This window comes from Mya arenaria, chromosome 7 (genome assembly GCF_026914265.1).
Source record: "Mya arenaria isolate MELC-2E11 chromosome 7, ASM2691426v1".
Taxonomy (NCBI): domain Eukaryota; kingdom Metazoa; phylum Mollusca; class Bivalvia; order Myida; family Myidae; genus Mya; species Mya arenaria.
In genome coordinates, this window is record NC_069128.1 from 7,771,497 (window position 1) to 7,843,585 (window position 72,089).

The following is a 72,089-nucleotide window of genomic DNA, read 5'->3' on the forward strand; positions in this document are numbered from 1 at the left end:
GACTCGCTCTTTTGTGTTATGATGTCATTTTAACATCGCGCATCATCGCGCAAGGATACGCTTATGATGTTATGTCTCCAGAATGGAATACGGCCTTATTGCACAAAAGTGAAATACGGACTACCATATTTCGCGATCTGTATTGAGCGTGGTTTTTTTATGGATATATAATAAAAGTGTTCGTTACCTTCCCTCTAATTGCGTACCAAATAATCAAATTATTGATAACCGAATCCTTAAACTATTTTGCGAGTCTGCGTATCAATCAAATTCTGCGTATTTGCGTACCGAGCACCAATCTCTTTTACGTTATTTGTTCATATGCATGATTTGTGCAGAAGTGAATGAGTATTTGGAACTCAATGGGACAGGGGGGTCCTCCTCTTGATTAATGGGGCAGGAGGTTTCCTCCTCGTACGCAATAAGGCAGAGATTTCCTCCTTCTGCACAATGGGGGAGGGGGGTTCCTCCTCGTGCTCAAATAAGTCTTTATGAAACGTCCGGTTTTTCGCCTGGAATAACCACTTTTTGATTATCATTGATAAGTTTAAAATAAATCCACAATACTGATCTATGTATATTTAGAAGACTTCGGAAAATCAAGAAGCTCGATGTATTCAGATACATCACGAATTGTTTCATCTACCAGAGATATTTTGAATTGAAAGTTTTTATTAACATTGAATTAATTAAAACACCGTTTCCTTCTTCCTGGTTTACATCCGCCTGTGAAAAGTTATAGTGTCTGCGGTTAACAATTGCGATTTGGTTCCCCGCTTGCAGTGTATGTGCAACGTTACAAGTGGGACACAGATGAAAAACAGCTTACAAACGTTAGCTAACGTTAGCGACTCTAAGCCTGAATTGAACTCAGGACCGGTTGTTTACAGGAATTGACATTTGAAAATGAATTCAAAATTAAGTAAACTTATATGAAACTGTTTATTTATTTGTTCCATCACAATGCGTTTGAACAACCATCATTGCGAAATAAAACGCATGCTTTTATTTATTTTCTCCCTGAACCGTTAGCGAATTCAAGACAACGCTCTCTACAGGTCAGTTGATTTGTATATATTTGTAGAGACGTAAAATTAATCGCTCCTTCGCAAAATATGCACGATTCGATCAGATAATTGTTTCGTTTTCAGAGTAACACAATTTAGTTAAACATATGTTTTCTGGCAACAATTTAAGAATGAATACAAATTAGGTATCAAACACAACATGCATCGATTTTTAATGCTATTTAGTTATATAAATTTAGCAATTCTACTCAGGTAAGGCTTCCTTATATTTTGAAAATAAACACTGAAGGTGTCGCGGAATCCTGTCTGAGCCTTTGCCTTAAAACAGGAAAATAAAAGTTAATTTGGGATTGTTTGGATAAAAGAGAGGTTTGTGCACGTAAACTGGTTTAAAACCCCAGTAAATTTACATTTTACTGACCGTTCCAAGGCGGTACCTAACAATCCTTGATAAACATACCTAGACTTTATATAGAAATATATGCACTGTGTTGTTTGTGGAGTTTTGTGCTGTTGTTCCATGTTTCTTCTTTTTTTTTTGTGTTCCATGTCTTTGGCGTTTACCCTGTGCCATTAAACGAGGTTTTTGTTTAAACTTTTGGCTACTGAGCTTGTTTTAAGCTTAAATCGATGAGCTTGTTTTAAGCTTAAATCGATGATCAGCGAAAAGTGTGTGTTATGAAAGAAAATGGTCGGCAACTTCTACTGTATCGCAACGTGTGAATAGTAGAGCAATTAGCGCTATTGGGAATCGAATGTGGCCGTTAAACAAGTTGGTTTTAGATCACTGCAAGTGTTTCTTGGCCAAGCATTATGGTATATCGCTTCTCGGCCTTTTGGCTAAGATCAAAGTGTAGTATCTGTTCTTATCAGCTTAATATCACGTAACAGCGTTGTCCACATAGATTAAAAGACAGGGCGGCGGTTCGCTTAAATATATGTTCTGATTTACGCTTTTTCAAGCAAAAACAGTTGAAGAGATTTTTTTGTTTTTGATTTCAAGCAAATTACACATTGAAAAAGACGACGGTATTGTTTAACGCGTGTTCATATTTCTTAATGTATATATATTGATATCAAGCTTTCGTGTTCTCAAATTACAGAGATTTGAATAATTACCTGTTAGTTGAAAATGTTAATTAAGTACGAAGGCAGTTCGCCGTGAGTATATTTTTTAACCAAAATTCCGTGTTTTGATTTTCCTTCTATCCGACAGTCAAATATAGCCGATCGTGCAATTAAAAGTGATCATGTGAGTCTTATAACTATTTTCAGTCGAACCTCGCAATGTTGACGTCGGATAAGTCGACTTTCCGGTTATGTCGACTTTTTTCCGGTCCCGAATTTACTCCTTCTTATTCTTTATAAAATAAATCTGTTTGTGTCGATTTTTTTATCTCGACTTTTTCGCTATGTCGGCCATGTTTTTCAGTCCCAGTGGTCGAATTTCACACATTTCCTATGTTCTTTATGTAGAACTGTAGATCGAGACGTAGGTGTGAAAATATTCATGACGGTTTGCGGCATGTCGCAAAATACCGTCCGTGTCAATATAACAAACTGTGGGATACAAAAATGTAATTGGTAAGTGCGAATAATTATAGTTGTTTGTTTATGTATTTAGTTAAAGATACATTTATTGCTCAAGCTCTTTGGTATTGTATAAAACATGAACATTTTATTGATTAGATATCAATCCCGAATGGGAACAGAATGAATAACTTCAAAATGTCAAATGTTAGTTCCACTGCTCTGGTCGACCAAATCAGAGAAGGACCCGGTATAAAATATTACAAAGTACAAATGTATGCAATTGTGGTTTTATATGTGTTTTGTGTGATCCATAAACGTAAAAGAAATAAATTTGACACAAATAATTCTTCTTTTGTTTTACTTTATTTTTCAATAATAAGTTTGCTGTTTTCACGACGAAAATATTTAACAAGACCGTTCAATTGTGGATGTAAACATCGTACAATCCAACTCAAACGTGTTGGGATTGGTGATATTTTTTTGTAATTCGGATGAGTCGACTGTTCGTTATCTCGACTTCACTAGGTCCCGAAAAATTCGACATAACGAGGTAATGTATTTTATTCTGATAAGAAATTTCCTTTCTGTTGATTGTTGAATTATACCAGAATATTCCAAAATGCACTAAAGTAGGATATATGAATTTGTCGACGAGTTCACGATGTAGCTTCTGTTCAAAGGCTCTCAAAGAAACATTTTCCCAGCAGAATTAACGCTGTCATCGGTGAGAAGCTGGTGTGTTAGTGAACAAAAAAGGATTATGATTAAGAAGGATTGAACTTTACTAGCCAGTAGGAATCATTTTGTAAAACAGAATTAATTGTAGTTTTCATGTAATAAGGGTTAGGAGATGAGTTGGCGAGAGGGCTTTCATCTGCAAAAGTGTATATTTGGGCTCGCATTGGTGTAAGCGATATCGTTACCATTAAATCAATAAGTGATAAAATATATTTGGATCTATGGGTGAGCCCTGTGCGACCCCAGGTGTGAGCGGCTCAAAATTGGAAAAAAACACACAGAAACAGTCGTTAAGACCTATTCAGTAAATAATGAAATAACCCTCTTAATACGTCGCCTGATATTCCATATCCTTAGAGTCTGAAAATGAGACCCCCGTGCAATACCCTTTCAAAGGCCTTGATTGTATTTCGATGAACAATATTTGTAGATTGTTAGTCATTGAAAAATATATACACATCTCTGTCCGACTAACAATTCTCTAAAGTAATTAAATAAATCAAGTTTCCATTCAGTAGGGAACTATTTATCTTGTCGTATCAATCTGTTGAAAAGAGCGATAAACTATTTTTGCATTTTATTCCTTTTTTCATTAGTGCAAATTGTCTTGTGAACTTTAAGTTTATCAAGGACGTGTTTAACCTCGGTGCCATTGACATCTTATGACAAAACGATAGTGTAATAACACTGAAACATATAGAGGATAACTAAAGTTTATTTAAATACATATAGTACTATGATCTGTTAAAGGTATAGGGCATGAAATAAGACGAAAAGTTATGTATTGTATCAATTTGAACGCTCAAACAAAAACACCAATAAAACATTGCCCCAACACAGTTTTCGATAAATGTTTTTATATTATTTCAAAAGAATTTCAATGCACAGATAAGCGAAAAGTAGTCCAAAAGCATAGCGAGTCTTTATCATTTCAAATTTGGATGCACAACACAATTGCCAATAGCTCTACCAGTAATAACCACTTTTGCACGATCTTTCACACTCGCCCTTTGACTCGAAGGCGTTGTCCATCATAAGGCGGCTGTAACATTTGACCGGAAGCTTCACGCACTCTCCGCGCCTGAACGTCCACAGGTGGTCCGCTCGGCGACAGACATCTTCACGTGGGGATTTGCCCGAGCAATTTGGCGATGCGCTGCTGTGATAAACGCCACACGACTCTTGACAATGAGTGACGGAGCAAAGGAGGGCAAACAACACCAAAACAGCGATGATTTTCGACATCTTGCTCTGAGGAATAAAGCACATTATTGAATATCATCAGTAAGCAGATATTTTGACCGGAATTTGGATCAGAATTACCTTTTCCTTAGCGATATAATTTTCCTCCATGAAAACTTTCTTCCGTAGCGACATTACTATTTCTACAACATGTTTCATCATAAAAAAATAATGAACCGTCGAACCCGATTAACCCTTCTTGATTGTTTTGGTTCCGTACCTTGATAACTTTTTTACAACGTGCTTATATCATTATGTTAATGACATTATTATTACAATTGAACTCCGTTGGCACAAACTCTCTTTGTCCCAGCTTTCTCGTTTGCTTAGACTCAATGTAAGGAACTGTTTCTTATATACTTAGGTATGCAATGGCCGCTTCGTTCGAACTTTCCAAGACTCACGTTATTCCCGCTGGTCTCTTTGAGGTCGAGCCAACGAGGTTCGACAGAAATCATATTTTGAATTTCGAAGCTTATACGTCATAAATGCTTGCTAAGGTAAATTAACATAGAACATAACAGTTATGTCACTGTAGGTTGTATTATTCATTACAGCTCATGCATCTGTGTGTTCACTATTGTACATATTTCAATTCCAAATTTAATGTTTTATGGCTTAAACCGTTACTATTGGTTTAAGAAAAATGCATAAAACATCAACTTTTGGAAAGAAATATGTAAAGCTGCAATCTGATCTTTTGTCAGCAGTCTTTTATTACTGGTTTGCAGATATTTACGCAAATAAAATCGCGTTCCAAGACAAAAAATAAAATAAGTTGTCAAAACGTTCAATCTGTGAGAGTGCAGCTTTAATAGCTTATCCAATACATATATATCCACATAATTAACAGCATCCCAAAGAGCGTATGACATAAAGAATAGACAAGATCAAGAATTTTAAGTATCACGAACTTAATTTACAAAAAAGTAAATAAAATGTCAAATAAGCGTTCCCAGAACTGAACAAAAGATCTCTTTGTTTCGAGATATTCATACCTGAGTTAGAATGAGACAAGGTACGTTCATTTCTGTTGTTGAATGTAATCAACGTCCCTTCTATTCAGACAGTTAAAGTTTTCACAATAAGCATGCAATAAATGCATGTATATAGTAACTGGAAGCAATGTGTATATACTCGTATTGTAATCATTTATTCTCTGATCACATGTTTTGATAATGAAATGATATTTACAATACTTTATCATTTTGCAACGCAGGCAGAAGTCGATACATATATGAAAAACTACCGAAACAACCTCAGTAGCTAAAAGTTTAAACATTTACCATGTTTAATTGCACAGGGGAAACGCCAATCACATAGAACACAAAAAATTCACAAAAAATCACAAACGAAAAACCTGGAACAACTGCACAAAACTCCACCTGTTTTAAGCTATCAAGAATATGTTTTCTACAATTAACAATTAACAACCAACTGTAGCAAATTTGAAACAAAACTTACCAGTTTAGTATGATCTTCACAAATCTACTGTTTCGTTGCACAATCCATGGTATATTTATAGTACTGTGCCATTTAGCCTTATGAAATGTCATGCCACCTGATACACATGGCACCATATGTGACCAACGTCACCTCTGAAAGGATGATTAATTTGCTATGGCCTTATACCATTTCACAGAAAAAAACATTATTCATTATGTAAATACAACTTACATGTCGTAAACTATGCCTGTTTATTGTCTATTATATTTATGAAATTAATGTGTCCCGGGAGATGCTGAATGCTGAACCAGCGGTGAATATTTTAGAGTTAGCCCTCTCTGGACCTGGGTACACTCGAAATGTTCACCCAAGTAGGGTCTTCATCATTTTTTTTATAATAATAATGCCTTTTAAGTAATTATTTACGAGTAAATTAAAGTACACTTTATTGGTTCTAACATTCTAACAATGCAGGACATGGTACAATTCACTGAAATGATCCGTTCATCACATCCCTCATAACTACTCTCACACACCCTCTAATACTTCTTTTTGGACTGGAAGACGTTGCCACCATGACGCCGCAGTAGCATTTGCACCGACCGGAAGCAATTGTCTGTATGTGGACGGCGCCTCTTACACTTCTGGAAGGGAAGGCTATCGGAGCTGCCGCTCTGCCGGTCAGGCGTCTACTGACAGAATACAGAAGTCGCCAGTACGGCGAAGACCATTTAAGCCACAAGGATTTCTAATATTTCCCTGAAATATACATCAAATTTAATTTCATAACAATTACAATCACATCAGAGAACAAGTTCGTCATTGGAAATGGTCATCGGTAAGTGTATTCCCTCCTCCTTTTGGGTACAAAATATTCCTTTAGTATCAACCATTTCAACCAGTGCCGTGAATACTATTTATTATTTAACAATGTTGTCACATATTTACTCGCTGTGCACCGAGTTTTCAAAGGCCAAACATTATATAATGTTATATAAAATAAAAATAGATAATAAATATAATAAAGATATGTTTGATAGTGTGGCCACGTAGACAAAATACATATTTATGAAACCACATTCATAAGCGCTGTTTTAAATTGTATACAAATCAAATATTTCCTTATTTGGTTTTGATCCTTTCAGTGAAATGAGTTAAACACGATAATGCACAAAAATGAACAGAGAAATCGGTGTACACGACAATATATAGTGTACTTTATCTGTTTGCGAATGATCAAAAAGCCCCATACTTCAGAGTCGTAGCGTAAAAAAGTGGTAAACACCAAAACACACTCTCGACAATTAAGCTGGTAAAACACATCCAAGGGGTATGCCTCCAACCCCCACATAGAAATTGACCTTTACATGATTATCGTCCAAACAGCGAAGTTGAATGTGTAAGCGTACTAATAATTATAGTTAAAAAATGAGTAAATAATGAAAAAAGTTATTTCAAATGAAATGGAAAAATACATTATGTGCTGGATTGTTTATTCCCTATTTGCAAGTCTGTATTGTAAACAAATATGTGAACATATTTCATAACTATTCAAATTGAAGTTTCAATGATGATAATCAGTTTATAAGTAGTAAATTACATATAGCAGATATTGCTAGCGTTGTATAAATAGTTTCTATGCATATATTTTTGAAAAGGCTGTAAGGGCAAAACGTCAGCAAATAAATTAATAAATGATCATATTCTCTAGGGAAACATACGATCAATCGCAATGAATTAACTGCACTATTTAAAATCACATTATGATAAAATAACTATACGTTATAGTCGTATTAACCTTCTGTTCCACGTATTTCAAGCTGCTCTTGAAGATTCGGGGTACATGCTGTTTTTAAAATGCATTCCAAAACCATGACAACACGTATGGCCACTGCTGTTAAACATCCACAAAACATATTATACTGTCATTTGTTTAAACTTCGGGCCGTTCAATCCTCATAACAAAAAAAAGTTGACATAATAATAAAAATGAGTTATCTTTTTGAACTGAAACACAATAGAACACTGGTGTTCCGGTTATTTGTTTTGTTTACTCACGGGGTTCCAACTCTTTTACACGAGAACGTGTTTGTGTTGTGGAAGCTTGTAGATGGTGTCTCAGAGTACCGCCGACCATTGCTTATACATAGCGAAAATGAATCGTTTACAGTAAACCTTTCCAATGAAGTAGCTGATAAGTTCGTTTTATCATTCTAAACATAGTCATTAAGATATCGAATTGAATTGGAAGTGTTTCCTTCAAAATATCATACAAATGACCCGTTTGTTCAGTTTGAACAATAAAAACAACCCCATTGTACTTAGAACTATTTTAATAGTTTACCTGTTAGAACAGTAATAGCGTTATTTATTTATCTTAATATGCACTGTGTTTTATTGATGTTTCAAAACTGCTTAAGAGTATTCACTATTTTTTATTACTTGTGTGGTTTGTATGAAGATCTTATATCTAATGTCACGTGTTCGTGTCGATGAAGTCACGGTAAATTGACATGGAAGAATCGGGGATGTCGTTTTCCGAGGAAAGGACAAAACCTAATAGGCATGTGCAAGTGACAACAACAATAAATAGTCCACACTAGAAATTTGTATACCTTTCTGTCCAGCTTGTTTTCAACAGCAGCATTCGAACAATTTATGTCAAATAGTGTTGTCTCTATGTCTTCGCATTTGAATTATTGATAGATAAATGTATACATGTTAAACAACAATGGTGGTACTTCTAACGCTTCAACGCAAAATAAAATTATGTTTCGGAATTGATTTATGTACCTAGTTTAAGCGTTATTAATTTCATGAAAATACATTTAGAGAACAAACATTAAACATCTAAAGATTGTAGGCATCGCTAGAAGCTAGATTTGCGCCGATTGTGTAGAATGATGGTTATGTTTTGCATTAACAGCCTTGTAAATTCCATCGGTGTTATCTTTAAAATAGTTGTTGCACTGTAAATTTAATGGAAACATTAGCGATCTGCCGTTATTCTGACATGATTTGAGACAAACATTTCAGCTTTAAAAACTTAACCATATCTTCAACTATTTCACGTTTAAAAGTTGATAACGGTGTCGTTAAAAACAAAGTTCTGACCAATGGACCAAATATCACCTGAATTTGATAACGCTTTTGGATACTTCGTTTTGTATTCTGTATAATTTATTAAAATAAACAATGTACCAAACGGATGTTCTTGTTACCCTCTTATCTGTTTCTATGATAAATTATGTTTTCTTATCAATACTTCACGTCGTAATTGTCGTTATTGATGTATCTATTGATGTATCTAAGAAGTATATGACAGCAGCATGCGAAAACTGTATTAGTTGCATGACTAATTCAAAGCCACCGTCCAGGCCCAAGCATCACAAAATAACTTCAGTCAATTCTCCATTTCAATCCCACCTTCTTTTTCTCTACAATAGTGAACAATGCCGTTTCACGGCATAATATTCACCCCTCAACTACAATTTCTTAAATTAACTGCCTTTCGGCAATTGCGATTATCATCCGATGAATGCAACATCTTCGAATATGCTTGAATCGCAATTTATCAATATAGATGAAAATTGTTGATCTTGTGCAGGTCCCGTGAAATATAAATCAACTTTTAAGAAAGCGTTTATTTACGATATATTGAATGCATTGTTGCCATAAGTGTTTCAATTTTACGTTTTAAAGTGATCTCAAGTGATTGAACTTTTCCCGCGTTATTGTGACGTTATTTGATTAGTGTTTCTGATTACAGTCGGGTCGTTTTATTTACAGAATGGGTAAAAAGAAATACTAAAACGTTTTCTTAGATGAAATGAAATATTTTATTTACAATTCTTGAATAAAATAATGAACTGTGGTGTAAAAATAAGTAATGAAATGGGGTATTGATGTCATTATCGGGGTATGAACGCAATTGGGCAGGTCAGAATGTGTGGAGTCCAGAGTATTCCGCCATTCATTCCTTTAATGAACACATATATGCGCTTTTAGAAAGAGTAGAATATTATGATAAGGAATCGTAACACACTGTAATGTGAAAAAATGAGCTGCGCTTGAGATTAAGGAATGATATGTTCGTGAAATTCGTATTCGTATTTTCTAACATTGTAAAGTACTTTTTTGAAATAGTATTTCGTCTACTTCATGTGTATAAGGTAAAACGAAAGGAATTTATTTTTCTATGTTAAATTAAATTCGGTTATGCCTACATGGTATTATTCCATTATGTATGAAAAAAATGATACATAATGAGTAATGAAATTCTGCATGATTTTGAAATGGTCCAAATGGTAATTATTGGCACTTGTGGGCATGTCATGGTTTTTCGGTACAAGATAAATTATTTGATGTTTTTATTATACTTTATGTTTTGTTGTGAACCATGCGGTATGATTTCTTGGCCGAAAGAATTTTATATGTATCTATCTGTCTTCCAGGACGTTTTCAAAAGAAAACAAGAACCTTTTGGCATGGGAAAGAACGTCATATTAACATTATGACATGCGGAATTTAAATCGGTTCCGATAGAAAAGAAATGTCAAATTAAATATACAGGCTGTGATGTTTTATTTCGTTAGTATGTTGTGTTTTCTTTTTGTAAAATATGCATGCACTTTTTAAAACATCTTTTAATGTTAAATATATTAAATATGTATTACATTGATAAGGAAAATATGTACCGTTGAAAGAGCCTTTGACACAGAAGTAATGCATTCCGTGCATTTGCAACATGGTATAACATCGATTTAAACATAAACAGCCGGACAAGGGTCAGTCCGGATGGACACATTTGTGCATAAACGTGCTACCTGTGGCTCTCGGTCTAATCTAAGTGAACTTTCATTGCAAGTTTTATGAAAATACTATAAAACAGCCAGGACAAGGTTCAGCCAAGATTAGTTCTATCAACAGTACTAATATTGGCGATTACATTTTGGATGGCAGTCAACTCGACAAATATCTCTCTATTCCACAGGCTGTGGAAAGAGAAAGATCTTGCCTATGTCTTCAAGATATTTTTAACTATAAGGAATGTTACTATAAAGACTGTTATGAACTCTTCCCGGCTACCACGCTGTGCAACTCCCCAATGACCGTTCACGTTTTTTAATAGATGGTATGCTTTTTCACTCTGCTGATAAAGGATAGCGGTCTGTTGTGAATGTTGTGACTAAAAACCGTGATTGGTTGTGAAATGGATGGCGATCAGTCCCCGATTGGTTGTCTCTGAGTGTTGATCTTCCATTGGTTAGCATTTTGTTACTAACCAAACACTTGCAGCATTGAAGACCTGCAGGTGACAAAATTAGCCTTAAAGCCAGGAATAGACTTCAAACAGCATTTAAAAGATATAAAGCAATCACGTATATATATATATTGCGAATATGTGTTTTACAGCAGTTATAATGTATTTTGTTTCAAAAGGAGATGTCGCGCTACACTGGCTTGGAAATCATTAGAATATAATGTGATACATTTTTAGTTCGTTTTTGGGCTTCGAAGTTTTCATTCGTGTCGTCGTCGGGCAGCAAAAATTTGGCAATAGCCTGACATTATTCATGATATTCTAATGAAACTTGGTACACGTATTTCAGGACATTGAATATTCGGTTAGCAAGGCTCAACTCTATGGCTGTAAATAATGTTGAATCATGCCCCTATTTCGATTTGATAAACGACAATCGTGTGGGTTTGGTCTTACGCGGCTTTGTTGTTACAATTGTAAAGCCAACCTTAAATGTGTATGCAGTTAATCTGAGCTATTTATAATATACTTGTTCCCTGTATTTGAACTCTAAATATAATAACAGCTTCAGCCTGTTATCCTCTTTACGTAACGGACCTCTCCCCCCCCCCCCCGAGCATTATAAGATATGCTAGTACCAACACGGGTTGGGAGGGGCTAGTTATGGGGGGTTGGGGCCAATAGTGTCCAGATGTGTTATGAAAGAGTTCCACGCTTCATTCATTTAAAATAATAAGCATTACACCCCAACCCTTCCCATTACCTATAAAATACTACATTTTTTATAAAACTGATTGTAGTACATATATCACAATTGGAAAATATGGAGTTCGAATTCAAAACATTGCCGTTCGAGCTACTGAGTACTGCTTACAACCGCCAAGTGTATCGAGTACTCCTTGATTTAAACATATTTTATACAACATGTACAAACAAAATACACAGATTATGCACACAACATAAGCATACCTCAAAGAGTTCCTCTCCGTAGGAATTGAATTACTCATTTTCCAGAAAATTGCGTATGATTGGCGATTAGACGATAAATATGTTTTATTCGAAAAGCAATGTTACTTATGCTTAAAAGTAGAACTAAGGATTGTGTGTTTAGATATAGGCTCGATAGTTCAAACACGATATAATATATATATATACACAAAATAAGCATTAATTTATTATATAAAGGATATATATAGGGTGTGGAAAGATATTTAGGAGGAATAGAAGGTGGGTACACACCATAGTTGTGAAACTTTGCCAGTCAGGTAATGATCAGAAACGTTTCGAGTCTTGTATTTTACTCCTTGAATAGCGCGTACAATTTGGTGAGAGCGCTTTGTCTCAGATGTAAGTTATTTTGAACTGGACGAAATTTATTAACCTTTTAATGGATTAGAGCTGATGTTATTCTAGATACAAAACTTTTGTCTGACTTAGGAATGAACAATCAATCGACGTCAACCTATTCCGGTATCAATAATGTTCATTCATGAACCAATTCATTGCTGTTATCACATTCATAATTACATAAATATAAGTACATGTTGCCGAGTTCAAAGAGTACATTTGTGTTACATTTAACGCGGGAGTGTTGTAAGGAGTGAGTATATATCCCTAAATAGCAATGTCCAAATGCGCCGCACATATTTTCGTTTTATTTTGTAAGTCTCCGACATGTTGTTGCAGCAAACGTTATATAGATGCAAATTCGTTATGAAGTGTTGTGTAATATGCTCAAAAATTTCGTTGGCCTTATGATTAGCGAATACATTATTTAAACATTTAGGACATGCATTTTAATGAAATAGTATAAAGCATACAAATCAATTGCTAACACTCTCAATATATTGATGACACAAGTTCTCAAAGAAAAACCCTTATCTTCTGATCTAAGCATGGACGAAACACCAACACAAAGTGATGGCAACGTATTTGAAATGAAACCGTTCAAACCGGACAGGCCCAAACAGACCATGGATGAGCCACAAACACCAAATAATGCCATCCAAGTGGAAGAAAAAACGGGCAAGAAAAACAAGAACAAGAACAGGTCCATTCAAAGGTTGATTACAAAAAAGATGTTCTGTGTAACAGTTGCCTCTGTTGTATCGTACATTCCTTGCTATGTTCTCTTGGTAACTAAAGAGGTTGGGGAATCGTATAATGTACCTGCTTGGCAGAAAGTGCTATCTAGGTCGTATATGATTAATACTAGTATCAACCCTTATATCATTGGATATTTTAATAAGGATTTTAGACGCTTTCTGAAAATCAAGATATTCTGTTGCTTTCCAGGGTGAAAGTTCTTCTTCAGTGAACTATAATGTATATCCATTGATTGAATTTTTCCTTTGTCTACAATTATGTCATAAATGCTCTTAATATATATATATGCAGTTCCTTATTTATGATCATCACTATATTCTGCGTATTCTAGCATAGTTTTGTATGGTATTTAATTTACACAAAATATCAAGACACTTTCGAACTGGCATCGAGTTTGTTCGAGGAAATACATTCTTTTATATTTGATTTCACGTTCACATTTTGTTTATAAGCATATTCACCGCTGTGTTAATGTACATTTTATTTATTTGTATATTGATTGTGTAATATATAAATCCCATCTATATTTCAACTGTCACAAATATTTACATAAGGATAAATGAATATAATTTCATCAGGTACGATGGTGGACATGAAATTCAAGGCTGCAACTCCTGCAATGTTAATACGATGGTGTAATCAAAAAGTGAACGGTGTTTTGATTCGAAAGGTTGTATTCGAATCGAATGGATCTTTGCATTTTCGGGTATCAAAAGGCGCATGCCAACCGAAATCAATATCTGAAACAAATTTCGAATACGACCTCCAAGATTTAAACAAAGTTCTAAAATAAACAATCCTTTTATGAATATACTTTGCTGGTTAAATCTCTTAACAGACACATGTTTTCAGAATAAATGAATAAATATAAAATCTCATTATAATGACTCGCTCTTTTGTGTTATGATGTCATTTTAACATCGCGCATCATCGCGCAAGGATACGCTTATGATGTTATGTCTCCAGAATAGAATACGGCCTTATTGCACAAAAGTGAAATACGGACTACCATATTTCGCGATCTGTATTGAGCGTGGTTTTTTTATGGATATATAATAAAAGTGTTCGTTACCTTCCCTCTAATTGCGTACCAAATAATCAAATTATTGATAACCGAATCCTTAAACTATTTTGCGAGTCTGCGTATCAATCAAATTCTGCGTATTTGCGTACCGAGCACCAATCTCTTTTACGTTATTTGTTCATATGCATGATTTGTGCAGAAGTGAATGAGTATTTGGAACTCAATGGGACAGGGGGGTCCTCCTCTTGATTAATGGGGCAGGAGGTTTCCTCCTCGTACGCAATAAGGCAGAGATTTCCTCCTTCTGCACAATGGGGGAGGGGGGTTCCTCCTCGTGCTCAAATAAGTCTTTATGAAACGTCCGGTTTTTCGCCTGGAATAACCACTGTTTGATTATCATTGATAAGTTTAAAATAAATCCACAATACTGATCTATGTATATTTAGAAGCCATCGGAAAATCAAGAAGCTCGATGTATTCAGATACATCACGAATTGTTTCATCTACCAGAGATATTTTGAATTGAAAGTTTTTATTAACATTGAATTAATTAAAACACCGTTTCCTTCTTCCTGGTTTACATCCGCCTGTGAAAAGTTATAGTGTCTGCGGTTAACAATTGCGATTTGGTTCCCCGCTTGCAGTGTATGTGCAACGTTACAAGTGGGACACAGATGAAAAACAGCTTACAAACGTTAGCTAACGTTAGCGACTCTAAGCCTGAATTGAACTCAGGACCGGTTGTTTACAGGAATTGACATTTGAAAATGAATTCAAAATTAAGTAAACTTATATGAAACTGTTTATTTATTTGTTCCATCACAATGCGTTTGAACAACCATTATTGCGAAATAAAACGCATGCTTTTATTTATTTTCTCCCTGAACTGTTAGCGAATTCAAGACAACGCTCTCTACAGGTCAGTTGATTTGTATATATTTGTAGAGACGTAAAATTAATCGCTCCTTCGCAAAATATGCACGATTCGATCAGATAATTGTTTCGTTTTCAGAGTAACACAATTTAGTTAAACATATGTTTTCTGGCAACAATTTAAGAATGAATACAAATTAGGTATCAAACACAACATGCATCGATTTTTAATGCTATTTAGTTATATAAATTTAGCAATTCTACTCAGGTAAGGCTTCCTTATATTTTGAAAATAAACACTGAAGGTGTCGCGGAATCCTGTCTGAGCCTTTGCCTTAAAACAGGAAAATAAAAGTTAATTTGGGTTTGTTTGGATAAAAGAGAGGTTTGTGCACGTAAACTGGTTTAAAACCCCAGTAAATTTACATTTTACTGACCGTTCCAAGGCGGTACCTAACAATCCTTGATAAACATACCTAGACTTTATATAGAAATATATGCACTGTGTTGTTTGTGGAGTTTTGTGCTGTTGTTCCATGTTTCTTCTTTTGTTTTTGTGTTCCATGTCTTTGGCGTTTACCCTGTGCCATTAAACGAGGTTTTTGTTAAAATTTTGGCTACTGAGCTTGTTTAAAGCTTAAATCGATGAGCTTGTTTTAAGCTTAAATCGATGATCAGCGAAAAGTGTGTGTTATGAAAGAAAATGGTCGGCAACTTCTACTGTATCGCAACGTGTGAATAGTAGAGCAATTAGCGCCATAGGGAATCGAATGTGGCTGTTAAACAAGTTGGTTTTAGATCACTGCAAGTGTTCCTTGGCCAAGCATTATGGTATATCGCTTCTCGGCCTTTTGGCTAAGATCAAAGTGTAGTATCTGTTCTTATCAGCTTAATATCACGTAACAGCGTTGTCCACATAGATTAAAAGACAGGGCGGCGGTTCGCTTAAATATATGTTCTGATTTACGCTTTTTCAAGCAAAAACAGTTGAAGAGATTTTTTGTTTTTGATTTCAAGCAAATTACACATTGAAAAAGACGACGGTATTGTTTAACGCGTGTTCATATTTCTTAATGTATATATATTGATATCAAGCTTTCGTGTTCTCAAATTACAGAGATTTGAGTAATTACCTGTTAGTTGAAAATGTTAATTAAGTACGAAGGCAGTTCGCCGTGAGTATATTTTTTAACCAAAATTCCGTGTTTTTATTTTCCTTCTATCCGACAGTCAAATATAGCCGATCGTGCAATTAAAAGTGATCATGTGAGTCTTATAACTATTTTCAGTCGAACCTCGCTATGTTGACGTCGGATAAGTCGACTTTCCGGTTATGTCGACTTTTTTCCGGTCCCGAATTTACTCCTTCTTATTCTTTATAAAATAAATCTGTTTGTGTCGATTTTTTATCTCGACTTTTTCGCTATGTCGACCACGTTTTTCAGTCCCAGTGGTCGAATTTCACACATTTCCTATGTTCTTTATGTAGAACTGTAGATCGAGACGTAGGTGTGAAAATATTCATGACGGTTTGCGGCATGTCGCAAAATACCGTCCGTGTCAATATAACAAACTGTGGGATACAAAAATGTAATTGGTAAGTGCGAATAATTAAAGTTGTTTGTTTATGTATTTAGTTAAAGAGACATTTATTGCTCAAGCTCTTTGGTATTGTATAAAACATGAACATTTTATTGATTAGATATCAATCCCGAATGGGAACAGAAAGAATAACTTCAAAATGTCAAATGTTAGTTCCACTGCTCTGGTCGACCAAATCAGAGAAGGACCCGGTATAAAATATTACAATGTACAAATGTATGCAATTGTGGTTTTATATGTGTTTTGTGTGATCCATAAACGTAAAAGAAATAAATTTGACACAAATAATTCTTCTTTTGTTTCACTTTATTTTTCAATAATAAGTTTGCTGTTTTCACGACGAAAATATTTAACAAGACCGTTCAATTGTGGATGTAAACATCGTACAATCCAACTCAAACGTGTTGGGATTGGTGATATTTTTTTGTAATTCGGATGAGTCGACTGTTCGTTATCTCGACTTCACTAGGTCCCGAAAAATTCGACATAACGAGGTAATGTATTTTATTCTGATAAGAAATTTCCTTTCTGTTGATTGTTGAATTATACCAGAATATTGATGAGTATTCCAAAATGCACTAAAGTAGGATATATGAATTTGTCGACGAGTTCACGATGTAGCTTCTGTTCAAAGGCTCTCAAAGAAACATTTTCCCAGCAGAATTAACGCTGTCATCGGTGAGAAGCTGGTGTGTTAGTGAACAAAAAAGGATTATGATTAAGAAGGATTGAACTTTACTAGCCAGTAGGAATCATTTTGTAAAACATAATTAATTGTAGTTTTCATGTAATAAGGGTTAGGAGATGAGTTGGCGAGAGGGCTATCATCTGCAAAAGTGTATATTTGGGCTCGCATTGGTGTAAGCGATATCGTTACCATTAAATCAATAAGTGATAAAATATATTTGGGCCTATGGGTGAGCCCTGTGCGACCCCCAGTGTGAGCGGCTCAAAATTGGAAAAAAACACACAATAAACACTCGTTAAGACCTATTCAGTAAATAACCCTCTTAATACGTCGCCTGATATTCCATATCCTTAGAGTCTGAAAATGAGACCCCCGTGTAATACCCTTTCAAAGGCCTTGATTGTATTTTGATGAACAATATTTGTAGATTGTTAGTCATTAAAAAATATATACACACCTCTGTCCGACTAACAATTCTCTAAAGTAATTAAATAAATCAAGTTTCCATTCAGTAGGGAACTATTTATCTTGTCGTATCAATCTGTTGAAAAGAGCGATCAACTATTTTTGCATTTTATGTCTTTTTTCATTAGTGCAAATTGTCTTGTGAACTTTAAGTTTATCAAGGACGTGTTTAACCTCGGTGTCATTGACATCTTATGACAAAACGATAGTGTAATAACACTGAAACATATAGAGGATAGCTAAAGTTTATTTAAATACATATAGAACTATGATCTGTTAAAGGTATAGGGCATGAAAAAAGACGAAAAGTTATGTATTGTATGAATTTGAACGATCAAACAAAAACACCAATAAAACATTGCCCCAACACAGTTTTCGAAAAAAAAAAATTCAAAAGAATTTCAATTCACAGATAAGCGAAAAGTAGTCCCAAAGCATAGCGAGTCTTTATCATTTCAAATTTGGATGCACAACACAATTGCCAATAGCTCTACCAGTAATAACCACTTTTGCACGATCTTTCACACTCGCCCTTCGACTCGAAGGCGTTGTCCATCATAAGGCGGCTGTAACATTTGACCGGAAGCTTCACGCACTCTCCGCGCCTGAACGTCCACAGGTGGTCCGCTCGGCGACAGACATCTTCACGTGGGGATTTGCCCGAGCAATTTGGCGATGCGCTGCTGTGATAAACGCCACACGACTCTTGACAAAGAGTGACGGAGCAAAGGAGGGCAAACAACACCAAAACAGCGATGATTTTCGACATCTTGCTCTGAGGAATAAAGCACATTATTAAATATCATCAGTAAGCAGCTATTTTGACCGGAATTTGGGTCAGGATTAGCTGTTCCTTAGCGATATAATTTTCCTCCATGAAAACTTTCTTCCGTAGCGACATTACTATTTCTACAACATGTTTCATCATAAAAAAATAAAATAATTGTCGAACCCGATTAACCCTCCTTGATTGTTTTGGTTCCGTACCTTGATAACTTTTTTAAAACGTGCTTATATCAAAACGTTAATGACATTATTATTACAATCGAACTCCGTTGGCGCAAACTCTCTTTGTCCCAGATTCCTCGTTTGCTTAGACTCAATGTAAGGAACTGTTTCTTATATACTTAAGGTATGCATTGGCCGCTTGGCTCGAACTTTCCAAGACTCACGTTATTCCCGCTGGTCTCTTTGAGGTCGAGCCAACGAGGTTCGACAGAAATCATTTTTTGTATTTCGAAGCTTATACGTCATAAATGCTTGCTAAGGTATATTAACATAAAACATAACAGTTATGTCACTGTATGTTGTATTATTCATTACAACTCATGCATCTTTGTGTTCACTATTGTACATATTTCAATAACAAATTTAATGTTTTATGGCTTAAACCGCTACTATCGGTTTAAGAAAAATGCATAAAACATCAACTTTTGGAAGGAAATAAGCTGCAATTTGATCTTTTGTCAGCAGGTTTTTTATTATTGGTTTGCAGATATTAACGCAAAAAAATCGCGTTCCAAGACAAAAAATAAAACAAAAGTTGTCAAAACGTTCAATCTGTGAGAGTGCAGCTTTAATAGCTTTTCCAATACATATATATCCACATAAGTATAAGCAGCACCCCAACGAGCGTATGACATAAAGAATAGACAAGATCAAGAATTTCATTAAGTATCACGAACTTAATTTACAAAAAGTAATTAAAATGTCAAATAAGCGTTCCCAGAACTGAACAAAAAATATCTTTGTTTCGAGATATTCATACTTGAGTTAAAATGAGACAACCTACGTTCATTTCTGTTGTTGGGTGTAATCAACGTCCCTTCTATTCAGACAGTTAAAGTTTTCATAATAAGCATGCAATAAATGCATGTATATAGTAACTGGAAGCAATTTGTATATACTCGTATTGTAATTATTTATTCTCTGATCCCATGTTTTAATAATGAAATGATATTTACAATACTTTATCATTTTGCAACGCAGGCAGTAGTCAATAAATATGAAAAACTACCGAAACAAGCTCAGTAGCTAAAAGTTTAAATATTAACCATGTTTAATTGCACAGGGGAAACGCTAATCACATAGAACACAAATAAAACACTAAAAAACACAAACGAGAAACCTGGAACAACTGCACAAAACTCCACCTGTTTTAAGCTATCAAGACTATGTTTTCTACAATTAACCATTAACAACCAACTATAGCAAATTTGAAACAAAACTTACCAGTTTAGTATGATCTTCACAAATCTACTGTTCCGTTGCACAATCCATGGTATATTTATAGTACTGTGCCTTTTAGCCTTATGATATGTCATGCCACCTGATACACTTGGCACCATATGTTACCAACGTCACCTCTGAAAGGATGATTAATTTGCTATGGCCTTATACCATTTCACAGAGAAAACAACATTATTCATTATGTAAAAACAACTAACATGCCGTTATCTAAGCCTGTCTATTGTTTATTATTTGTATCCAATTAATGTGTTCCGGGAGATGCAGAAAGCTGAACAAACGGAGAATCTTTTAGAGTAAGCCCATTCTGGACCTGGATACTCGGTATGTTCACCAAAGTAGGGTCTTCATCATTTCTTATAATAGTATTAACTTTTAAGTAACGATTTGCGAGTAAATTAAAGTACGCTTTATTGGTTAAAATGAATTCTTACAATGCAGGACATGGTAAAATTCACTTAACTACACCGTTTTTGTGTTCATCGCATCCCTCATAACTACGCCCACACTCCCTCTAATACTTTTGGACTGGAAGACGGTGTCCATAATGAGAACGCGGTAGCATTTGACTGGAAGTTTCTTTCACCTGTTGCGACTATAATTCCAACCGGAAGCAGTTGTCTGTATATGGCCGGTGCCCCTTGCACTTCTGGAAGGGAAGGCTATCGGAGCTGCCGCCCGGCCAGTCAGGCGTCTACTGACATGAGGACGATTGTTGCCAGTACGGCGATGACCAATAGGGCCACAAGGATATTTCTAATATTGCACTGAAATATACATGTACATCAGATTTAATTTATAACAATAACAATGCCACCAGAGAAAAAGTTTGTCGTTAGAACTTACTTATGATCATCAGAAAGTGTATTCCCTCCGCCTTTTGGGTACGAAATATTCATCTATTTTCAACCAGAATCCAGCGCCTTGAATACTTATTATTATTTAACAATGTTGTCACATAATTACTTTCTGTGCACCGCGCACCACCCTCTTGAGATCCGAGATTTCCTATAAAAAAGTCAAACATTACATAACGTAATATAAAATATAAATAATAATAATACTTTATCTGTTTGCGAATTATCAAAAAGCCCCATACTTCAGAGTCGTAGCGTAAAAAAAAAAGGGTTAACACCAAAACATACTCTTGACAATTAAGCTAAACTTAGATATCCAGGGTGTGTGCCTCCAACCCACACATAGAAATTGACGTGACATCATTATAATTCAAACAACGAAAGTTTAGTTAAGAAAAGGAATGAATAATTAAAAAAAGTAATTTTAGAAGAAATGTACCGGTAGCTAAGAACAAATTGTTTTCAGAAAATACATTATGTGTTGGATTGTTTATTCTCTATTTGCAAGCATGTAATGAAATGTAAAAAATTGTTAATATTTCATAACAATTCAAATTGAAGTTTCAAAGATGAAAATCAGTTTATAAGTAGTAAATTACATATAGCAGATATTACTAGCGTTGTATAATGCGGTACGCAAAACAAGGGTCTATGCTTATAATTTTAAAATTCATTTAAGGCAAAACGTCAGCAAATGAAATAATAGATAATTATACTCCCTAAAAAATGGTTACAGTGCTGTGAAAAAACATTCGATCAATGGCAATGAACTAACTGTACTATTTAAAAAAGATAATATATCATATTATGATAAAATAACTTATCCCTTGATGATAAATTAAATACGTTATACATGTAATTCTATAAACCTTCTGTTCCACGCTTTTAAAGCTGCCCTAAAAGCCTCGAGGTACATGCTGTATTCAGAATACATTCCAAAACCATGACAAAAGGATTGACCACAGCTGTCGAACATCCACAAAATATATTTTTATGTCATGTGTTCTAACTTCGGGCCGTAACAACCATAACAACAAAAGTTGATAATGATTCATCTTTTTGAACTGAAACACAGTAGACCACTGGTGGTCCAGTCATCTGTCTTGTTTAATCATGGGGCTCCAACTCTGTTACACGCAGAATATTTGAACGATGAGTTTGTGCTCCGAAAGCCTGGTAATGGTGTCTCACTTTCCGCCGAGTATTGTATAATTCAACGTTATAACAGCGAAACATAATATAAAAACATGTATCAATTAACCTTCGACATGAGATGAAAATGAGTATGCTAGTAAGTTCTTATCATCATTACTTACATAGCCATGAAGATATAAAGATTTAGAACTGTTTCCCTCAAATAATGTATAAATTGCCATCTGTTTAGTTTGCACAATGAAAACAGTTCTATAGTACTAAAACACCTTTAAATATATTACCTTTTATAATAGTTAAAGTTTTATTCAATTATTTTATGTATGTCTTTTTAACTGCTAAAGATTATTCACTAGTTTGTATTATTAGTCTCCGTTTGTATGACGATTTTATATCTAGTGTCACGTCGCCATCTCGATAGGAACACGGGTAATTGCAAGATATGGAAGAAAGGGGATGTCGTTTACCGAGGAAAGGACAAAACCTAATAGGCGTGTGCAAATGACAAAAATAACAACAACAATAACTTGTCCACACTAGACATTTGTATACCTTTCTGTTCAGCTTGTTAAATGCTTTCAACAGTAGCATTCGAACAATTTATGTCAAATGGTGTTGTCTCTATGTCTTCGCATTTGAATTATTGATAGATAAATGTATACATGTTGTTGAACAACGATGGTGATACTTTGAATGCTTCAACGCAAAAATAGATTATGTTTCGGATTTGATTTATGTTCCTACTTTAAGCATTATTAATTTCATAAAAATACATTGAGAGAACCAACATTAAACATCTAAAGATTGTAGGGATCGCTAGAAACTAAAATTGCGCTGATTGTGTAGAATAATGGTGATGTTTTGCATTAACATCGTTGGTAATTCCATCGGTGTTATCTTTAAAATAGTTATTGCACTGTAAATTTAATGGATACATTAGCAATCTGCCGTTATTCTGACATGATTTGAGACAAACATTTCAGCTTTAAAAACTTAACCATATCTTCAACTATTTCACGTTTAAAAGTTGATAACGGTGTCGTTAAAAACAAAGTTCTGACCATTGGACCAAATATTACCTAAATTTGATAACTCTTTTGGATACTTCGTTTTGTATTATGTATAATTTATTAAAATAAATAATGTACCAAACGGATGTTCTTGTTACCCTCTTACCTGTTTCTATGATAAATTGTGTTTTCTTATCAATACTTCATGTCGTTATTGTCGTTATTGATGTATCTATTGATGTATCTAAGAAGTATATGACAGCAGCATGCATAAACTGTATTAGTTGCATGACTAGTTCAAAGCCACCGTCCAGGCCCAAGCATCACAAAATAACTTCAGTCAATTCTCTATTTCAATCCCACCTTCTTCTTCTCTACAATAATGAACGATGCTGTTTCACGGCATAATATTCACCCCTCAACTTCCATTCCTTAAATAAACTGCCTTTCATGAAATTGTGATTATCATCCGATGAACGCAACATCTTCGGATATGCTTAAATCGCTATTTATCGTTTATCAATATACATGAAAATTGTTGATCTTGTTATTGTTTGTATCCTGTCAGCAAGTCCTGTGAAATATAAATCAACATTTTAGAAAGTGTGTATTCAAGATATGTTGAATGTATTGTTGCCATAAGTGTTTCAATTTTACGTTTGAAAGTGATCTCAAGTGGTTGAACTTTTCCCGCGTTATTGTGACGTTATTTGATGAATGTTTCTGGTTACAGTCGGGTCGTTCTATTTACAGAATGGGTAAAAAAGAAATACTGAAAGGTTTTCTTAGATGAAATGAAATACTTTATTAACAATTCATGAATAAAATAATGAACTTTGGTGTAAATATAAGTAATTAATTGGGGGATTGATATCATTAGGGTATGGACGCAATCGGGCTGGTCAGAATGTGTGGAGTCGGGAGTAATCCGTCATTTATTCCTTTAATGAGCAGATACATGCGCTTTCAGAAAGAGTAGTAGATTAGTGATTATGAATCGTAGCACACTGTAATGTGAAAAATGAGCTGCGTTTGAGATTAAGGAATGATATGTTCGTGAAATTCGTATTCGTATTTTCTAACATTGTGAAGTACATTTTTAAAATAGTATTTCGTCTTCTTCATGTGTATAAGGTTAAACGAAAGGAATTTATTTTTCTGTGTTAAATTACATTTGGTTATGCCTACATGGTATTATTCCAATATGTATGAAACAATTGATACATAATGAGTAATAAATACTGCATGATTTTGAATTGCCTCAAATGGTAATTATTGGCACTTGTGGGCATGTCATGGTTTTTCAGTACAAGATAAAGTATTTGATGTTTTTTATTATACTTAATGTGTTGTTGTGAACTATGCGGTATGATCTCTTTGCCGAAAGAAATATATATATATATATATATATATATATATATATATATATATATATATATATATATATATATATATATATATATATAAGATATATATATATATATATATATATATATATATATATATATATATATATATATATATATATATATATATATATATATATATCTTCCAAGACGTTTTCAAAAGAAAACAATCACCTTTTGTCATCAGAAAAAGAACTTCCTATAAACATTATGACATGCGGCATTTAAATCGGTTCCGATAGAAAAAAAAATCAAATTGTATATACCGGCTTTGATGTGTTATTTCATAAGTTTGTTGTGTTTTCTTTTTAATATATGCATGCACTTTTTAAACATCTTATAATGTTGAATATATTAAATATGTATTACATCGATAAGGAATATATATATATATACAGTTGAAAGAGCCTTTGCCACAGACGTAATGCTATTTCGTGCATTTGCAACATGGTTAAACATCGATTTAAACATAAACAGCCGGACAAGGGTCAGTTGACAAATTAAGCCCTAAAGCCATGCGCCCATCAATTACAACCCGTTAAAGGCTTCAAGCAGCATTTAAATGATTAGAGCAATCACGTATATATATTGCGAATATGTGTTTTACAACAATTATAATGTATTTTGTTTCAAAAGGAGATGTCGCGCTACACTGGCTTGGGAATCATTAGAATATAATGTGATACATTTTTAGTTTATTTTCGAGGTATTATGACAGCCTTTGGGCCTCGAAGTTTTCATTCGTGTCGTCGTCGGGCAGCAAAAATTTGGCAATAGACTGACATTATTCATGATATTCTAATGAAACTTGATACACGTATTTCAGGACAATAAACATTCGGTTAGCAAGGCTCAACACTCTGGCTGTAAATAATGTTGAGTCATGCCCCTCTTTTGATTTGAAAAACGGCAATCGTTGGGGTTTGGTCCTAGGCGGCTTTGTTGTTTCAATTGTATAGCCAACCTAAAATGTGTTAGCAGTTAATCTGAGCCATTTATAATATACTTGTTCCCTGTATCTGAAGTCTAAATATAATAACAGCTTCAGCCTGATGTCCTTTTTACGTACCTGACACCCCCACCCCCTAGAGCATTATAATACATGCTAGTACCAACACGGGTTGGGGGGGGGGCTAGTTATGGGCTGGTGGGGGCCAATAGTGTCCAGATGTATTATGAAATAGTCCCACACTTCATTCATTTAAAATGATAAGCCCTATACCCCAACCCTTCCCATTGCATAAAATACTACACTTTTTATAAAACTGATGGTAGTACATATATCACAATTGGATAATATGAAGTTCGCATTTAAAACTCTGCCGTTCGAGCTACTGAGTACTACGTACAACCGCCAAGTGTATCGCGTACTCCTTGCTTTAAACATATTTTATTCAATATGAACAAACAAAATACACAGAATATGCACACAACATAAGCATACCTTAAAGAGTTCCTCTCCGTAGGAATTGAATTACTCATTTTCCAGAAAAAATGCGTATGATTGGCGATTAGCCGATAAATATGTTTTATGCGAAAAAGAACGTTACCAATGCTTGAAAATGTAACTAAGGATTGTTTGTTTAGATATAGGCTCGATAGTTCAAACACGATATATAATAGATACAAAATAAGCACAAGTCATTGTATAAAGGATATATAAAAAGGGTGTGTAAAGATATTAAGGAGGTATAGAAGTTGGGTACACACCATATTTGTGAAACTTTGCCAGTCAGGTAATGATCAGAAACGTTTCGAGTCTTGTATTTTACTCCATGAATAGCGCGTACAAGTAGGTGAGAGCGCTCTGTCTCAGATATAAGTTATTTGGAACTGGAAAAAAATTAGTTAACCTTTTAATGGATTAGAGCTGATGTTATCCCAAATACAAAACTTTGGTCCGACTTAGATGTGTGAAATTGAACAATCAATCGACGTAAACCTTTTCCGATATCAATTATGTTCATTCATGAACCAACTCATTGCTGTTACCACATTCATAATTACATAAATGTAAGTACATTGTGCATTCGTTCAAATAGGTCATTGCTTAATTTCTTGATTAGTTTAACGCCGCACATATTTTCGTTTTGTTGTGTACGTCTCCACTTTATTGTTGCAGCAAACGTTATATATAGATGCGAATTTTATTTTAAGTATTGTTGAAAAATCCTCAAAAAATCATTGGCCTTATGAGTAGCGAATACATCATTTAAACATTCAGGACCTGCATTTTAATGAAATAGTATTATGCATACAAATCCATTGCAAACGCTCTCAAAATATTGAATAACAGATGATTCTGCATAATCCATAAATTAAGTTACAACATATGTAAAATGAATATATTGTATTACAGATTAATCTGCACAATTGTTCCATTATAGCTGTCACATGACTAGTAAATATCTCAATTGGTTGAGCATTTATAAATCAGGGCGGTGCGGCGTCATGTCAATTATTTTTGTACTTGAAATTTACAATAATTCAGCGTATCATTGTCGCTTTGTACGCATGCTATCAACGACCTTTTATTTAGTATGGATTTCGCATTTTTATTTGCAACATTTACATACGTTTTACTAACAACTGCAGTATGTCTTCAACTTACCAAATACAAGAAACTTGAAGGAACATCAAATTTATCTGGGATACATTTAAAGAGTGCCTCTGCTCGGTCAGTTGTAGACTGCTTAGGGTTGTGCGTCAAACTTGCAAGTTCTTCACTGTGCGATGTGACAATCCGCTACTACAAACAGCGTCCTGTATGTGACCTGCTTATCCAGGACGATAAAGGCGGTGAAAGGTGGTTAGCATTCTAATTTGACAATATTTGCTATTTCCTTTCCACCTGACTCAACATGCAACGACGGCTGGAAACACTTCAGATCTTCTTGTTATCTGGTTGTGGGAAAACATGAAAATTGTTCAGCTGCAAGACAGGTGTGCGCTTTAATGGGAGCAAACTTAGATTCTGTCAATGACAAAGAAGAAGACGACTTTGTAATGGACCACATAAACCCTGCCGATATCCGGAACACAAATTTATACATAGGAGCGAGCAATTGTCTGGATGGAAGCAGATTCACCTGGGACTCCGGAGAACCGTTGACCTACTTACATTCTGGATTTAGTCCCTACCCATTGTCCGACAAACTTACATGTGTATTTGCAGCACGTACTTTAGAGAAAACGGCATGGGCTCAGGGCAGTATTGGACGCTTTCCTTTCTATTGTGAGATAAACAATATGTAAATATTTCTGATTTTAGGACGCTTCTAAAAAACGGACACCAAACATCGCAGCATAATCCAAAAAAACGTAATTTCATCAAAAGCTATTTTGTAATTTCAAAAAATACTTTTCAAAAATATCTCTTCTCTTGCATTGTAAAGAAAGTTATCTTTCTGACTTTTTCAACATTAAAAAAGGTGTACGCCAAGGATGCCCGTTATCTCCGTACTTATTCCTTATCTGTATAGAAGCGCTTGCTGTTGAAATCAATACAAACAAAAATATTAAAGGTATAAATGTACATAATACAGAACTGAAACAAACCTAATTTGCTGATGATGCCAGTTTCCTTATGGATGGAACACAAAAATCTTTCGAAGAGCTTATGATTAGTCTAAACGATTTTGGAAAAGTTTCAGGGTTAACATTAAATAAAGCTAAATGTGCAGTTTTACGATTAGGTCCCCTTAAATACGCTGACATACCGTTTTGTAAGAAATATAATTGGCAAATCACCCAAACATCTGCGCTAGGCATTACATTTACCAACGGCACAGTTGAGATGGAAAAAGTAAACTTCACTGATAAGATTTTAGAATTTGAGGCATGTCTTGAAAAATGGAAAAAATGGAATCTTTCGTTACTTGGCAAAATCACTGTAATCAAAACGTTTGCGTTCCCAAAACTTCTGTTCCCTCTAAATGTCTTGGAAACACCATCAGAGACATGTTTAAAAATGATACAAAACAAAATGTACAAATTCTTATGGAATGGAAAACCCGATAAAATATCAAGAAATCAAATAATTCAAGAATATGAAAATGGTGGTTTATAAATGCTCAATATATCTATTTTTGTCAAAGCAATTAAAGCAAGCTGGGTAAAAATAATTGTTTTAAACAAACAATCTATATGGGTTAAATTATATATGCAAATGACCAAACAGTTTGGAGAAGATCTAATTTTTAAAAGTTGTATGGATCCGAAAAGCACTCAAAATCTTAAATTAAAATCTGTTTTTCTCACAGAAGTCATACAATCATGGGCATCGTTTACATATAAGACGGATACTGCGATCGTAGCAAAAGAAATTATATGGAACAACAGCAAAATAAAACTCCCTAATAATAAAACATTTTTTTACAAAGAATGGCATTATAGGGGTCTAAAATATGTCGAACATTTGTATGACTACAGAAAAAAACTTTTTATGACTTTAACGACTTATCGAGACTATACGATCTTGGTACACACGATATTTGAAATACTATGCTTTAATCAGCAGTATTCCTGATGACTGGAAATCCCGGTTGAAAAATGAAGGCAGATCATATAACACACCAACTTACTTTGTAGATAAAATGGAGGAAAATACAAAAATTAGTAAAATAGTCTACAAGAATCTTATTATACAACTTAAACCTGAAAATAGAACTCGAGAAGAAAACTGGGAATCTCAATTTGATCTTAACTCTATACAATGGAAAAATGTGTACACACAGGCGCTCAAACTAACAATAGATACGAATCTTCGGGAATTCCAATATAAATACATCATGAATATCATTCCAAACAATGATAAGCTTTACACGTACAATATTGTTGCATCAAGGTTATGTGATTTTTGTGTAATGAACATCGACTCAAACATCCATATGTTTTGGGAATGTCATATTTCGCAGACGTTTTGGGGTGAATTTAGAACATTCATAACAAATTCTTTCAATGAAGTGAGCTTTATAGAACTATCATATAAAACCATTAGCTTTTGTGATTTAATGCCAAACAAAGAAAAATGTGGTTATCAAATAAATTTTATGATACTTCTAGGAAAATATTTCATTTTTAAATCAAAATGTGAAGGAAAAATACCAACATGTGCAATGTTTGTCCAATATCTCAATAAACGACTAAAAATAGAGAAAACAATAGCAACAATGAAGAATAAAATCAACACCTATAATAGACGATGGCAACAATTAGAACACTTATTATCTTAGTAAAACAGCTCCAGTATATAGTAGTATTGTAAAGCGCATTTGAATGAAATATCCACCAAAGAACTGTACTTTATAAGATCCATTTTCTTTAAAGCAAGTAGGTTTTTTAAAGTTAGCAGGTGTTTTTTTTTGTGTTTTTTTTTTCATTTTTAAATTTAACATTTATATTAGGAACACTATTCCGAAACATCAAATACACACCACCTCTCCCATTTTTTTAATTTTTTTTTTGTCTACCTTTTTTATTTGAAAACAAGTCCCAAACGCTAATAGAAGTTTTTCAAACAAAGAGTTAGATCAATATTTATTTGTTCACATTGATATTATTTAGTATAATGGTGTGTATTAAATGATATACATATATAATTATGTCATTTATAAATGTTTGTATGAATGAACATTTGGGCAATAAAAAAACAGAAACCGGAAGAAAGTTCATGTGCGAATTACATGTTTTAGATAATAAGTATATTATAAATTTTATCTTAAGCTAAGGGCATACATTTAATCAAATAACTATTGTTTAACAACCTGGCAAACAGTTTAAACACAAACGCCAAAGACATAGAACTTAAAAACGAAAAATCATTGCCATTAAACCGGGTTAATGTTTAAACAGTTTGCTACTTAGCTTGTTTCTGTAGTTTTTCACAAAAGTATTGTTTACATTGGCACTGAAAAAAGCCATTTTTTATCATTTAGCTTTAAGAGTTTTATTGACCATTACCGGAAAGGTTTGTCTTATAGATTTAAACAAATACGAAAAATAATTAAATTAGTCAATGAGTAAAACATGTCAAGTCAAGCGCTTAATCAGCACTACAATCCTCGGGCATGAACTTATTTGCACTCGCTAATCGGCAATACAAACCACCAGAACCTAATAGATTGCCGTATTGATATGATATCTCAATTGGAAAAACAAGTTAAAGAACTCACTATCCTGTCAAATCATATAAATATATTTACTATGCTGTTTTGTTATCTATATTATTTCGTCATCCTTACGCGATAAGTTGGTTTCTTATTCCTTATTCTTTATGAAGTACATATAGACATATTTATACCTCAACTTTCATTCCTTATATGGACTGCCTTTCGTCAATTGCGTTTATCAATCGATGAACGCAACATCTTCGGATATGTTCGGATCGCAATTCTTCGCATAACATTATACATGAAAATTATTGATCTTGTTATTGTTTGTACTTTGTCAGCAGGTCTCGTAAAATATAAATCAACATTTTCGAAAGTGTAAATTTATTATATTTAAAATGGATTGTTGCTATAAGTGTTTAAATTTTACGTTTAAAACAGATTTCAAGTGGTTGATTTTTTCCCGCGTTATTGTGACGTCATTTGAAAAAATGTTTCCGGTTACAGTCGGGTCGTTCTATTTACAGAATCGGTAAAAAAGGATAAATTAATGGTTTTCTTAAATGAAATGAAGTATTTGTTTTAACAATTCTTGAATAAAAAAGGAACTTTTGGTGTAAATATAAGAAATGAATTCGGACTCTACACACTTTGACCGGCCCAATTGCGTTCATACCCCGATAATGATATCAACCCCGCAATTCATTCCTTAAATGAAATATGGTTAAAGGATTCAAATGGGATTGAAATGGGACTATTCAACGTATTGGCGAAATGTTAGTTTATAATGCATAATTTCTTTTTTGTCAACTCGTTCCTTATTCGTAATTCCGAGTATACTTTTGCAAAATAACATGGAATCACAAGTATTGGTTATATTTGTCTATAAAACCCATGTGTTCGAAAATTGCAAACGTCAAAAAAAATATAAGGAACCGGTTCCCGATTTCTATCTTCAAATGCCTGAAACACTGTTCCTCTTGATTTTTAAAATACCTTAATGAATTCAACTTTTCAAATCAATGCGTGACAAAGTAAACCTTACCATCCTATTCCTGAAGAAATAACTATTCATCTTTGGTCAAGTTTTTATTGTATATTATGCTCTGAAAACGCATCAAGATTAGAATAACGCACAAAAACTTTAAATGTCAATGTAACATTTTTGTTAGCAAATGATTTACACAAAAAATACTATAATGTCTAACGGTGCGATAGAACGCACCGAATCCAAATAACGAGTAAGACGATGAAACCCTTTCCGTTATTCAAATGCAAACAAGAAAACAAAGACTGTCCTATCCCTTCTCTTTTTGTGAAAAAGAGTATATGATGTCCAAAACGCACCACATTCTGAATAAGGAAAACTAGATGGTAATAGTTTTGGTCCACATAAAAGTTTACACTAATAAATCGTTTAATGGGGCGCTCTGTAGTTATCTAAAGTGGGTATTAAGAGGACGAACCAAACTCCGACAAACGAAAGAGAATCATTGTAATGTCTTGTGCGCTTTAACGAAGCGTTGGCATTTTACAACGTGGAAATTCAAGCCATGACACTCAACGATACAAAAAGTTAAATGAAAGTCCATTGCACCAACCGATACACAAAGCTCCACTAAACAACAAATACTAAATATTTGTTTTAATAAATTCCTAGTGTTACCTTCGAAGTATTGCAAACACATAATGAGTATGTGTTTCTTTGTAGTCAGTTTCTCTTGTCAGCGCCACACTTTCATTATAACCAATATTTGAAAGACTTGATGTTTAGTGTTGTTATTTTTTTATTTCAAACTTGGTACGTTCATTGGCCACGGTTATTAGAAAACCTTGAGCGGTTTGGGGTCAGTAAGTCAACTGTTGTGGTCATGATAACTAGAATAACAATGAGCTCTCCCGATAAGCCACAAATTTGATCCGACTATTTCAAGTACTTGCATTACCACGCTGGATAGGAACTGGATGGACAGTGAAAGAAATAATAAGTTAGGGGACAGTGGTCTTAAACCTGTTTTTAAAACCAGCTAAGTGAAAGATGTTTCCCTGATCGTTTATAATAATATATATATTTGTTTGCTTTGACCAGAAGTTGAGCTTTAGGAGCTTGAACTTGGACAAAATGTATGTTGAATACTCGTAAATTATACGTTACATAATTGATGCAAACAGTATCTTCGAACGTATCTCACAGTTATACAAGCGGAAACAAGGGAGCACATAAATATTATTAATTTTTCATACTACTTTAATGTCTTTAAAATAGCAATTTCAAGATTATTACTTGATAAAAAACAATTAAGCATGTATAAGTTCCATTAAATGCATTGCTTCTCCGCACTTATATAAACAAGAATATATACCCATCCTACGGCATCCATTATGAGCAATGAAATGAAGAAGCAAGATAAAACAGGCTTTTCATTAATTTATTTGTGTTTGCATCGTTTAATTTTGTATGACTTTCCGATGATCAATCGATGCACACTCGTATTCATGCCCACATGGCTGACAAGATAGGCCCATGTCAAGAATGAAAGAAAGATGAGGCAAATCATACGTTATATTGAGCCTGTGGAATCTCAAATATGTGTGCAGTAAATTTAAAATAGGATATTCCTCCAAACGTTAAACACGAATCCGTCGAGACGGTAAAGCGGTGCAGTTTATGAACGGACGCATGTAAAACATCAGCATCTGATTACATGTAATTAATGTCGAACATGGGTTAACAAGCAGAAGTCGAGAAGGCCCTGCGGTTGAGTCAATCATATCAACTCAGCCATCTCCGGCATGCTTCCGGATAGGCTAATTAAATAGTTGTTAGGATAAACAAAAAAAGGAAATGGATTGTGTGGACACGTTATATGCGTTTGTTTCAGAGAAGATGTTAATTGTAACCTCAAAGTATGTTCGCTCTAAAATATTTGGATGTTCTTCTGTACTTAAAACACACTGTTTGCACTAGATAAATCGTGAACACGTAGTAGGTTTACTGGACAGTTATCGAAGTAAACATAGTACATGTATGCATAAAATAATACATCAAATTTGATGCATGTAAGGACTAAATGTCAGCTTTATTTCAACCTTTAGTTTTATTTAGATAAACATCTCTCCTTTTTGTTTTAGATATAGACAAAAAATACATGAGCCATCTGTATCCAATTAAATATTATTCTAAGTGTAATTTAGGTTTTGCACTCATTTTTATTAATTTGCCAACCGTCTTTAAGTGGATTAAGAATCTCGGGAGATTTAACATTATTTTGAAGATCTATGCCACTACAAAATTAAATGTCATCATTAAAAAACTTAATGTGCCAGATTTTGTTCTTATTAATTATATCTAATTCTTATTCCAAGAACCTCAACACATTTTCTTCAAACAAAAACAAGCAAATTCAGAAAATAACTTTTATTCCTTTTATTACTATTATAAAAAATAAGCACATGATCAATGAAATATAAATATTCCTGTACATTCTCATTCTATTTAATGTAAAATTCAACTTGATCTAAATGAGATAATTATTCTAAACTTGAGATATTAATCTACACACAAACTTACAGATAAAGTATCATAGTACAAAACAATTTGAGTTTATGTGCTTTTATGGTAGTAACACTACAGAAAATAAATATTGGTGTCCGTGCGCAGTACTCATCATTTCTAAACAAAATTGTGGGTGATAGCAAATACAAGTAAAAAGGTGATCAAATTGTTAGCAAGTCAGCTTACATTTTAAGAAATGCCAAATTATTTAACTTGGTTAGCTAATGAAAAATTGTATCTAACTTGGTTTCGACAAAAGCTGAAAGGAAAAAAAACAGCATAGAGTCTGTTTCTTGGATAGATACCAGTCCTTATGTCCTTTTTCTGAGGCTATGAGGGGCATTAAATCATAACCTTGAAATCGAGACGGGCAACTTATCCACTATACCACTTTAATCATTTCACATTTCAAAGAGCCCAATGAAACGGTGGTACAGTGATTCATAATGGATTCTTGTTATTTTATGTTCTGCATGACCTGACGTAAGATTCAAAACGTCGCTCAAGCGCGCATTTTTTGCTCATTTCTAATACCAACCACCATGCCGTACATTTAGGTCCACTAGCACGATATATGAATCACAACGGAAATGATATCGTTAGAGTTTATAAAACGGATAACATTAACAAAATAAAATTCAGCTTCCCTTGAAGGTATTAATTAGATAAGTTATCAACAAATTTAACTGCTGGGTGAACTTAACATTTTTCATTATGAAGGCATAAACGAAGCAAGCAAGAAGAGGAATGTCTGTCAAAATATAATAATGAAATCTAGTTTAATTAGCGGTTAGTCTATGAAGCTCGTTTAACTGTAAACTTGTTTACCCCAGCCCCAAGACGAATGTACATAGCATATTCAGTGTTAAATCATAAGTAAAATAACAAAGCTGATGTTTGCCATTGGTTGAAAATCTATTGAAACCACTATGCTTATTCATTACAAATAGTATGCACCCATGCTATCACTGGGGAATGAAATGTTAGTTGAAACTACGTTAGGATATTGAATAGCAATAGAAAATGACTTTCAGAAATATATCACAATGGTGCACGCATTTTGAAATATTCCAGTAAACAATCACGAAGACTTATATTGCAAGTTCATGCAAACAAATGCCTCCCTTTCAGATATCAAGTTATAGATCATCCCTTATTTAATAGAGTTTACGTGATAGATTATATTAACGATACCAAGCACTGCAAACAGTTGTTGTAGCAAAAGTACATACATTGTATAACAGAAATAGTTATTATGTAGAGTTGGCATAATAACAAAAAAAAAGTTTGATTTTTTTCACCACAAACACCTTAACATGTTCATTTACTGTTGTCCACCAACAGCGAGAATCGACAAACAAACCACGGTAACAGTAACAACCAAAAATACAAACAAATACATAAAGAAGCGATCAAGAATAAGAGCAACCTCCTTCCATGAGTAATGTCTTTCCTCAGGTTTCTTGTTCTTTTCATCATTATCATCATCATCTTCTGGCAGTGCCACCTTGCGACCTGGCGAATACCTGTCTATGTTATCATCGATTACTTTGTCCAGATCTACCAAAGCAATGCGCGAATCAGAAACGTTCGATGGTTTTACTTTCCCTTGTCTGCAACACGCTCCTCCTGCAATAGAACAGTTTATATTCATGCACGTCCACAGGCAGCGTAGTCATTCATTATAATTGTGGTTGTTAAGAATGGTTCAGTATTCCGCTGATGCACCAGTTCTGTAAACATTTATTTTTGTTGAGCAGCAATCAATTATTTAACCTTAAATAGTGTTTATTTACACTCATCCATTTTGCTCGATGTAAATACAGCTTAACGCTGCTATGAATTACTCGCGGATCCGTTTTCTGGGAAGACACCGATATAAGTGTCCTTTTAGAAAGGCCTGAGAGATGGAACCAATAAACTGAACTGATGTTTTATGATTTCATTTAAATTGACTTATGATGGACCTTGTCATAAAAAGTGAAAACGTTCAAGGTCGACCACTCCACAACATTGAAACGGAAGTAATTTTTAAGAGTTGTGTGCAATACTACGTCCATTTCTTAAATAGAACAGACAATAATATAATAGAAACTACAGCAGGGGCAAACCAACAAGCCTTACGTAAACCAAGATCTTGTTTTACGACACAGGGCACCTGATAAACGGAATATTTATTAAGAGAACTATATATTTTTGTATACTTTTGTGTCTTTAATTAACGAAATATAATATGAGATTTGCAGAGGCCAACAATATCGCGTCCTTAAAGTTGATCACGTAGCGTAAAGCAGGACTGCAAATAGTACGTTTCGTAAACAGAGCAGACACACATGAGAGATTTGTGATATGGTTTTGGATCGTCTGTGGCACGTTAAAATACGTGTACGGTAACCGCATAATAGTTGTAGCCCGGAATTTTAGCCATTCTGTTTTTTCCGACCTAATCCTCCGGTACAAACAAAATTAAACCGTTGTAATATACACATGTTACTTAGGAAACAATAGAGTCACTGGACTGTTACATGAATTTCAATAGCTTGAAATTCACCTTTTATTTGTACCGGCATGGGAAAACCCAGTTATGTTAATTCCGGGCTATATGTATTGACACTCGTGATAAAAAGGTTCAGCTATATTTGACAAGGATTTTAACTACGAAAACTCAACATACACGGCATATATCTAGTTTTTTAATAAGAATAGTCGGAAATGCTTACTGTATGATAACGTATCCTTTTTATATATACCCGAATAGAAAGGTAAGCGTTAACTAAGCTGATATAATGGATATTTTTACAGAGCTTATCTCTTTTATTTTGGAAAATTTTATTCAGCAAGTACATCATAAATATTGCCTCTAAAACAAGGTATGATCGTCATTTAACTTTTTGTTTCCGTTATGTTTCAAATATCAAATGTACATATATTTGTTATACTATAAAGCAGTTGTAGTTTATCATAAACTTATAAAGTATATATTCAAAGCAAATGACAGAACATGTATTACACCTTACAAAAATACAGAAACACATGAAATATAAAACACCATTCACAGCTTTCCCTATATTCAAATAATTGTATATATTTTGCAACCGGCTTACCTTTCCAGCACGTAATTTTCACCAAGAAGTATTTTGTGAATTTCTGCAGCCAATCAGTGGGCGCCTCGTCATCGTCATGGTTGAAGTAAATGTCAAGGACGACAATCGTGAAGATAACCGAGAGCGTGCTCAACATCAGAATAATTGTGAGGTATGTGGCTAAACAAATATTGTTATAATTATTTTAGTATTACAGTTGATATATTAAGATTGTGTATGGGGTCAAACAGTGTCAGCATTTTTATTTTCACAACGGAATGAAGCTTTTGTATGCAAATATGAATAAATCTGCAGGAAAATATCGTCCGTACAAAATAAAAATTTATTAAATAGTATGAGTTTTGTAATTGAAATAGAACTTAAGTAATAATTATTAGCAGGGGCGTATATAATTTATTTCCAACTACAATATGTATCGACTTCATAACATGGTAAGCAAAAATAAAGACGAATGTTTAATAACATTTACTGTATTTTTTTGATAAATGATACCCATAACTTACACAAAACACTGGCGCTAAGCGATGTTTGTGGAATATTGTCTGTTATTAGCGTCAAATACACTGCGTAGGCCAAAAGAACTGAAGAAAAAACAACATCGATTTCTTAAAAAAACAAATATTCCTTTTGGTTGTTTATTGAATGTTAGATTTTAATTACGTTCATATTTCATCGCGAGGAAGTTCTGTCATGCTTAAAACCCAGCGAAACCAAAAGTGATATATATTTATGTTTTCGAGAAGTATAAATATTAAGAGTTGAAATTATATTGTGATCAGGTTTGATTTTGCACAAAAAATGGTAGCTGAAAGATCGACCTATTCCCGTCTTGATTGATTGTGGTTTTAAAATCGCTGAATTGTTGTTTTATGCACTCAGAAAACAAAGCATTTTTTGCACCAACCTGTCAACGACATGCCGATTCGCTCCCCCGACTCAGGTGGCAGTTTGAACACGAACACGATCAGACAGGACATGAGAATCACTGGAAAGATCGTGTTCAATATATGGTAGAGGGGTCTCCTCCTCAACTTCATGGTGAAATACAGTCTGAAAAAGAAAACTAATGATGAAAATATAGTGTAGATATTTCTATTAAGCTGTGTTGACTTCTGCTGAATAATACAACGAAAATTGCATGGATAAGTCATTGTTTAAGGGTGATTATCATGCCGTACATAACACTTATGAAAATAACACTGCTGTAAATAACACTGCTGTACATAAAACTGCCGAACATAACACTGCCGAACATAACACTGCTGTAAAAAATCACTGCTGTAAAAATCACTGCTGTAAAAAAACACTGTTGTTCATAACACTGCTGTAAATAACACTACTCTGAGAGAGAGAGAGAGAGAGAGAGAGAGAGAGAGAGAGAGAGAGAGAGAGAGAGAGAGAGGAGGGGGGGGGGAGGGAGGGAGGGAGAAAGAGACAGACATATAAACAGAGGGAGAAAGAGAAGAGGGGGGCAAAGTGAGAGAAGGAAGGAGAGAGAGAGGCAGACATACAAACAGTAAGAGAGAGAGAGGGGGTGGAGAGAGAGGCAGACATACAAACAGACACAGAGAAAGGGAGAGAGAGGCCACAATACAAACAGGGAGAGAGAGAGGGGGGGGCAGACATACAGACAGAGAGAGATGGAGAGGGGGAAGAGAGAAATAGAGGCAGAAATATAAACAGACAGACAGAGAGGAGAGTGAGAGAGGAGAGGGGGAGAGAGAGGGGGGATACAGGCCGAGATACAAAAAGAGAGAGAGAGAGAGAGAGAGATTTTCATTTTATATATTTCCAACTGTAGTGAGTGTATGTCATATATAGTCACAAATATGATAGCTGGCCTTTTTTTTAAAAAAAATATGGTAATTTATCGTGAGGGTTCTCCATAAAGACAATTTGGTAAATTCAGTCATTGTAGTTAATATTATCATATAGGCCTACAGTTGTTAACAATACTTAATACTGAGTCACATAATTTGTAAAGCATCGCAAGTGTATGTACACCCGCACCTAAAAAAGGATTTGACTCGACCCAAAACTATTGTCACTTTTTAATATTGTAGATTCTGACTTATACTAAACAAGACAAGTTCATCTCATTAATATAGAATCATATATCGTAAGTTTAGGTCTAGTTCAAGGTCTTCACTATCTCCAAAGGACTTTCACTACCGAATCTTGGTCAACCTGCCAAAACAATCTCACCCATCGTAACTGCAGGATTCAGACGGACCTAAACTTCTTAATCAGTTGGTACATCTCATGAATACAAACTCACCTGTCATAAGTGAACGACTCGGATTTTGACCTTCCGGCTGATTCCGAAGTGTTTGAAGTCTCAATCAACTCCCATTCGCCATTTTCCTAAATAAAAATAAACGGTCAGAAAATGTATAGATAAATAGACTAGTTTTATATGTTCATTGACAAAAGAAACCGCATTAGTCAAAAATAAGTTGCATCACCCAAGTGATGTTATCAGACAATATGACGTAAATGTGGTACTATATTCTAAAATAATTAGTGATTCGTTCATTGTTAGCAATGTTCAATAAAATATTAATCAATAAACAAAATTTCAGAATAAATGTATTTAAAAGACAGTTGCAGCAAAACAGATAACCAGTCTCACGATATGTTAATATATAATTACAAATAGTCCATGCCTGACATCAAATAAAACTATAGATACAACGTGGGCAGTTACCTTAAAATGCAGCAATATTCTGTTTACTGGAACTCCACAATTACCAAGGCCACACAAACACTTAACTACAAGCTCAGCGCTACAATATTGTACACCGTAATCTTGTCATTACAAGTGGAAATGAAACCCAAAATTACTTACACTAAAATTGTCCAAAATGAATGGGTCATCGTCAAATGACAGAGATATCTCGCTTGATGTATACGACCATGTTGTTAAGACTATGCTGGAATAATGCATTTAAAAGTTGTTTTAGTTTACATCAAAGTTATCCAAATTAAATGGGTCATCGTCAAATGACAGAGATATCTCGCTTGATGTATACGACCATGTTGTTAAGACTATGCTGGAATAATGCATTTAAAAGTTGTTTTAGTTTACATCAAAGTTATCCAAATTAAATGGGTCATCGTCAAATGACAGAGATATCTCGCTTGATGTATACGACCATGTTGTTAAGACTATGCTGGAATAATGCATTTAAAAGTTGTTTTAGTTTACATCAAAGTTATCCAAAATAAATGGGTCATCGACAAATGACAGAGATATCTCGCTTGATGTATACGACCATGTTGTTAAGACTATGCTGGAATAATGCATTTAAAAGTTGTTTTAGTTAACATCAAAGTTATCCAAAATAAATGGGTCATCGACAAATGACAGAGATCTCTCGCTTGATGTATACGACCATGTTGTTAAGACTATGCTGGAATAATGCATTTAAAAGTTGTTTTAGTTTACATCAAAGTTATCCAAAATGAATGGGTCATCGACAAATGACAGAGATATCTCGCTTGATGTATACGACCATGTTGTTAAGACTATGCTGGAATAATGCATTTAAAAGTTGTTTTAGTTTACATCAAAGTTATCCAAAATAAATGGGTCATCGACAAATGACAGAGATATCTCGCTTGATGTATACGACCATGTTGTTAAGACTATGCTGGAATAATGCATTTAAAAGTTGTTTTAGTTTACATCAAAGTTATCCAAAATAAATGGGTCATCGACAAATGACAGAGATCTCTCGCTTGATGTATACGACCATGTTGTTAAGACTATGCTGGAATAATGCATTTAAAAGTTGTTTTAGTTTACATCAAAGTTATCCAAATTAAATGGGTCATCGACAAATGACAGAGATCTCTCGCTTGATGTATACGACCATGTTGTTAAGACTATGCTGGAATAATGCATTTAAAAGTTGTTTTAGTTTACATCAAAGTTATCCAAAATGAATGGGTCATCGACAAATGACAGAGATATCTCGCTTGATGTATACGACCATGTTGTTAAGACTATGCTGGAATGCATTTAAAAGTTGTTTTAGTTATATGAAATCGATCAATAAATTGATTTTGGTGTTAAGTGTGTCATAATGTCAGCCTTTATAAATATTCAAATTTTGAGGAGGATCAATAATATAAGAATGAAAATAATTACCTGCATGTCTGCGTATCAAGTGGGTAGTAGGTGATATCCGCCTCACAACTCGTTTCGAACACGCCCCCTGGTGTCCACCTAGCGGTACCCAAGGCATTCAGTCGGATGAGAGTGTTCACGTCGCTGAACACTTCAAGGTCATTCACACTAAATCAGGAGATGATTTATAAAAATAATGAATGGAACGAAGAAACATAGACAATAATACACACGTATTAATAATGTGTCTCACATGGAATACGAATGATTGTTTGAGTTATGAAAATGAGTAATTATGACAGTCCGGTAAAAAAGGCATCAGGGGAGATATCTGTGATTTTCTGTGGCTGATTTCCAGTAAACCCAAGAGAGTGGGGTAGGCCTAAAGGAAAAATGTTTCAAAATAATAAAAAAGTTTATTTATCTTTAAGTACACACTGATCAAGTGAAAATATATTTTACCAAAAGTGTGTTATATTTTGAATTTTATCATTTTCACAGATGGAATATGGGCATATTTTTGTGTCATAATTTTCCAGAATATCAGCCAGCAACATAGTCTGGTTTCTTGATGATATTTTTTTCTTTCAAATAAATATAAAAATATTCAAAACAATGGCAAAAATATTGATGATAAAAGATTCACGTCTGGGGTACCATAATGCAAATATATTTTCCTTAAGATAAAGGCAATGATAACAAGCCTCAATACATTGGTGGTTAGTAAGTTCCAAAAGTCTTAGCGCCTGAAACCGTTTATCATCTAGTAACGTGTTTGCGTTGAAATGCAAATGCTTGATAAAATATTATATCATAAAATTGCTACGGTCTCAGAACACCCACATTTGTTTAAAAGGACACATGTATTATGCTTACTTAACAGAGAATTTAAAAGGGACTTGTGCTCAGACATCAAACATTGTGAACAAAATGCTCGATTGAAAGATTCGATGAAATATCTTCTAAAAATCACATTAGATCTTTAAAGTTAATATGTTTTAGCGCTATTGGAATTTGATATAAGGCTTGAATTTACAAAACAAAGGTCCAACCGAGTATTTGGCAGTTGCTGTTTGGTTTGGTTTTTTTTCGTTAATCATGTTTTAGCAGCTGATCGTGCTATAACCATGTAAACTATGTTACGCTTCATCAAGTTTACGTAAACCATCCATAATAAGGTCCAAAGAGTGTTGATAGTAATTTTAATTTCAAATTAACACAATGTTATGTTTAAATACTTTCATAGTTTTCGACGAAAGCTTTTTGATAATAGCATAACGTTATGTCAGAAACAAGTCAATGAAATAAATTGCTTTATAACAATAGTTAAATTGTGTTATATAACCTCCCTTTAATATAAATTACATAATAGTAGCGTCATAATGGTGTTTTTTTTTAAATGTTACCATGCAAAGACGTAATATATTGTTAATTAATAAACTTTAAACATGAACTAATTTCGATGTTAACATCTAAAATACACTAACACATGTCTGCAACCTAATAAAAAGGATATGCCTGAAATACGATTTGTCTGCAAATCTGTTTAAAGGACTTAACCACAAAAATAGCAAGATATTTAAAGACATCATCCCCTTAAGTGATACAAACCTCTTTTGGGCGGGGTGATACCAAAAAAGGTAGCATTTTGTATAAATTTCCAGGTGATGCGCACCGTTAATCAGTTGTATAGATAGTTAGATAAATGTATGTCAAGTCATTTGAAATTCATAAAGAATATAACATTTTGTTTGTGTTTGATAAACATACTTCGCCAAAACAATACAATTAGTTCTAATTTATATTACAATATATTTAAATAATAATATAAAAAAAAATAACTACATGTATAATAGAATGGCAAACCAAGAAACTCGTTTTAATAAAAAAAAAAATGAAATTTACTGACTATGATAATAAACCTGCACCGACGATTGTGTCAGAAATCAAACGAATGTTACAGTATCAGAGTTATTTGCTTTTCCTGTAAGAGCTGACCTTTAACTTGATGCCAGGTACTACGATTTAGAACATTGACACTTTTAAATAAATAAGTTGGATTGTATATGTTCATACCTTTAGAAGTTTAGATAAGCAGGCAAGTTCTAACTAAAGCGTGGCCATACATTTTATTGTCCTGTTACTATTGCACATGCATGTAGTTTAATTTTCTGAGGGTTAAATTGTTTCGCATTTTTTCACGAATAAAACTGGTCGCTTATTCATAACCTAGCAACATATTCAATCTGTATGATGCTTCCGAATACGAAATGTCACAATTTTTTAAAAGTTTCAAAATAAGGAAAAACACTTAATGCGAAATGTCTCGAAATTAATACCTTGCAAAATAAAAGAACTTACATGAGTAGATTAGATTCATGTTACAAACAATAAATCTTAATTAGTCAAGGAATATGATATATGATCATTAATGAGCTATCCAATTTATGTATAATGAGTACCTTGGAGAGTTAATTTGTCCTACAATTTGTTTGGGTTTACTACTTCCAACCACATCAAAACAAATTCTAATGAGTTGAAAGGAAGTTCATATGTGTCTCACCTATTCACAAAGAATCTTTGGCATTTATTTATTATTTTCATTCCAGTACAATAACCGAATCATCTAATGCGATGTCTTTTAAATACACGACAGGGAGGAGGGAATTAATTACCAAAACAGTCAGGGTTCAAGTTTCAACTTCTGGTTCTTTGATAGCAATGGATATGATAGTCGGTTTTAAAAAGAAAAGTATCGCTAAAGAATGTTTAGGGAGCTTTGACAGTGTTGCACCAACCATTATTGTTTTGCATTCGAACATATTTGTTCCAGAATATAACTACTGTATTAAAGATAGAGATATCTATCCTTACAGTTGTGGCTTAAGTGCACTTCAGTGGTTGTGTGTTTTCTGGATCTTTCAGAATAATTGGATTTGACTCTTAGTGATAGTGATTTTCGAAAATAAAGTTTCGCTATATAGGGAGTTGTTGACAGTGTTTGTATTTATTGTCCACGAGTGGTCTCAGCTTATCTTCTTATGTTTGTTACCCAACAATATCTGTACCAAAGCATACATAATTCCACCTTTCGAGGTGAAAATGTTTAAATAGGAATAGGAAGCTTAGATTGAATTACACGGTAGTAAGGGGTTAGGTTTTGGGTTTTTTATCTTAGTGCTCCTTTTCAAAACGGCTCGCTCTGCCTCAACATTGTATTGTTTAAAGACTCAACGGAGCAGTAGAAATATAATGCATAAAGAAAATTGCTTCTCATAAAATAAGTTAATGCTTAAAAACGATATACGTATTAAACATTCTACAGAAATATATGTACGAGATATAACACTGCTCTCGGATAATTTAAAAGGACCAGTCCTCTTCTAGAATATCAAAATAGGGTATCTGCACATCTTCCTTTAAAATATAGATATTATATTTATCAAATATATAGGCAAATCTTTCTTTCGCATATTCATGTTTATTCTTTTTATTGGCTAATCGTTACCAAATCCTTCTTTCATCTATCAGTTATTATTCTTTGTATTAGCAAATCCTTTTTCATAATAAAGATACATTTGTACATCCATTTTGCTTTTTTACCGACTTGATGAACTATATATTAATTCCCATAGTGCCTCATTAATGGTCACCTTCAAATTGTTTTGTTTTTATTTCATTTCGAAGCAACTAGTCAAGTTCAGTTCATTATTAAGTTAAAGAAGCAAAACCATTTTCATTGCAAATATGTCACAGGTTAAAGTGCATACACAGAAAACCCATTTAAAAATATATTTATTTCTGTACACAAAAGCCACGCAATAGAAAGCTAGAACGCTTTGCAGATAAATGAACTAGCGTACACATATTCCAAAATATAGAGGGTTCTTTTTTCCACCAAAAGTGACATATATTGGCAAGATCGCCATAGGAGAAGAAGAAAATAGTACAAAAATTCGACAAATTACAAAATTGTCAGAAACTCCTTGCTATAATTACCTATTTTCAATTACGACTTTCGGTGTCCAGGCGTATGTTTCGGTTGAGAACAAAAACGGGATATTACTGTAGTTGGTATCCGATCCCCATACAAGACGGTCGTCAGGCCACGACTTTTGAAAATAAAAACACATGAATGATATAACGGTTAAGATACTCAGAAATGTAGAATTGCTAAAAAATTGATAGGTCGCTTCTAAATTGTCTTTTTAATTAACCTAAAAATACAAAAATACTGGAACACAATATAATCTATATGTAATATTTGGTAAGATTGAAATTGTTAGAACAGTCTATAAGCGTTTCCTTGAAACCAAAGTTATTTTGTTGAATTATCGATTATACACACTTATATCAAAAATCGGAAGCAATTTTCAAATGAACATAACTCTTTGAACCATGAAAATATGTGTTAAAATTGCGGACATAATATATGATTCCAAAATATAAAAAAAAAAACGATAATGATTATAGCAAAATTTATCGCTATCGTTGATGAAATTAGTCAGCAAGTTTATACAGTTTAAATTACTTAGAAACAATGTATGCATTTTTCAACATATGTAGACCATAACACGTTGGATACACCCGTTGAGCGTGTTTTTGGCGTATGTGGGTCTTTGAGGACTGCCAGCGCATTGTTTGAAATGCCATAAGTTTCATGAGATTAAGATAACTGCAAGTTTTAGTCACAACTTGATAATAACAGAGTTGATAAACAGGTCGAGAAACATTGCGATCCTGGTGCGTTACCCTAGCTCGTTTCGAAAAGATCGCAAGGCGCTTTATCGGGCCCGGTGTAAAGCAATGATGCACAGGAGACGACGATTCCGGGTTTAAACCTTTAAACCCATTTTCTTCCTGATATACCTTGTGATGTCGTACAAGGTGCAGATGAGCTAATGATCCCATTTATAAATGTATTTTATATGACGCGGACGAATGATAAATGATAATATGATCGACATATTAAAGAGTAAGTACTTACAATTTCAAGAAACCGGATGTGGAAAGGGTCTGTGCCTTGATGTCCTGAAAATCAAATATGATATTGAAATAACAATTGAAGATGCATTTGTTTTTTTCTTTTGCAGAATATGTTAAATAAAACTACAAAAGCTATTTTAAAATATTTTTTGTAATATCTATATTGTTTTATAATATATGAATCTAACCACAAAAATGTTGCTTACGAACACCAACGACACTACTTTTCAGATGCGAAAACCTAAATTTTTGCTAGTTGGTTGAGCTAATATATGCGATTTACAAAGAGAAAAATCAAATTCCTAATAAAAATTGAAAAAAATGATGGTAGTTAGGAAGATACACACGTACCAAGGAATTGACGGTGATCAGATTCATCGACACTGTCACTGGGACCTGTTTAGCGGGTCTTTGGAGAACCTCATATCCTGTAAACAAGGCTGTACGTAGCTCTGTCTCCAGGTCCGTGCTGTATGATGGGGACATACCCCTAACGACTTGTGCTGTCACAAGTACCAGCCCTGCTGCAAATAGAGTGGTATAAACTAGCGTTACAGGTTGTTGTTGTTTCTTTTAGTAGTTAATGCTTTACGTTTAGCTCATTAAAACTAAACCTTTTGAAATGTCTGTATATCTTTAGCAACACTAAAAACGAGAAAAGTCTTACAAATACAATCAAAGACATTACGACAAGCCCAGAGGTAAAACATGAATTATATATAATACAATGAAAACTACAAGGTAAACCCCAGTATACAACAATTCAAATAGTAAAATACCAAAAATACTACCGGGACATCCCAAGTTATCAAACAATCGAATGTCAATGAAACAATGAAAACTACAGGGACAAGACCAGTAGTCAGAGATTAAATATAAACAATACAGTGAAAACTACAGGGTCAAGTCCAGTATACAATAATTCAAATAGTATAATACAATAAAACTACCGTGACAAGCCCAGTTTACAATAATTCAAATATAATACTACAATAAAGCTACAGCGACAAGCCCAGTATACAATAATTCAAATAGTATAATACAATAAAACTACAGCGACAAGCCCAGTATACAATAATTCTCGCAATTCATCGCATTACAATATACAAGAAAACTATTGATCTTGTTATTCTTTGTATTGTATCAGCAGGTACCGTAAAATATAAATCAACATTTTAGAAAGTGTTAATTAGTTATATTTTAAATGTATTGTTGCCATTAGTGTTTAAATTTTACGTTTAAAGGTGATTTCAAGTGGTTGATCTTTTCCCGCATTATTGCGACGTCATTTGAAAAAAATGTTTCCGGTAACAGTCGGGTCGTTCTGTTTACATAATGGGTAAGAAAGGATTAATGAATGTATTTCTTAAATGAGATGAAGTATTATTTTAAACAATTCTTAAATGAAATAAGGAACTTTTGGTGTAAATATAAGTAATGAATTGCGGGGTTGATGTCATTATCGGGGATATAAACGCAATTGGACTGGTCAAAGTACGCGTCCACACACTTTGACTAGCCCAATTGCGTTCATACCCCGATAATGACATAAACCCCGCAATTCATTCCTTAATTTAGGGTACAGAGACCGTTGTTAAGAGGCACAGGGTAACGGCGTTACGACACTGAACGACAGGCACAAACATACAAACACCTCGAAACAAACCAACAACACATCAATATAGCTTTACCGATAAATGGTAGGATTATGGCCATGCAATGGTGAGTTACACTCGAGGTCAACACGTCAGAACATAATTCTACTCGTGGTTTAAACCAGTTTATATGGCCATAGCCTTACAGTTTAGCAACATATATACAATAATAAACAATAAGTGTGATGTTATTCAGGCATCGTAAATGCATAATTAGCACATGGTAGAATTGCAGAAACTGGTACATAACACACCATACTTGGATTTATTTTAACAGTTCATATTATAACATGAACTTTCATCGGTAATGTCTTTTAGCTAATTTTATTATTATTGATAAATGTTCTGTTGATGGCGTTTGTACGGTTTATGTCTCTCGTCCAGTGTGTCTTTTCGGTACATTTTTTGTGCCACTGAAAGGGGCTTAATTAGTTTGACTACTTGGCTTGTCCGTGTAGTCTTTATTAAATTATTGACCAGATAGTATCGATTTCTTTAAATTTCTTCCCCGACGTGGCCCGATGTGACGATGCAAGTAAACGCAGGATACAATAGTTTGTAAATGTCCCGACCAAGATTAACACCTTGCCTTTTGGGGACATGAATATATTTGTAAGATTTTATATAAACATTTATTTTACGTATACCGATTCTGACAAATGCACCAAAAAATTATTTCACAGGGTTTGTACAGTAAATCATTTTTTCCACCAATGTTTACTTGTGTCAGTAGTAAAACGTAGTAAATACTGCGTGTTTGACGTTTGTCATAGGCCAATTACAATCTGTGATTTTTTAAATATTTTATTCAAAAATTTTACGCAAGTTGGTGTCCAATTTATCGCAATAATTGAACTCAACCATATACATGGTGAGTGATTTGGAACGTTGGGCTAGTTCACCATCGCCTTTGGGAGGACCCATAAGGCAAGCAGATAATTAATTCACTAATTGGTCCATTAAACAACTTGATTAATGATCAATACTAATGTCTGATATTCAATTATTTTATGAAAATATGATCGGAAAAACTCAACAAACAGTATATGAATATTTTATTACCAGATTCTTTCAACTATGATAACAAAAAACATTCAGAATATGAAATAATAACGTTCATCGGGTTACAAATGTAGCATCAGGTACAACTAACACTTTCATTTTATATGTATACTTCATTACAACAAATGACCACCATTAAAAAAAGAAGTTAAAAATAGGCGCTATACTCCGCCAGATAAACGTAAACAATCGTAACTAAAATTCAAAGGAGAGAGTTCAAAAGTCTTCGAATGGTTTTGCTGAGGTCGCTGCACTATTTCAAAGCTATCACAAGACGCATTCGGTCACAACATATGTTTGGAGCATGCTAAAGAAAATGGTTTACACCGGTTTGGCCACCCCGAGATTACATTTGTATCTTAGCGGTCTCGAAGAGCTATTATGCAAATCGACCAGTGATCCGGGGTTTTTTTCCACTGTCTTGTCAAACATCTTGACAAATCAGAGATCAATAGTTTAACCCTGAAAAAGACCTTTTTTTGAATGCAGTATGTAGATGTGATCGATCGACAACCTCTAGCCGACCAAAACCGTTCAGTCGTTACAAGTACCAGAAATTCACCGATCGGTCTCAACCGAGGTTTAAGCATTTCGCCGTATACTCGGTAAACGGCTGCCGACTTTTTTTTAACCATTACTGACATTTTGAAAAACCTCAAATTAAATGATCGACTATCTTATCCTAATCCCAATTATTGACAGAAATGGTTGCATAGGTTTCGTTGGTTGCCATATGTTGCGAATGAAATCAGTTACAAACAGGTCGAATCGCGTCAACAAGGATAGTGTGACAGGGACTTTATATTAAGCGTTATATTAAGCGGCGTTATAAGCGTGTAACGATTCCGCACCAGAGTGAGAGCATGTATGTTCATATCACTATATATCATTATATTGTTATAAACTCGATATCCCGTTTACTACCCACGTTTTAAAAGATACATTTGATTAAAACAATAACTTTAAAGTGTTTATCTGAAAAACTCCAAGTATATCAGGTCGATTTTGAGTTTATAAACACTTTTAAATGACGTCATTTTAAGACAGTCAGAGTGCAGTACTGATATAAACAATGATGACATTACGCGAGCGTTCATATCACAATATTACGTACAAAATAGTTCTGCCATTCGTGACTCTCAAGTGGTTAAAGTTCATTTTGTTTAACCAGCTTTTGTCTTCTTAAATCATGATAAGATAAGATCATGATTCCGCCTTTTGTCTTCGTGAACCTTGTCAATACAATTTGAAAGTATATTTGTTAATGTGACCATGTGTCATAGCAATTGTAACAATACGCCCCACTGTTACCTGATACCGATAGTAAATTTTGAAATAAGCGAATCATTCTACGTTATAAATATATAAATGATTTTGGCTACAGAGGCATGGGATCTGGGTGGTAGGGGCAGCGGCCCGTAGAGTTCTACAAGGATGATATCGACAAGATATCTCAGCCAGCTTGAAAACGCTCCCGTTGTACGGTAAGGATAAACAGCGACAAGAAATGTGCTTTGTTACAGCGTGTTTTGGAACCTATTTCAAAGTAAGAAAAATACAGGGACAAGCCCAGTAGTAAAAATAAATAAAATAAAACCCTGTCTAGGGGCAGAACAAGAACCCAAACGACAATGAACTATAGACACAAACATGCCATGAATCCGGTGTCTAGAAAACTGTTCTCAGAAACTATGACTTTTCTGAAATTTGTGCTAGTAATGCCAGCCACGTGCTCTGTCCGCTGGAGTGTTAAAACATTTTTGCGTGCCAGTATGATACAGAAAATGCTAAATCTCATGACGCTTTATGGCACTGGAATGTGACGGACGCAATTGATGGAATGGGCCAATGAATTTGTCTGGGAAATGAATCGCGTAATGGTACATTTGTAATGTTCCACAGAAGTAGACTAAGTTTGTAGTTCAGTGAACACTATTCGTGATATTGGCAATATTATGTATACATATGTGCAATTTGTTTTTGTAAGATTCGCAAAGCCAACTTAGAGTTGCCATTGATGTAATGTATGTTTCGTAATGTATTATGTAAATGGTATTTTTCCATATCATGTGTTTTTCCCGGCGACATGAAGGTCTTGTCTTTAGCATCATTAATTATGTAATATTAATTCAAACTAAGTTTATATGGACGAGTTGTAATCTACGATAATTCAATAACACAGACCGTAATCCATAATCATATTAAAAGTGTACATTAAAAGCAGAAGTGCCATTATTTCATCATACTCATACACTGGTTTTGCAGTTTGTTTGTAATAAGGTAATAAGCATTAAAAACATCAGAGATCCATATTAAAAAGACACATATATCGTTGATTTAGTAAATGTGTGTTTTTATGTATTGCTTAGATGCAGTGAAACACAACTTTTGACATATACTATGGCCTTACCATGAACTACAAAGAATACACCTAGAATTGAGCAACCAATCGAAAAAAATGACAAAATATAGGATAAATTTAGAACATAATGCAATCGATCATAAAATTGAAATCTCATTGGGGTTTTAAATTTATGATCTTTAATTAGCCCTTTGCGCATAAACTGTTACAACTAAACATTCATAATGAAGATCTCTAGGTATAAATGCAAGAATGGAAGAAAAGCTTGATACAGTTACAAACAAACAAATAAAACAAAGAATGAACACGCCTGGTATAAATAAAACTAATCAAGCGAACAAAAGTACAAGCTATTATAACATTTAGTCGGCTTTTAACTCGATTGTGGTTTTGTCTATATGTTAAATTCATACTGTCAGAAGTTATATGGTTTACGAAATAAGTATATCAAAGTGTAATCAAAGTACGAAACCGATAGCTGAAGTATGTATATTTAAGAGGTTTCTACGCTTAATTAAGCTTACTAATAATTACTTTATATTGATATCAAAGTTCGAAACCGATCGTTGAAATACGTATGCTAATGTTAAAGAGGTCTCTATGCTTAATTAAGCTTATCAAAATCTTGTCATAGATATGTGATATAAGTAGGATGATAACAAATTTAAGGACATTTGTGTATGTATTGTTCATTCTTTAATGATAATTTTTCCTTGAACGTCTTCTAATTCAGCACCTTTTGACAGACATTGTACAAATAGTAAATATTGTTTCAAGTACTCAGAAAAGTAGCTTTAAATTCCTGTCTTCACTTGTTTTGCCGAGTTCACATTTTGAGAAATTATCTGATCAGAGGTGAGTACGTATACTCATAAACAAGAGGTAAAGAATAAAATATTAAATACAAACACTGACGAAACCTTCTTCGAAAGATAATTATTCATTCATATTATCTTAATACTAAGACGCATAAATTGAGGTGGGGTTTTTAATCACAGACATGAAAATAATTATTAGCCACCATATGATTAATTAGTTTGTTCAACACGACGACTTAAACACATTGAGCAAAGAACTGAATCGATTTCCTGTTTTAAATTTGTCTAGAATCGCTATACCAATAGCACAAATTAATCTTTCAATAAAAGCACGCGCCATATTTATTTGTTTTTAAGTACCCAAAACCCGTCAATAGAAGGAAATATTATGTATCTAGATATAACATGCCATGCAATGAAATAAATTCATTATTTTGAACAGAATAGATGAAGGAATAATTGACAATGGAATAATATTTTTTCAACGTTATGCTAAATATTACCCCACGATAATAAATATACCATGATTATATAGAAATAACAAGGTTGATAATAAAACATTTCTCTTACCTATAATAGTAAACATTTCCCACATCTTCGATTTGGTCAAGTGTTTGGCTGTGTTTAAATCCTCGTTGTTGTTTTTTTCTTTTTTATTTACACTCTTCCAACTAGTATTTCTTTGTTATATTTTATATTTAGCTGTAAGATATATACTCAGATATATGGTTAAACTTTGCATACACTGTTGTCTTTAGAATAATCAGTTTGTTTCTTTTTCCAAAAACATCGTTGCAGTTTAATCAAATGAATCGACTGCATTGATGTTTTGTTAAAACATACATGTCATTTTAACTTTTAAAAAAGGTGGTAGCGTCCGCACTTTTATCAGCTATTTTAACCGGTCTCTTAGTGTGTCCATATTTTTAAACCGCGATCATTTTATAAATCCACGATTAAGCTCAAAGTCGAGAGCGTCTTCTACACGTAACGTCGTTGGATAATGTAATTATAATGAAAGCGTATTCCCATTATCTAAACTGTTTTTCCAATAATGCCGAATAGTGTATTTGTCTATTTGCTCCCTGATTAACAAAACCAATATGCATAACGATTTATTTTCAATAGTTTCTTTAACTTTTTTTTCTACATTTGAATCGAGTCCTAATTAATTATATTATTTGCTAACATTTTTAGTTACAAATAATTGACCCTTCCTCGATTTGTTAAATTGGTTTCCCTAAAAGTTAAGGTACGTCCACACTTCTTTTAGGTACACGTTCTTTTTCTAGTTCCGGAACCTTTGTTCGTAAATATTAACGACCCTTGAGCTACAACAGCAGAATGTCCAATTGAAGATGCACTCTTACTCCAAAACAAGATTTAACACAATTAATAATTATGTTTAAATATTATAAACATAATGAATAAATGTCGAAAATAATGGTTTTTGTGAAGGATACCGAGTTTAATTTGAAACACGGTATTTCTACCTATAGTAGACCAAGTTAATTTTTTAGCATTCACCAATCATTCAATATTTTTGCGTTCCTGCTATTAAACACGGTTAATATCTTGTTATCAATAATTAATATTTTCCATAAATGCATCATTTCGATTAAGTACTTTAAGTTGTATCAGTCAGAATTGATGTTTGGTATACGTTTTTGGTGTATGCATTGACTTTGAATGAGTGTGTCACTTTAAAAAAAACACATCAGGTTTGACCTATGATTTAAATAATTTTACTTAAACAACAAAACGTTGGTCAGGGGTTTATTTAAACCCCGGCATAAACATACAAAATAACATATATCACACTGTTTGATTTAAGATATTCAGTGTATTACAATTATTACAATGATGTGAACCCCTATTATTCTGGTATCATTTAAAAGGGTTTAGTGTGTATAGAAAAAAATATACAAAAATTATACCAAACACATATTGCTAATATGCTTTGCTGGCCTTAAATGATAAAAAATAGGCAATATTGAAAGTAAAAAGAACACTAACACCACCTGAATGCAATATATTTTCATGCTCTGTATTTACGATTATTCATATAACATATAAGTTGTCAGCCAGCAATGTTCATTCGAATAATTCCAAAATTATTTGGGGTCACAAGCATCGAAATTTAGCGTAGTTGCCAATGACACGATTAAATGACAAGCGTATTAAGGAATCCGGTCCTCTAATAGACTTGTGCTCTCATACGCACATGGTCTAGTACGATATTTGACTATTTACATACGAGTCGTAGGTTCGATCCAACGCCTCACCTCTGTCTTCCGGAATGGAAATCAAAATGGTGGTTCTTTGTGATAGTGCTATACGCTGACGCCCGATAAGACCAGGGTAGCTCTAACCAGGGTTACATTTTGTATGTACCCTGAACCCCACACCATCTAACTCGATTTGAACTCTCACTGGAGTATGTTGTGTCGTTAATTTAAAGTACACCCATACACCTTCAGTCATTGCCTAACGCGCCGCAGACAATTATATTTATGTTGATTTCCCAAGAGTCGCATGCCTCTTCGCTTTATACAAAATCATTTTTTGCGCGGACCTCTTCGTGTGGAAAAATATTAAAATTAATAACTGATTAGTGCTGTTTGGTATCAGAACACCACTTTGCATGATGTATTCATGTGTCAATAAACTTATAACTCTTTTTAATTACTTTAAAACAGCTTTAAAACTATTCTGTAATTTCATTAACACTTTTGTGTTTTCCTACTGGAAATTAACTCTCAAAACATTAATATTTACATCAGATTTGACGATGAAAATCACTAACCATAATGTTACAGGCAAAATCGTCATATTTGAATAAGAAAAAACAAGTAATTGGATAGTTTATGATATTGGTAAATCGATCGAAAACACGCAATTGATCAACTCTCATGCGACTTAATGTTTGCTTTTTTGCATGGGCGAATGACAAAATGTTGATTTTTCTAATTTATTATTCATTTATAATACGTAGCTCGAATCTGAGGTATGCACCAAGATAATTTCAAAGAGTATGTTTCAGTCTTTCTTTTTGCCCACAAGGCTTCGTTGTTATACAAGTGTCAGTAGTAGAAAATATATAGCAAATGCTTGTGTTTATTTGCATATTTGTGTGGGTATTTAGCCTGTTTTTGACAGTGTAGTTTTCGTTGTAATAAATTTACTGTTCTGTTAATAACAGGACGAAATCATGGAGCATAGCCAGAGTATTGAGAGATATCAGTTTAATATATCAGTTTTACCAGATATACCGTTCCAAGGCCGTACCTAACAATCCTTGATAAACATACCTAGTTTGTTTTAAATATAGTATGTATGCACTGTGCTGCTTGTGGAGTTTTATGCTGTTCTTTCATGTACTTGTTTGTGATTTTATGTTCTATGTCTTTGGCGTTTACCCAGTGCCATTAACCCGGGTTTATGTTTAAACTTTTTGCCACTGAGCTTGTTTCTGTAGCTTTTCGCATGACTATTGTAGTGATGTGTAAGAATCACATTTCGTCAATTTTAATTATTTTGAACAGAGGACTGGCATACTAAATATTGTGCTATGAGCGATGCTTGTTTATTAACACAACGCAATAATTTACTCCATACGAAATAATCAGAAAAGAAATAGCCATGCTGTTATTTTGCGACAGTATATACGGTGTTTAATGGTCTCATTTTTTAACGGCGAAAGAGGTAGTCACAACTGATAAAAACAAACTATTAGAAATCGTATATACCTTTGGTGTATTGCTTGGCTGATATGTGGCGACTTTGAAGACGAACACGAATAAGTCCACTGTTTTCCTTGAAGCCACAGATGTCCTCGTCGCCATCAAGGTGCTCCTGGATATAACCAGGGCTCAGTTTTAGTTGATATATACCGCATGTAAGTGTGCGAAGTGTGTCCTCTGTCAGACGCGGAAAGCCTTCCAACTCGGTGTCGTTAACCGGCACCCACACGGCTCTTCTTTTCTCAATTTCTGCTTGAAGAGAGTTCCCTTGTATTACCAACTGTAGCATTTGTTGTGCTTGGCGCTTAATTTAATTTAATTTAAATTAAGCACATTAAAAGGATTCCTTGAAACAATTCAAGTGTCCAGGTAAGAAAACATATTTTTAATTCTTAATAGCATTATCAATTCTCAAATATTACCTTATAAGCAAAGCTTCTTCGTTGTTTTACATAGCTGACAGACGCTTTTGTATTTTACTCCGAAGAAAATATTAGGGAAATAAAATAAGCGGTGGAAACGTAGCAGTTTAGGCAGTTTATCATTTTATTCATGCACAGACACTTTAAAAAAGGAAAATATTAATAAATCGAACTAAACAAATTTTATTTAGACTACAACAAAAACTGGATTAGAGTTGCCATCATAATGTTTACGAATGTAATGTGTACGATACTGCTAAAATGTCGAGCTAAAAGCCGAACACAGGTACGGTTCTTTTCTTTTTTTCGAAGTTGGCGGCATTGTTCGCCAGTTATGAAATTCACAGTTTGCATAAGTTTTTATGGGGAAAGCTGTGGTAAATTTATGAAAACTGGTTAGAAATGCCGCAACATGTAAACAATCATAAAACTGATCAACATTAACAAAAAAACGGCCATTTTCGGCCATTTTTGTCAAAAGTGCGTCTATTTGGGCAAAATTTAAAAACATTTAAACCCATATTTTGAAAAAGAAATATGTTAAGTAATGTAGTATGATAGCTCTCCTTTGTAGAAATAGTTAACTAAAGCTTAACTGAGAAGTGTAAAATATGGATAAATCCGGTGCCATTCTCGCCTTACTCGAACCAAGTCCTTTAATGCTTTCACTCTTATTTTAACGCACTGAACATCAAGAATATGGCATCATCACAAATATGTCAAGAATGTAAGTTATTTCTTTGATTTAAACGATACAAATTATGATCAGAATTCAAGTGTTTTTTATAGAATGCGAGCATTATTTGAGTCGTAAGTAAAACATTCAAGCAAATTGTGTTCGTCATTGCTAAGAATTATCAAAATATTGTAAGATTTATAAACGTGTGAAATCGTTTATCATTGATATTAACCATTTTTAGCAGCAAACTTAAGATAGATTGATGGCAACGTCAATCATCTGTATTAAGTTTAAATTCTTAAACATTACGGTCTGTATTATTAAACTAATTTTCAGATTTAAATAATAGTCGATGTCATTCATTCTAAATTAACAAAGTAATCGATGGCGATCTTGCTATCAAAACAGATAACTACACTTACACTTTGAATTCTCCTTAGCATTTATCTCCCTTTACTTAACGTTCAGAAAAGATCTCTGCCACCGCGTACTCGTAAGTTAAAAGCTAGATGTCAGCTATTCACTCTTAAAGGTTTTTTATGTATCACTAAATACTTAGATAGTGTAGGCGAAACGAAATTAAAGTTATATTTCTTAAATCTGCACTCTCACAGATATTCCGTTTCTACAACTTTTTTTTGCCCTCGAAAGTGCAGATTTTTGCATTAATATCTGCAAACAAATGATAAAAGATTGCTGCAAAAGATCAGTTCGCAGATATCATATTTCTGTTCGAAAATTAATGTTTTATGGCTTAAACAGTTACTAACGGTTTAAGAAAAATGCATAAACATCAATTAAATAACTGTTTTCTATTGATTTTCGCAAAAAATGGCTCGTTCCAAGACAAAAAATAAAAAAAGTTGTCAAAACGTTCAATCTGTGGGAGTGCAGCTTTAAAATGTAGAATATTGTAATTAAAGAGTTATAACATTTTGAACGAGGTCAAATAATTTTGATTATCATCGAGTAAGCTGTATAACGGCTGTGATTCATGTTAGCAAGAAAAGTAACCGCTGCCTCTTGAGTTTTGCTGTACATGTATATTAGACTCAGGATTGGAAAATGAGCGCATCGCTGTTGAGAGGCCTTTTCCTAATGATTTTAATAATGTGGGCTTAGTTCATCATTTTTATTTTTAATTGAGTTCATTTTCAGCCCTTGTTTTGATAATACTCCATACGAAATCAGCGTGGTCGCTTGTTCCGGAATTGGAACCTTGTGCAACAGGACGGAGAAGATGCGTCCTTTGGGCGTTCACTTGTTAGTTTAGGACAGTTGATTTCCTTGTCAAAATGCAGATATGCCTGTATTCACAACATTTTTTTTATATATATTCATACTAAAGTGTCCTTCCTAGCTAATTGACGCGCATCCTCAAAGATTCACAACATGAGTCATAAACTGTAGGAAAGAACACTACTCTTTATACAATAGAGTCACATTACTTAGTTTAATAATATATAGCGCACAATAACACCAATTATGAAGTATTTACTAAGTGATTCATGTCTTTTTTTCTTTTTATTTACACATGACAGTAAATCAAAGCCTTTTTAGACCATACCATTGACTGCTTTCTATGTTTATAGGTTTTGAAGTTGAATGGTTTGAGATTTCAAAACCAGGCTGAACATGCTGGGTCTACTTGGTATTTTTGCTTTGCGTACATTTTCAACAGAGTGTTTGTACTAGTACACCGGATATGATCAATTTATCTTTTTCGTTCAATCTCTCTCCCCATACACTATTTTAGAGGTTGGGAAGAACTAAATATTTGTGTTATATCGCGTGCAAATTGTTCATTTGACTATAGAATAAATAGGAAAATGATTTAGTGCTGTGCAATTTTTAAAGGTCAACCCGGGGTTATCCAAAAATACCAAATGATATGCTGTTTTGCAAGTTTTGCCTCCAAGCAGTAGAATTATGACATTAAGAATGCACTTTTCATTTCAGTCAATAAAATTGCAGTAAGGCAATCATAAATTGATCATTAGGATTTCAGACTAGACTTAATTCATAAAATACTAATAATTATTAAAGCATTTTTCCCATACACATTTTAGATTTCCAATATCACAATTACCTAAAAGAACACTATTTGGCTCATAGTGACCTAACGTTCTCTATATTTCTGTTGGTTACCTATCCAAAACACTTCCGTCAGAAGTCTCTTGTTCTTATCAATATTTCTACAATAATAGGTGGCCCGTAATTTTTGTGTAGGAACAGGTCTACGAAATGGAAAGGGAAGTTTAATTTGTTTTCATCTGGTTTCCATACCCGTTGTCGTTATGATTCGTCCTCGTTCTATCCTAGCTACGGTGTCAACTTCGCGCAAAAACTGCCAATCGTTCACAAGCGCTAGTAAACACACCTTAAATAACGCTCATGCCTAAATGCTCGTGTATGTCAAGTCACACAACGACTGCAATCTTTTAGATAAACATAGAAAAATAAGTTTAAAATACGCCACAGAAACTTGTTTAAATATAGCTCACATATTTAAGACATGCCAAAACACGCCTCTATAATATGTCTCACTTTATTAGAAATATCTTGATCAAAGCAGAAAATATTCAGATTCTAACACGCCACAGAGACTGCTTAAATGTATCGTTTACATATGTGTATGACCACGTTATGTTATTCACACTACGTTTGCAATATTTTGATAAACACAGCAATTAATGTTCATCATACAAACAAGCCACAAGAGCTGATCTCGCTCACGTACTTTCAACATGCTAATCTCCACGTACATAAGTCACACAACTATTGCAGTTACTTGATACATTAAAAAATAGTGCAATGCAGGACAAGTGTCCCACATCCATAGAACAAAAGAATAAAATAAACAACAAATGTTAAACCGCTTCCACCCGTGCGATACTCAAATAGGGGTTGTTATTTTCTGTCTGCATCTTCTGCGACGACCACCGACTGCATCTCAGAACTCTCACCCCTTCTTCGTCCTGTCACGGAGTAAAAACTTCATCATGCAATCCACCTTCTAGATTAGTTAACACGAAATCCGAGGCATTTTCAGTATGGTTTACTTCTCGTTTCCTTCCAGGAACACAGTCTGACGCAAAATCATAAATTGCACAGGGGAAACGCTAATCACATAGAACCAAATAAAACACTAAAAAACACCAACGAGAAACCCTGGAAACAACTGCACAAACATCCACCTGTTTTTTAAGCTATCAAGACTAATGTTTTCTACAATTAACCATTAACAACCAACCTATGCAAACTTGAACAAACTTACATTTAGTATGATTTCACAAATCTACTGTTCCGTTGCACATCCAGGTATATTTAATAGTACTGGCCTTTAGCCTTAGATATGTCATGCCCACTGATAACTTGGCACCATATGTTACCACCTCACCTCTGAAAGGATGTTAATTTGCTATGGCCTTATACCATTTCCAGAGAAACAACATTATTCATTATGTAAAACACTACAATGCCGTTTATCTAAGCCTCTATGTTTTATTATTTCTATCCAATAATGTGTTCCGGCAGATGCATAAAGCTGAACCAACGGAGAATCTGTTTAGAGTAAGCCCATTCTGACCTGATACTCGGTATGTTCACCAAGTAGGGTCTTCATCATTTTCTTATAATAGTATTAACCTTTAAGTAACGATTTGCGCGTAAATTTAAGTACGCTTTATTGGTTAAATGAATTCGTACAATGCAGGACATGGTAACTTCACTTAACTACACCGTTTTTGGTGTTCATCATCGCATCCCTGCATAACTACGCCCTACACTCCCTCTAATACTTGGACTGGAGAGACGTACGGTGTCCATAATGAGAACGCTGTAGCATTTGACTGGAAGTTTCTTTCACCTGTTGCGACTATAATTCCAACCGGAAGCGGTTGTCTGTATATGGGCCGGTTCCCCTTGCACTTCTGGAAGGGAAAGGGCTATCGGAGCTGCCGCCCGGCAGTCAGCGTCTACTGACATGAGGACGATGTGTTGCCAGTACGGCGTTACCAATAGGGCCACAGGGATATTTCTAATATTGCACTGAAATATACTGTACATCAGATTTAATTTATAACAATAACAATGGACCCCAGAGAAAAAGTTTTCGTTAGAACTTACTTATTATCAATCAGAAGTGTATTCCCTCCGCCTTTTGGGTACGAAATATTCATCTATTTTCAACCAGATCCTAGCGCCTTAATACTTATTATTATTTAACAATGTTGTCACATAATTACTTTCGTTCACCGCGCACACCCTCTTGAGATCCGAGATTTTCCTATAAAAAATCAAACATTACATACGGACTATAAAATATAATAATAAAATACTTTATCTGTTTTCGAATTACATCACAAAGCCCATACTTCAGAGTCGTAGCGTAAAAAAACAGGGTAACAACCACACATACTCTTGACAATTAAGCTAAACTTAATATCCAGGGTGTGTGGCCCTCCAACCCACACATAGAAATTGACCGTGACATCATTATAATTCAACAAGCGAAGTTTAGTTAAGAAAAAGGAATGAATATTAAAAACAGTACTTTTAGAAGAAATGTACCGGTAGCTAAGAACAAATTGGTGTTCAGAAAATAACATTATGTGTTGGATTGTTTATTTCTCTATTTTGCAAGGCATGTAATGAAATGTAACAAATTTGTTAATATTCATAACAATCAAATTGAAGTTTTCAAAGATGAAAATCAGTTATAAGTAGTAAATTACATAATAGCAAGGATATTACTAGCCGTTGTATATGCGGTACGAAAAACAAGGTCTATGCTTAGAATTTTAAAATTCATTTAATGCAAAACGGACTCAGCAAATGAAATAATAGATAATTATACCTCCCTAAAAAATGGGTACAGTGCTGGAAAAACATGCGATCATGGCATGAACTAAAACTGTACTATTTTAAAAAAAGATAATATATCAATATTATTGAATAAAATAACTTATCCCTTGATGATAAATTAAATACGTTTATAAACATGTAAATGTCTATAAACCTTCTGTTCCACGCTTCTAAAGCTGCCCGAAAGCCTCGAGGTACATGCTGTATTCAGATACATTCAAAACCATGACACATGATTGACCCAGCTGTCGAACATCCACAAAATATTTTTTATGTCATTTTTCTAACTTCGTGCCGTACAACCATAACACAAAGTTGATAATGATTCATCTTTTTGAACTGAACCACAGTAGACCCTGGTGGTCCAGTCATCTGGTCTTGTTAATCATGGGCTCCAACTCTGTTACAGACGCAGAATATTGAACGATGAGTTTGTGCTCCGAAACCTGGTAATGGTGTCCTTCACTTTACCGCCGAGTATTTGTGTAATTCAACGTTATAACGCGCGAACATATATAAAAACATTATCAATTAACCTTCGACATGAAGTGAAAATGAGTTGGCTACTAAGTTCTTATCATCATTACTTACATAGCCATGAAGATATAAACATTTAGAACTGTTTTTCCATCAAATAATGTATAAATTTGCCATCTGTTTATTTGCCAATGAAACAGTTCTATAGTCCTAAAAACACTTTAAATATATTACCTTTTATAATAGTTAAAGTTTTATTCAATTATTTTATGTATGTCTTTTTAACTGCTAAAGATTATCCCTAGTTTGTATTATTAGCTCTCGTTTGTATGACGATTTTATATATCTAGTGTCACTTCGGCCATCTCGATAGGACCCGGTAATTTGCAAGATATGAAGAAGGGGATGTCGTTGACCGAGGAAAGGACAAACCTAATATGCGTGTGCAATGACAAAAAAACACCAACATACTTGGTCCACACTAGACTTTGGTATACCTTTCTGTTCAGACTTGTTAAATGCTTTCAACAGTAGCATTCTAACAATTAGTCAATGGTGTTGTCTCTATGTCTTCGCATTTGAATTATTGATAGATAATGTAATACATTTGTTGCACCCAACGATGGTGATCCTTTGAATGCTTCAACCAAAAATAGATTATGTTTCGGATTTGATTATGTTCCTACTTTAACATTATTAATTTCATAAAAATACATGTAGAGAACCAACATTAACATCTAAGATTGTAGGGATCGCTAGAAACTAAAATTTGCGATGATTGATGTAGATAATGGTGATGTTTTGCATTAACATCGTTGGTAAATTCCCTCGGTGTTCTCTTTAAAATAGTTATTGCACTGTAAATTTTAAGATACATTAGCAATCTGCCGTTATTCTGACATTATTTGAGACAAACATTTCGCTTTAAAAACTGTAACCATCTCTCAACTATTTCCACGTTAAAGTGTGATAACGGTTTCCGTTCAAAACAAGTTCTGACCACTGACCAAATATTACCTACATTTTATAACCTTTTGGATACTTCGTTTTGTATTATGTATACATTTTTTAAAATAACTAATGTACCAAACGGATGTTTCTTGTTACCCTCTATACCTGTTTCTATGATAAATTGTGTTTTCTGTGTATCAATACTTCATGTCGTTATTGTCGTTTATTGATGTATTCTATTGATGGAGCCTAAGAGTATATGACAGCAGCATGCATAAACTGTATTAGTTGCATTACTAGTTTCAAAGCCCACCGTCCCAGGCCCAAGCATCACAAACTAACTTCAGTCCAATTCTCTATTTCAATCCCACCTTCTCTTCTCTACAATATGAAGCGATGCTGTTTCACTGCATATATTCACCCTCAACTTCCCATTCCTTAATAAACGCCTTGCATGAAATTGTGATTATCATCCGATGAAGTTCAACATCGGTCGGTATGCTTAATCGCTAATTTATTCGTTTATCAATTACATGAAAATTGTGGATCTTGTTATTGTTTGTATCCTGTCAGCAAGTCCTGTGAAATATAAATCACATTTTTAGAAAGTGTGTATTCAAGATATTTTGAATGTTATTGTTGCATAAGTGTTTCAAAAAAATTTTACGTTTGGAAATGTGATCTCATTGTGGTTGAATTACTTTTCACCGCCGTTATTTTGACGTTATTTACTTGATGAATGTTTTTCTGTTCAGTCGGGTCGTTCTATTTACAGAATGGGTAAAAATAAATACTGAAAGGTTTTTCTTATATGAATATGTAAATACTTTATTTAAGCACTTCATGAATAAAATAATGACTTTGGTGTACATATGAAGTAATTCAATTGGGGGATTGATATCAATTAGGGTATGGACGCGAATCGGCTGGTCAGAATGTGTGGAGTCGGGAGTAATCCGTCATTTATTCTTTATTATGATCAATAACCTGACGCTTTCGAAAGAGTAGTAGATTAGATGATATGAACGTAGCACACTGTAATGTGAAAAATGAGCTGCGTTTGGAGATTAAGGAATGATATTTTTCTGAAACTTTCGTATTCGATTTTCTAACATTGTGAAGTACATTGTTAAAATAGTATTTCGTCTTCTTCATGTGTTAAGGTTAATCGAAAGGAATTTAGTTTTCGTGTTACATTACATTTGTTTGGCTACTGTTATTATTCCAATAGTATGAAACCTGGATACGATAATGAGTAATAAATACTGCCTGATTTTGAATTGGGCCTCAAATGGTTATTATTTGGCACTTGTGGGCATATGTCATGGTTTTTCAGTACAGGAGATAAAGTATTTGATGTTTTTTATTTACTTAATGTGTTGTTGTGAACTATGCGTTGATCCTCTTGCCGAAAGAACATATATATATATATATATATATATATATATCTATGATATAGTTATTTATAGTATTATATATATATATTCTATATATATATATAATATATATATATATATATATATATATATCTATATTATATATATATATATATATACATATATATAGATATATCTTTCCATAGACGTTTTCAAAGAAAACAAGCACCTTTGTCATCAGGAAAAAGACCTTCCTATAAATTATGACATGTCGCATTTAAGATCTGTTCGCGATAGACAAAAAATCAAATTGTCTATACGCTTGATTGTTATTTCATAAGTTTGTGGTGTTTTTCTTTATTAATATATGCATGCACTTTTAAACATCTTATAATGTTGAATATATTAAATATGTATTACATCGATAAGAATATATAGATATAGTACAGTTGAAAGAGAGCCGTTCCACAGACGTAATGCTTATTTCGTGCATTTGCAACATGAGTTAAACATCGATTTAACTAACCAGCAGGAGCAAGTTCAGTTTGACAATTAGAGCCCTTAGAAGCCATGCGCCCATACCATTACAACCCGTTAAAGGCTTCAAGCAGCAATTTAAATGATTAAGAGCAATACGTTATATATTGGCGAATAGTTTTTACAACAATTATAATGTATTTTTGTTGTCAAAGGATATGTCGCGTACACGGCTTGGGAATCATTATAATAAATGTGATACATTTTTAGTTTATTTTCGAGGTATTATGACAGCCTTGGGCCTCGACGTTTTCATTCGTGTCCGTCGTCGGGCAGTCAAAAATTTTGCAATAGACTGAGCATTATTCATGATATTCTAATGACACTTGATAAAGACCGTATTTCAGGACAATAACGATTCGGTTAGCAGGCTACACACTCTGGCTGTAAATAATGTTGAGTATGCCCCTCTTTGATTTGAAAAACAGGCATCGTTGGGGTTTGTTCCTAGCGGGCCCCCCCCCCCCCCCCCCCCCCCCCCCTTTTTTTTTGGGGGTTTTGTTTTTTGGGGGGGGTTTTTTTTTTCAATTGTATAGCCAACGGAGTGCAGCTAAAATTGTTATGCAGTTAATCTGCGCCATTTATAATATACTTGTTCCCTGTATCTGAAGTCTAAATATAATAACAGCTTCAGCTGATGTCCTTTTTACTACCTGACACCCCCACCCCCTAGAAGCCTTATGATACATTGCTAGTACCTACCAGCGGGTTTGGGGGGGGAGCGAGTTATGGCTGGTGTGGCCAATATTGTCCAGAGGTTTATGGAATAGTCCTCACACTTCTTCATTTAAAATGATAAGCCCTATACCCCAACCTTCCCTTGCAATTGCTAAAATACTACACTTTTTATAAACTGATGGTAGTGACATATATCACAATTGGAATAATATGAGTTCGCATTTAAAACTCTGCCGTTCGAGCTACTGAGTACTACGTACAACCGCCAAGTGTATCGCTTACTCACCTTGCTTTAAACATATTTTTCTTCAATATGACAACAAAATACAATACACGATATGCCACAACATAGCATACCTTGAAGAGTTCCTCTCCGTAGGAATTGAATTACTCATTTACCAGAGAAAAATGGTTGATTGGCGATTAGCCGATAAATATGTTTTATTGCGAAAAGAACGTTACGCAGATGAATGCTTGAAAATGTGAACTAAGGATTGGTTTGTTAGATATAGGCTCGATAGTTCAACACAGCATATATAATAGATACAAAATAAGCACAAGTCATTGTAAAAAGGATTATAAAAAGGGTGTGTAAGATATTAAGATGTATAGAAGGTTGGGTTACCACCTATTTGTGAAACTTTGCCAGTCGGTGTGATCCGAAAAAACGTTTCGAGTCGTGTATTTTACTCCATGAATAGCGGGCTACAAGTAGGTGAGTAGCGCTCTGTCTCAGTATTAAGTTATTGGAACTGGAAGCAGAATTAGTTAACCTTTACTGATTAGAGCTGATGTTATCCCAAATACAAAACTTTGTCCGACATTAGATGTGTGAATTGAACAATCATATCGCGTAAACCTTTTTCCGATATCATTATGTTCATTCATGAACGCAACTCATGCTGTTAACCATCATCATAATTACATAATGTAGTACAATTGTGCATTCGTTCAAAATAGGTCATTGCTTAATTTCTTGATTAGTTTAGAACGCCGGGCACATATTTTCGTTTGTTGTGTACGTCTCCACTTATTGTTGGCTAGCAAACGTTATATATTAGATGCGAATTTTATTTTAAGTATTCGTTGAAAAATCCTGCAAAAATCATTGGCGCTTATGATTATCGAATACCAATCATTTAAACATTCAGGACCTCATTTTGAATGATATATATTATGCATACAAATCCATTGCAACGCTCTCAATATTGAATAAGCAGATTATTCTGGCATAATCCATAAATTAAGTTACAACATATTTCAACTGAATATATGTATTACAGATTAACTGCACAATTGTTCCATTATAAGCTGTCACATGACTAGTAAATATCTCATTGGGTTAATCATTTTATAAAGTCAGGGATTGTCGGTGCGGCGTCATGTCAATTCTTTTTGTACTTGAAATTTTACAATAATTCTCGCGTATCATTGTCACTTTGTATCGCATGCTATCAACGACCTTTTATTTAGTATGGAATTTCGCATTTGTTATTTGCAATTTACATACTTTTACTAACTAACTGCAGTATGTCTTCAACTTACTAATACAAGAACCTTGTTTTTGAAGAACATCAAATTTATCTGGACATACATTAAAGAGTGCCTCTGGCTCGTCCAGTTGTAACTGCTTAGGGTTTGTGCTTCAACTTGCAAAAGTTCTATCACTATGCGATGTGACAATCCGCTACTACAAACAGCTTCCTAGTATGTGACCTGCTTATCCAGGACGATAAATGCGGAAAGGTGGTTAGCTTCTAATTTGACAATATTTGCTGTTTCCGTTCCACCATGACTCAACATGCAACGAACGGCTGAATACACTTCAGATCTTCTTGTTTTCTGGTTGTGGAACATTGAAATTGTTTCAGATGCAGAGCAGGTTGCGCTTTTAATGGTGGCAAACTTAGATTCTGTCACTGACTAAAGAGAGCAGACGACTTTGTAATGGACACATAAACCCTGCGATATCCGAACACAAATTTATACATAGGAGCGAGCAATTGTCTGGATGGAATCAGATTCACCTGACTCCGGCGAACCGTTGACCTAACTTACTTCTGGATTTAAGTCCCACCCATGTGTCCGACTAAATTGACATTGTGTATTTGCAGCACGTACTTTAGAGAGAGACCGGCATGGGCTCAGGCAGTTTGGACGCTTTTCCTTGCTATTGTGAGATAAACAATGGTTAAATATTTCTGATTTTAGACGCTTCTAAAAACGGACACAAACATACGCAGCATCATCCAAAAAACTTAATTTTCATCAAAAGCATTTTGTAATTTAAATACTTTTCAAAAATTCTCTTCCTCCTTGCATTGTAAGAAATTAGTCTTTCTGCTTTTCACATTAAAAAAGGTGTATACGCCAAGGATGCCCGTTATCTCCGTACTGTAGTCTTATCTGTATAAGAAGCGCTTGCTGTTAACTCAATACAAACCAAAAATATTAAAGCGTGATAATGTAGCATAATACGCACTGAAACAAACCTAATTTGCTGATGATGCAGTTTCCTTATGGAATGGAACACAAAGTCGTTCGAAGAGCTTATGATTAGTCTAAACGATTTTGGAAAGTTTCAGGTTTAACATTAATAAAGCTTAATGTGCATTTTACGATTGTCCCCTTAAATAACCTGCATAACCGTTTTGTAAGAATATAATTGGCTAAATCACCCAACATCTGCGCTAGGTCCTTATTAAAAAACACTTTACCAACGTCCAGTTGAGATGGAAAAAGTAAACTTCACTGATAAGATTTTAGAATTTTGAGGCATGTCTGAAAAATGGAAACAATGGAATCTTCGTTACTTGGCAAATCCCTTTAATCAAACGTTTGCGTTCCTCAACATTTCTGTCCCTCTAAATGTCTTGAACCCCATCAGAGACATGTTTAAAATGATACAAACAAAATGACAAATTCTTATGGAATGAAGAACCCGATAAAAATATCAAGAAATCAAATAATTCAAGAATATGAGAAAGATGGTGGTTTATAAATGCTCAATATTTCTATTTTTGTCAAAGCAATTAAAGCAAGCTGGTAAAAATACTTGTTTTAAACAAACAATCTATTCGGGTTAAATAATATATGCAAATGACCAAACAGTTTGGAGAAATCTAATTTTAACCGTTGTATGGATCGAAAAGCACTCAAAATCTTAATAACCATCTGTTTTTCCTCGACGAGAAGTCATACAATCAGGGGCATCGTGTTACATATAAAGTACGATACTGCGATCGTAGCAAAGAAATTATATGGAACGAACAGCAAAAATAAAACTCCGCTAATCCTAAAACATTTTTTTACAAGAATGGATTAGTAGGGTTAAATATGTCGAACATTTGTATGACTACAGAAAAAAACTTTTATGACTTAAAACGACTTATCGAGACTATACGATCTTGGTAACTACACGATATTTGAAATACTATGCTTTTAATCGCAAGTAGTCTGATGACTGGAATCCCGGTTTGAAAAATGAAGGCAGATCATATAACACCCAAACTTACTTTTAGATAAATGGCGGAAAATACAAAAATTAGTAAAATAGTACTTACAAATCTGTATATACAACTTAAACTGAAATAGAACTCGAGAAGAAAACTGGGAATCTCAATTTGATCTTAATCTATACATGGAAAAAATTGTGTACACACAGGCTGCATCAAACAACAAGAGATACGAATCTTCGGAATTCCAATATAAATACATCATGAATACATTCAAAACGATGATAAGCTTACACGTCCATATTAGTTGCATCGGTTATGTGATTTTTTGTGTAATGCACATCCGACTCAATCCATATGTTTTGGTAATGTCGAATTTCGCAGACTTTTGTGGTGAATTAGAACATTCATAACAATTCTTTCAATGATTAGGCTTTATAGAACTATCATATAAACCATTAGCTTTTGTCATTTGAATGCAAACAAAGAAAAATGTGGGTTATCAAATAAATTTTATGATACTTCCATGAAAATTATTTCATTTTTAAATCAAATGTGAAGGAAAATACCAACATGTGCAATGTTTGCCACATATCTCATAAACGACTAAAAATAGAGAAAACAATAGCAACAATGAAGAATAAAATCAACACCTATAATAGGACGATGGCACATTAGAACACTTATTATCTTAGTAAAACGAGCTGCCAGTATATAAGAGTTTGTAGAAGCGCATTTGAAATGAAATTCCATCCAAGACTGTACTTATACAGATCCATTTTCTTTTAAAGCAAGTAGGTTTTAAAGTTAGGCAGGTTTTATTTTTTGTGTTTTTTTTTTCATTTTAAATTTAACATTTATATTAGGAACACTAATTCCGAACATCAAATGACACACCACCTCTCCCATTTTTTAATTTTTTTTTTTGTCTACCTTTTTATTTGAAACACAAGTCCCAAACGCTAATAGAGTTTTTTCAACAAAGATTATATCAATATTTATTTGTTCACATTGATATTATTTAGTATAATGGTGTGGATTGAAATGATATACATATATAATTATGTCATTTATAAATGTTTGTATGAATGAACATTTGGGCATAAAAATAACCGAAACGAGAAATTCATTTGCGAATTACATTTTTAGATAATATATATTATAATTTTTATCTTAAGCAAGGGCATACTTTAATCTAAGATACCTGATTTGTTTAAAACCTTGGTCAACAGTTAACAACGCCAAAGACATATAACTTAAAAACGAAAATCATTGCCATTAAACCGGTTAATGTTAAACGTTTTGCTACTTAGCTGTTTTCCTGTATTTTTTCAAAAGTTTGTTTACTTTGCACTGAAAATAAGTCCCCTTTTTTATCATTTCGACTTTAAGAGTTTTATTTGACCATTAGGCGGAAAGGTTTGTCTTATTAGATTTAAACAAATACTAAAATACTTAAATTAGTCAATGAGTAAACTGTCAGTCAAGCGCTTAATCAGCACTACAATCCTCGGGCATGAAGCTTATTTGCACTTCGCTAATCGGCAATACAAACGCACCATAACCTAATAAAAAAAAAGATTGCCGTATTGATATATATCTCGATTGGAAAAACAATTTAAAGAACTCACTAGCTATCCGTCAATCATATTAAATATTATTTACTTGGGCTGTTTTTGTTATCTATATATTTCGTCATCCTTACGCGATAGAGTTGGTTTCTTATTCTTATTCTTTATGGAAGTACATATAGACATATTTAGACCTCAACTTTCATTCCTTATAATGGACTGCCTTTCGTCAATTGCTTTATCAATCGATGTAACGCAACACTTCTGATATGTTCGGATCGCAATTCTTCGCATAACATTATACATGAAAATTATTGATCTTGTTATTGTTTGTACTTTGTCAGCAGGTCTCGTTAAATATAAATCAACATTTTCGAAGTGTAAATTTATTATTTTTAAAATGGATGGTGCTATAAGTGTTTAATTTACGTTTAAAACAGATTCCAGTGGTTGATTTTTGCCGCTTATTGTGCGTCATTTGAAAAAATGTTCCGTTACAGTCGGTCGTTCTATTTACAGAATCGGTAAAAAAGGATAATTAATGTTTCTTTAAATGAATGAGTATTTGCTTTAACAATTATTGAATAAAAGGAACCTTTGGTGCAATATAAGAAATGAATTCGACTCTACAGCACTTTGAACTCGGCCAATTGGCGTTCACCCCGATAATGATTCACCCCGCATTCATTCCTTAAATGAAGTATGGTTAAAGGATTCAAATGGATTGAAATGGGGACTATTCATACTATTGGCGAAATGTTAAGTTTATAAATTCATAAATTTCTTTTTTGTCAACTATTCCTATTCGTAATTCCCGAAGTAAAAATACTTTTGCAAATAACTATAGTGGTCACTAAGTATGTGTTATT

At 33.8% G+C, this 72,089-nt stretch overlaps 1 protein-coding gene, 1 long non-coding RNA gene and 2 other non-coding genes across 4 annotated transcripts; 2 read left to right on the forward strand and 2 right to left on the reverse strand.

The window, feature by feature from the left end:
• The first annotated feature begins 1,848 nt into the window (after positions 1-1,848).
• Positions 1,849-2,044, forward strand: LOC128241942 (U2 spliceosomal RNA). Its single transcript, XR_008262530.1, has one exon. It is a non-coding gene; the product is annotated as a U2 spliceosomal RNA (small nuclear RNA).
• Positions 2,045-16,088: 14,044 nt separating this feature from the next.
• LOC128241941 (U2 spliceosomal RNA) lies at positions 16,089-16,283 on the forward strand. Its single transcript, XR_008262529.1, has one exon. It is a non-coding gene; the product is annotated as a U2 spliceosomal RNA (small nuclear RNA).
• Positions 16,284-18,237: 1,954 nt separating this feature from the next.
• Positions 18,238-20,306, reverse strand: LOC128241932 (uncharacterized). Its single transcript, XR_008262528.1, has 2 exons — positions 20,241-20,306; positions 18,238-18,783 (listed from the first exon to the last, which is right to left on the reverse strand). It is a non-coding gene; the product is annotated as an uncharacterized LOC128241932 (long non-coding RNA).
• Positions 20,307-34,220: 13,914 nt separating this feature from the next.
• Positions 34,221-53,446, reverse strand: LOC128240452 (acetylcholine receptor subunit beta-like). The gene is made up of 11 exons (XM_052957094.1): positions 53,036-53,446; positions 46,920-47,092; positions 46,570-46,613; positions 45,582-45,755; positions 41,604-41,750; positions 40,299-40,383; positions 39,729-39,814; positions 38,355-38,500; positions 37,954-38,031; positions 37,451-37,609; positions 34,221-35,975 (listed from the first exon to the last, which is right to left on the reverse strand). Exons 1-11 carry the CDS (start codon positions 53,058-53,060, stop codon positions 35,671-35,673), a joined length of 1,422 nt encoding a protein of 473 aa, XP_052813054.1. The 5' UTR covers positions 53,061-53,446; the 3' UTR covers positions 34,221-35,670.
• Positions 53,447-72,089: the final 18,643 nt, after the last annotated feature.

Bases quoted from the DNA above. Each gene is read 5' to 3' on its own strand.
- LOC128240452 (XM_052957094.1), bottom strand. From the start codon at position 53,060: ATGTGGGAAATGTTTACTATTATAG. The intron at 40,384-41,603 runs GTAATTATTTTC...GCATTATTCCAG, and splicing joins CTTGATACGCAGACATGCAG to CATAGTCTTAACAACATGGT. The intron at 38,501-39,728 runs GTGAGTTTGTAT...TTTCTTTTTCAG, and splicing joins GAGTCGTTCACTTATGACAG to ACTGTATTTCACCATGAAGT.